Source organism: Aptenodytes patagonicus, chromosome 5 (assembly GCF_965638725.1).
Source record: "Aptenodytes patagonicus chromosome 5, bAptPat1.pri.cur, whole genome shotgun sequence".
Classification (NCBI taxonomy): Eukaryota; Metazoa; Chordata; class Aves; order Sphenisciformes; family Spheniscidae; genus Aptenodytes; species Aptenodytes patagonicus.
In genome coordinates, this window is record NC_134953.1 from 2,276,137 (window position 1) to 2,333,755 (window position 57,619).

Below are 57,619 nucleotides of genomic sequence, written 5' to 3' on the forward strand. Positions count from 1 at the left end.
TAGCGGGAGAGGCGGCTGGGGCGACCTCGGGGCTTCCAGGAACGCCCGGCTCCTTCTCGGAGCACACCGGCACCAGGGCGTTCCCCCGCCTCGCACCTCGGCGGCAGCCCCGGCCCGCCCGAGCGTCGCCCCTAAAATGGCGTCGCGGGCGGCCGGCGCTGAGGGGCCGCGGGGAGGGGGCGTGGCCTCGGGCGGGGGCGCGGCCTCGGGCGGGGGCGCGGCGGCCGCGCCTGTCGGTAAGCCGTGCCGGGGACAGCGCCCCGCGGCCCCGCCCCGCCGTGACCTCAGCGCGCACACCGGGCGCGGCGGCCGTTGCGGCGCGCGCGCCTCACGTGACGCAGGTAACGGTCCCCCGCCCCGCCGCTCCCTCGGCGCGGCCTGCGCCCCGGGCGGTAGCGGAGGCGGCGTTGCCTCTGTCCACGGACGGGTCGGAGCCTCCCCGTCCCCGCAGGTCTGTCAGCGCCGGCGAGGGGCGGCGGGCCTGGCGGCGAGGCCGGACCCGGCTCGGCTCGGGGGCGGCAGGCTGCGGGCGGCGTGGCGGAGCCGAGCCGGGCCCGGCCCGGCCCGTGCGAGCGTGCCGGCCGGTCGGGGTCACCGTTGCCGTGCGGTTGTGAGGGGGCGTGCCGCCGGGCCGGGCCGGGCTCCGCAGGGCGGCCTTCCGGCGGGGCGCCGCGGCTCGGGGTGAGGGGGGGAAGGCGGCCCTCCTGGCCCGGGCTCCAGTGACACCTCAGCCCCGTCGTAGCCGGGAGTGCCTCGACAGCCGCGCCGGCTCCGGCCTCCGGTCGCAGCCAAGGTGAACAGGACGCTGGCGTGGCAAGGTTCTGCCGGGTGGCCGTGGCAGGATGTGTCCTTGCGTTACGGGCAGGGGCAGAAGGATAAAACCGACCCCGTCCAGATATTTCCCCCCTGCTCTTTTACAACGCTTTGGTAGCCTAGGGTCTGTGGTGATGTTATCCCGTTGGTACCCACTCAAGGTGGATTTTTTTGAGGGGAGAGTAATATATCGGGCAGTTTTATTGCATGGAGATGCCTCCGTTGCCCAAAACTTATGGTGTGCGCCTTGTGAGTGCACGGCTTGTAAACTTCCTCCAGGTCAACCCTTTGGATGGAGAATTATGCTTCTTTATACAGCATGGCACGTCTGTGCTGGAAGGAAAAGAAACATTTAGCATGTGGAGGTATATATTCCTGAAGTAGCCTTATTTGATGAGGATATTCCATGTCTCTCTAGTTTCAATTACCCATGACAGGCTTTTAGAGATACTTTATTATCTTCATCCATTTTTTTTCCACTGTCAGCCTTGTTTTATTAGAATTATTCAGTCTTAAGAAGAGCTTTAAGAGTGAGTTGTATGGGGAACATAGGAGAAAATGACCATGATAGTGGATGAAGGAACGTTTTTTGTAAAATATGGACCAGACCTATTAATGACGACTATTGCAGAGCATAAAGAACATTTGTTAGCGTTGGTAGCAGGACTTCATGTGTGTGTTAAGAAACTCAGTAAGGGTACTGGCAATACCATGAGAATATTGAGACATACGATACTAGCCTGTGCAACGTCTTGAAAGTGAGCGTGAAAAAAATCTAGATAAACACTTTGCTATCAGAAGTGTCTTGCTGTCTCTTATTCATATGCTTATATTACCCTCGAGAAACCTGGGTAGAATAATTCACAAGGCTGTCCATGACATGAGGTCACTTCTAGAGCTGAAAGGGCCAAGGTGAAAGCTAGCTCATAGCTTGAGACACCCATGCCGTACCGCAGAACAGCTGCGGAAATTTTCAGCTGCTTAGGGCTTTCACTTACTTCCACCATTTTAAAGGGTGCTTTGGTGCATTAAACATCAGGTTGTTCTTTTGGTTCACTGCTTCTTTCTTATTTTTGACCTCCAGTAGAGATTTAATTAATATCTTCCTTTAGGTTGCTCTTAGCTCAGCTCAATTCCTTGCCAATCACTGTTTCCATTTCAGGGTTGATTTAGGAAACATAGCAGAGTGGAACAATCTTAACTATTTCTGACTGCTGCCTGCTGTCCTGTGTGCTGATCTTTGACTGACAGTCTCAAGGCTGGGTGGGCTGGAATGGTCTCTGATCATGCTGGTGGTCTCCGATTCGTTTAGCTGCTGATGTCTCTGCTGAAGGGCGGTGCGTGCGAAAGGAAGACCTAGGAAGAAGTCAGTTTTGTTGAGTGAAATTAATTGTAGACAGAGTGTTGATGCAGGAGGAAATCAGTGTTGTGATAAGCTTTGAATCTGTGAAATGGGAAATGACAAGTGAATATAGGTAGATAGGAAATAATGCTAGTGTGTAGGGGATTCAGCATACTAGTAGCCTAACCATCGCCAATTTGCTGAAAATGCCAAGTGGGGAGAGAAAAGTGTGTGGTTTTGGGGGTTTTGTAGGTTTAAAGGAGGATTGTATACTAGTTTTGGTGATACTGCCTTGGGAGAATACTTTCCATGTATCTGGGCACCATGGAGAACATGAACAAGTGCTTGTTTGGAAAATTCAGTAAGTGGATGATGGGAGCTGGTGTCACGAGCTAGGCATCAGATCTGCTAGTGGATGAGAGTGAAAAGGCTGCAGAAGTCTTGAAAGAGGAGGCAAGGGAATTTGGTGTGATAAAGGAGGAGAGTTCACTGTTGGGACAATACGGTTAAAGTCAGCAACTAGGAAGGGGATCCAGTCAGCAGCTTTCAAAATAGATGTTGAGTTAAAAATGTCATGTTAAAAATGCGATGCCAGAGAAGAGCATGCAGGAATACCGTTTCATTCAGTAGGAGCCTGTAACCCTGTTCGATTGAAGGTTAATGTCGATATGAACACTTAACTAACACTTTTAATTATTTTGTCATCTCCATTATTCATGGCATAAATTTGAGGTAGCAGGCTTTTTTTTCAGCCACTGCGTTTGCGGTTGATGCTGTTCATTGAACCTAGCCCAGTTTGGCTCGGTCAAAGGCCGCAGCTTTCTACGACTGAGAGACAGCAGTTACGGTTGCCAAGAGCTCCAGAGAAGTCAATGATTAGCAGACTCATTTGTTCCCAAGGAACCGGGGCTCGGGGGGCATGGGTACAAGTGGTATCGTGATTGCTTCAGGAACCAGGATGATGTCATCAGTTACAGAAGCTGTGAGGTGAACTGATTGATGTGGGGATGGCCATCAGCAACACTTCCACTGCTGTAAGTGTAGCTCTACAATCAGTCATGGAGTGGCCTCTCTCCTGAAGAGAACTTCAAGCCTAGGCCTGAGCTGTGTTGAAGAGCACTCTAGTCATAAACCTCAGTTTTCACTGTGAGGCTGAAATGCGTCTGCAATTCATTGGCTCTCTTTCTGATTAGGTTTGTTTTTGTCTTTATTAATAGACTTGGATCTTCTGTCTAATAAACAAAATGAGTCATCTGAAGTTGTTTGCGGCTACGCTGAAGTGGCATGGCATTAAACTTCTGGAAAAGCAAGATATAGCCAGAAGGGTATTTTTACATGGCCAACGGTATGCCTCATCAGGAACCTCAGAACCATTCCTGAGTGGGAGTAATTCAAGTTATGTGGAGGAAATGTATTATGCATGGCTTGAAAACCCTAAAAGCGTACATAAGGTAAGTCCAAAACTTGACTGTAAATGATAATATTAGGCTAAGAATGGAATTGATTTTTTTCCTTTTTTAACTTGTTTTATAAGAAGCCCAGAAAAAGTTCTTGTATGAAATGAAAAATGTGAAACTGATTTCCACATATTGATTCTTGTAGGATGTGATATTGCAGCAGCAAAGTACAGAGGAACCACAGACATGGTGAGCTGAGCAAAAGGAATGAGAAGTCCAGACCAGAGGTAGTAAGCTGCTCAGAAACTTTCAGCATTCCTCCATGGAAATGCTGTTCAAGCAGTCTGTTAAGTAATTAGTTACATCTGGAAGAAGACCCAAGAGATAAAATACTTTTAATTTTTTGGTTTATTGTAATAAGGTTGTATCAGAGGATGTGTTGTATTTAAATAGTATGTGTTGACGTTGGTACTTCTAAGCTGTCTGAAGAAGATGAACATTCAGTTCCTTTTAGGTAGCTGTGGAAGTTGTAACCTTAAAACTGAATCTGAAATTGTCAGAAAAGCCCGCTTAAGTGTCTCAAAGTATTTTGGTCTGTCTCTCTCCCTCTTGCTCCAGGCAACATACATTTATTTGCTTTTTTTTTACTTCAGATCTATTGCCCGAGCCTTTCTTGTGGGCAAAATACATAGACTCATTTTTTAACAAGCTTTCTGCTGACAAGGAAGGCTCTCTTATGGTGATACATGTATAGGAACTTAAGAAGCTGATGAGAAGTCTGATAAATTCTAAGACAGACAAGTCATTTTCTAGAGAAGTAATGTGAATTGTGCCCAAAATGTTTACCAAATTGGTTGCGTGTTCCCTTATTCCTGAGGCACATATATCAAAATGTCACTTAGAAGTTGTTGCTCTAAGTCTGCTAATCTATCTAGAGTGTGAGGAAGTAACATATGTTGGGGGGGGGGGGGGGGAGGAGACCAAAAAAAGCAGTTTTGTAGCTGGTTTTTTTGGATGTCGCACATGAATTCAGTCTTGTTGGAAGGTAACATACGCAGTGACAACTCTGAAGACTGAAAGTTAGTCACATAGCAGATAGATCCTAGGTCTTTTGTGTAATACCTTAACTAGGAACTGAAGAGACCTTCTCCAGGGGTGGCTCCTCTCGTCCCATCAGTCTTTGGTTCTTCGTCACGTAAGTCCCCAGCTAAATTTCCAGCCAGCGTAGAGCAGGGTAGCACGTTATGTGGATGCATTGAGTTAATTTCTGAGAAGCCCTCGCGATGTGGTGGTGCTATAGGTCGGTATTAACCCTTTATTTTGAGGACACTGAAGGAATGAGGTTGTGCAGAAGGCGCGTGTGCGGTGACGTCTTGTTTTCACTTGTTTCCTTTAAGTCACATCGACTCGCGACGACCTTCTTTCCTTTGAGAAGAGTAAGGTTTCACGTTCGGCCCCTTCACGGCGGAGCGGCGAAGCCTAACCGCTGACGGGGCGTGGACCTCGGTGAGCGAAGACGAGTGTTCTGCAGTTAAATCCGCCGTGAGCAGGAGGCGGGGAAGGCGGGAGCGAGGTTCCCTGCGGGCTGCAGGCTTCCCTCCGGCGGGCCCGCTCCCGCCTGCCGGCCGGCCCGCCCGCGGCGGGCCCCCGGAGCTGGCCAGGGTGCTGAACGTCCGGGCCAGGGCTCAGCCCGTCGCTTGCTCGATTAGCAGAAGTGAATTGACAGAGGGATGTAAAGGTGCTGGTGGAGCAGGGTGTGGCCTAGGGAGTGGGTCCCACGTAATTCAAGACGCATTTTAGAAATGTGTGAATTCTTTTCCGGGTTAACTTCGCATCATGTACTCACAACGGTAATGAACTGTAAGTTCGGGAGAGAGAGATTCGGGGAATCTCTGCGAAGTAAATTCAGGGGAGGAGAATGATGCCGATTAATTTTACTTTGTTTCATCGATAAAACTATAATTTTTGGTTTCTTGAAAACCATCTCATGTCATCAGCTGAAAGCTGTAGATACCTACCCAAGATTTTCGTTGACAGCAATTGTTCAATTTGGGCTTTAAGAAAACATGTTAAAAACGTTGAGAGCTGAACTCACCCTCTTTTCTTAAAAATCCAGAAAAATGCATGCTGTAGTTGTATGGCTGTAGGCAAGTTGTGAATTTGTCATTCTGCTACAGAAAGTGGTGGAAGTATTGGAAAATAATGTCAAGAGACACCAACAGCTTATGTGGTGTTGGTTATGGTATTGTTAATAATTTGACTCTGCAGGCCACTCACATTTCATTGTTTTATCCCCTATGTCCAGCATGGTTTAGAGAGCCAATCTGTGCTAGGTGTTTAGACATTACATTCTCTTTCCTCTTTTTCCCCTTTATTTCCTATTTTTCCTCATGTTCCTCCTTCTTGGATATCTCCTTCTTATCAGAGGGGATGTGCCTCTGTCTAGTTGATGAGATGAAAAAGCTTTATTTTTCCCAGGCTTTAAAAATCATGCTCTACTCACTTTTGCTTAGAAACTCCAATTAATCAAGGGTCCTCAAATTACTTCCCTCTCAGAAGATTTGACGGGACATGTCTTCCCATGTATGCTTATTTAAAACTGTTTGAAATATGGCTGTCACGTTCCAATGAGCGTATTCAGTGTTACTAGTGTTTTTTCTAAGAATCTTTCCTTTCTATGTATACCATGGTTATATATCAAGGAATATGCATTTATTTGCGTAGGAACTTTTATTCTTTGTGCAAATCCATTCTCAATGATTTCCTGCTTTTCCTTGTCTTTTGAATTTCCTATCCTTAGAGTAGCCAAAACAACAATCAGAATAAAATGACGTGGGTTCTGAAAAAGGCATCGTTATTTCTCCGTGAAGCATGGTGTCAGGGCCATAGATCACAAGGGAGAAGCTTGACAAGGCTCAGTTATTACTATCACAAGATTAATACAAAACTGCATGGTTGGATATTTAGTACATAATGCCTGCCATGTTATCCTGTGTGCAGCCGCTCTGCCGTGAGTGTGTAATCACTTCCTTGTTTTATGTACTTGGAAAAAGTGTGGGGGTTTTGTTTTGTTTTGACTTAATCTTCTTTTTTTCTTTTTCTTTTTTTTTAAATGATGTAGTGATGCTCAGTGTGTGTCTTCTAAGACTTTACTGTCCTCACTGCAGTTGATAAATATTGTGATGTCACTAGGAAAAAAAGCAAACCATCAAGATAACTAATGTTACTTGTTATTCTAAGTGCAACACTGTTTATTATATGAGAGTAGAATATTGCCACTGAATCACTTGAATTGTATTATATTACTTGACAAAATAATGGTTAACTACAGTATAGATTTGCTGACAGGGAAAAACAAAAAAGGAATGTATCATGTATCACTATAGTAATTTCTTTTTTTTTTTTTTTACAGATGTATTTTTCTATTATAAGTCTCCTCTACCATTTTCTTAAAGAACTTTACTAATTTAATTGAGAACCTGCAGGTTTGCTGTGAGACCAAGCTGGTCTTCTGTCTGTTCAGTCACAAGGCAAACGCTGTTGCCAAAGACTGACATTGATACACAGGACTTGAGGACTATAATCTGGTATCAATCTTGAAAGACACTATAGAAATTTGTAAAGGCTTTGATGGATGTGTATCTAGAAAAAAAAAAAATTTCTGTAGCCAAATGATGTATTTTCCCTCCCCTCTGATTAAATGTCAAGCCTGCCCAACAAATCAATAAGTTCAAAAATGCAATAGGAAAAAACGGTGTGGGTTCCTTCTGTCCCAGCTGGCTGCATCTTCAGATGTAAAGATTTTGAAGGTATTTCTTTATATTTGTGAGTTTGCATGAAGAAAGGGTCCTATGCTTATTCTCCTTAAACAGGTAGCTTGTTGGGCAAGTCTGTTTGGATTTTGTTAGCAACTGTCTCAGCAGAGCACTTGTCTAAAAACATATTCAGTTGTTTGTGGGACTGTGCTGTGATAACTTTTACATCTAAATGAAAAGCTTTTGACTCAACAAAGGACTAGTGATACTACTATCATCATTGTATGTGTATCATGGTGTTGGAAAAAGTGAGGGTGGAACCTTAACGTAAGCGAAGCATATTTTTTATTAAAACTTTGAATGAGTACCAAATGTCAGATTTGTCATGGATCCAAATCTGTGTTTGGAATTTCCTAATTTAATGAAAGTTAATTACTGTCTATGGCCAAAATAATTCCTCCAGTCTAAGTAGCCTTAGTTGTAACACGAAGGGATTGTATCTGGTTTTCTCTGTCTGGGTTCTGCAAACTCTCAGACTGGGTGCTGTGTAGGCATGGAGTCAATACTGTTCTTAATACAGAGTAAGAAGGTGTATGGAGAAAATACCAGAGGAAATGCAGTTACACTAATACACTCTAGCAGACCTGTCCAGGATGTTGTGTAAATTCAGATTTCTGATCTCAGTGCGGCTAGCAAGGTGTCAAGGTAAGAAGAATATAGGAAATGGGCGTAAATGAGGGAAGGGAGGAGGAATGAATTCTTCATCAGTGTGTCTGGAACTGACCACCGAGCATGATCTGTCTGCCTTCATTTGTCATGGCATATAAAAGTTAGGCTATGTTTAGATCAAGTCTGTGTAAGAGCAGGGTGATAAGTTAAGGAAGTTTATCATATTTGTATCAGTGCAGCTTTGTATTAATAAAGAAGTAAGAGAGGTGCGTTAAAGCAGCGTTTCTCGGGCAGTGGCTTCATGCTAACGATGAGGTTCCTGCCCACAGGTTCAGTGAGTCCCCCCACCTCCATAACTTGAACTTGGAAGGTTGGGTGATGTTTAGCTCTTGTATGCTGCCCCTCTCATAGTGTTTCTGAACACCTTAAAGCTTGTAGAAATTTCAATATGAAGAATTTTTGTTAATGAAAACAGAACTTTGTAAATATTTTTCTGTCATGCAGTGTTGGTATTACGTTATTTTGATTCTTTTGTGTATTCTGTAATGAATGTATTAAGTAATGTTCTTTTTAAAATCACATCTTTGGGCTACTTTTTGTCTTTTCTGGCACTGGTTCCTTGAAATGTGTTGGTTCCAAGCTCACAGCCAGGGTAAATAACATGCACTGTACAAAATGAAATTTAGATTTTACAGTTCTTCTGTTCCAGTCACAAAGATTTTAAAGTTTTGAAATAGCTTCCTTTCTTTTCTAAGTTAGCCAAACTGAGGAAAGTGTTTTATGACCTTTCATTACCTTTTATGGAAACTGTAAGCTAAGCACAAGTATTGATTAGTCCCCTGCTAGTGCAGGCTTTCTTCTTTGTTGGGTATAAGCATCGCAGATGTTTTATCCCATTCTGCTGCCGTCTGTTGGCATCCGTATATCTAATACCATTCTAACCTGGGACAGCGACCGTCTCATCAGAATGGAAACAGTTCAGGAAAACCAGATTTGGGCATATGTGGAGGAAGTGACTTGTGTAAAAGTGCAGATGGAAATAAAAGGATCTTTTGGTTGTTGTGATTCAGTTTCTGAAATACGTACACTTCTGAAGTTATGACTTGCACCTGAAACCAGCTCCATAATTTCTTTCATAGTAAGGTAACCCAAGCTAGTGAGGAAAGGATCTTAGACCAGAAGCCTCACTCGGAAAAGCTGTAATTGCTTTTAAACAGCTTCTTCAAGAAAGGCCCTTAAGGACTGATTCTGATTTAGCGTATTCAGTGAGTGTCTTGTAGTATCATAAATTCCTTAAGTATCATTAAAGGAATGGATTAATTTAATTTATTAAGGTTTTCAGTTTTACAGGCTTGATACCTCTTTACCAGCAGCATAATATCATACCCATTACTGGTTGCCTGAATAAACATCACAGTTAAAAAGAGCTGTGTGAGTGAAGAATGTACAAAGATGCTTTGCACTCATATGTGCTGGAGAGTTTTCCACTGAACAAGCTCAGTGTAAGAAATGAGATGAAAAGGGCTCTGTGTAAATGAAACACACAGTTGCTACTGAGATGTGGACATATCAGTGCTCTCTTTTTGCTGGCTGTTAGTGGTACTTAACACTGTAATGTAGCGAGGTACCATTTGCAGCTTGAAGGAGCTGCTTTTGATTGAGACTTTTGTTTGAGGTAATAAATTTTCCTTCTTCTTTCCTTCCCTGTACACGTCCAGTCCTGGGATTTGTTTTTCCGAAATGCTAATGCTGGCCAAGCGTATGATCCCCATCTACCAGATCAGTTGGAAAGAAAGGCATCATTTCTTCAGAGCCATGGCCTGGCCCAGACACCAGGTAAAGCTGAAAAGCTTGTTGAAGATCACCTTGCTGTGCAGTCTTTGATAAGAGCATACCAAGTAAGTGTACTTTGGGGTAGGTGTGGGAGGGCCTCTCCTTTGCAAACAACCTTTTTCTTCCTTTTTATGTTCTTGTTTGTCTTCTGGTCTTAACTCTTGCCTGTTGTCTTGCTTCTGATGCAAAATGTCTTGCACTAGACAGTCTTTTCTTCCCCACACAGTGTCTGAACACTGAGGTCCTGGATTCAGACTGGGATGCTCCTCTGGGTTAGCAAACTCAGGATTCAGATTACCCACAGCCCTGATGCTGGTCATCTGACTTAACCTGGAAGCTGTTTACGGAGATAGTCACCTGTGAAAGGGAACATGATTCTATTGGGTTTTGCCTGTTTACCAGGAGCAGGAGCCAAACATGCCAAAGCTTAGCCTCTACTATTCTTTTGGCGCTCTCGACTGTATTAAGATTTTGCGTGTGTGTGTGTGATTCAGTAAGTTACTTGACCAAATTGGAAAACTAAGTTATCTGAAATAGTTTTGCTTCATATGAAGGGAGTTGTCCTGGATATGCTGGTACTAATGAATCTCCTGATGTGTGCAGTGAAATAAGAACTTTTCCCTCTCTTCAAAAGCAAACTTTTCCATCATCCAAGTCTGTCTTCACCTCTGGGAAAGTTTGTTGTATGGTTCTAAATGTCGCTACCTTTCTTTAAGAAAGGAGGAAATGTGCTTGCCTTCTCATATGTCTAGTGTGAATTTTGAGATTCTTGATTTGAGCAGGATTATGGGTAAAAAGAGAGAGGAGAAATAATGAATTAACCAGAAGTTGAATTTTGGGAGGCTGACGCTACTGAGTTTGGGTCAGCTTTGATGAATTTCTTTTAGAGAGCTGTTTATCAAAGTTGACTTTGTTTCACAGTCAGATTTTTTTAAACTCTTTTATTAAATTAAGAAATTAAGTCTAATTTCCTTTTTTCCTCTAAAAGAAGGAGGATTTTGGAAATAGCACAGTGGTTTTGGTTAGAAGTTTTCTAAACGTAAAACAAATTTAAATGTTTTTATTTAGACTTGTATTTAATATCTTAATTTCAATAAAAGGCTTAGAAACAGTGTGAAACAAAAAAAAAACCCGCTAAACATGTAGCTCAGTGTTGAGCAAAATATTCCAGTCTGATTTTTAAATTGGGGGGTTTTTGCCTTTTTTTTTAAATAAGTATGTAACTTCCCAAAAAGTCTGCTACAGTTTGACTTGAGCAGATCTGTTCTGCCCTGCGCTAAGAATTTTTTTAACTCCTGTTTGCTATCATCAGAGGAATAGAAGAGGCACTTTTTTTTAAAAAACTTTTTTTTCCGTGCACATCACATTGTCACCATTGATTCAGATAGGAACCACGTTAATCCAGCTGTTGGAGAGGTGTTGTAAAAGAGTAGAAAGGCTTGTGAATATAAAGAATATATGAAATTTGCTTAGAAATAGCTATGTAGAAAACAACCACTTCAGCCCATTCAGTTTTGCTTGCAGTAAAAATTTGTTGAAGAATTACAGAAAATTGGAGAATGTTAGGCTGCTTTGACACCCATTTACTTGAAAATAGTTCAGGGATTGCCATTTTCTTTCCTGTACTTGAAAGAGCGTGCCGTCCGACTCAAGTGATGGAACAGAAATGTCTGTATAAATGGCAGGCACCCATGTGTCTGTGACAAACAATGAAAGAGGATTACCTAAGGCAACTGTCTGTTTTTAAAAGGTATTTAATACCCTCTAAATTCAGTGTTGAAGGGATACGATCAATTTGTGACCTTCCTTTGCCTGATAATGAAATGAAATGGAGAAGGATACAGAATTTTCATTTCTCAAACCTGTCAGTATTTTATGGTTTTTGTGGTAAACTGCTTTGTGGTCTGTTGAGCTGGTCTTCTGAAAAGGCAGTTAATCTATTGCTTTTTCTAATGCAGAGCACTGGACACACTGAAAGAAGGATTTCCATTGAAATGTGTGTGCTTAACAAAAATGAGTCTAGATAAATTAATTTCTTGAGTCTTCTTTTATAATGCAGATTTTTTTTTTTTGCATCTGTGTCCAGAAAATATGATTTAAAAGTCTAGTTTCAGGTAGTCTGTACTTGCATTTAGTCAAATTTATGGCAATTGATGAAAATATTCCGTGCATGTATTTTCACAAGGTTGATCTCTGATTTTTGCAGTTGTTACTATTTTCTGTATCCAGTGAAAGAAGTGGAAGTTATTAAAAAATAACTTGATACTGAGGAAAATACTGTCTTTAACTAAAAGACCAAACGGCTCCTGGATTGTGATACGGCACAGCGCTTTGCTGATTTGCTCCTCTGGGTTTTGGCATTCTTGCTAATCCTCTTCCTACTAATACTGCAGAGCAGATGTAGCTTAGGGACGTGAATTCTTTCCTGTTGATGACGCTTGAGTCAGAATTGTTTGCTTAGTTCCAGTCAGATAGACTTTGTGCCGCTGTAAACAATGAGGTGGCACAGATGTTGCCGTGGGCATCATTTGGCCTGTCAGAGTTATTACTGGTGATTCATGAGATGCAAAGAATCTCAGAGGCCAGGCTGAATTTACAGGGCTGGTGGTTCTAGCAGAGATGCCGTATTTCTGTTTGCTTATGAGTGGAAAGCATTTTGTTATGAACTCTCCTGCAAATATAGAACATTTAAATAGTGTTTTTACAAGTCAATTCTTGATGAACCACACTTTAATCACACTCTATTACTATGTGACGCAATTCATTATTAATATTGCAGTTTATTAATTTATTTTTTTTCAGAGACAATTAGGATACTAGTAGTGTGAATAGAATTCTACCCAAGTGATCCAAATTTCTCCTTAAAAAGAAAAATATTAAGGAGAAAATATTCATATATTAATCTATAAAAAGCTTTTAATGAGTTAATTTGGTACATGAGAATCATGCACAAGAGACATTATATTAAAAAATTGTTTTTATTTGTGGCTCTGTTGAATCAATGAGTTATTTCTTCTGTAGCAATGTTATATGTTAACATAAGGCACTAGTTTATAGCAACCTGTGGCATGCATTAACACCAGTCCTATTGATAACTGAAAACTGGCTGAATTCCCCATTGAATCTGTGTTCTTTGGTGTCTTGAGTGTCAATTTTATCATAAATGAAATTCCCGAAATTTCATGAATGAAAATAAATGCTATCTGATGTGGAGCAGAGCTCATGAATAGTGATCCCTTCACTTCCAATATAAACTTCTTCAGCACCAATCTATGTTTTAGGTCAGCAATGCTGTATTTTAGTATTCTGCAGGCGCAGAAAGGAGGATTCAGGCAAAAATACAAAATGACTGAATTAGCAAATGATAGGATCTATAGACTAGTCATAGTTTCTTAATTTTACCCAGAGATTCAGAGTACTATCTTTAGTAGTTTTCTTTACTTAGACTTCAGTGTAATTCTAGTTTAAATTGTATGTCAGACAAAATAAAGGTTATGTTCTAATATGTATTCAGCAATTTTTAATAGAGGTAGTATACATATCAGAGATATAATGCTTATTTCCTGTTCATATGGGAAAACTTGGGAAATATGGCCCTCTCGCGACATTAGTGGTGTTTGCTTATTTGACTTCCTGGCCAATATACGTACTATGGAGAGAGATCAGTGACTGTTTCCCTTTGTCTGACTTTTGTTAGCGTGATTGCATTTTTCTCTTGCTTTCCTCCTTTTTCAGATCCGCGGCCATCATGTGGCTCAGCTGGATCCCCTTGGAATTCTGGATGCAGACTTGGATTCATTTGTTCCATCTGACTTAATCACTACAATCGATAAACTTGGTGCGTACACTGTATGCCTTGTTATTCGCAATGGTTTTTTGTCTCTTTTGTCTCATTGGGCTGAGGTGATTTAATAAGGCATTTCAGGGAAGCTTCTACCTTTTCTGCTTGCTGGTATCATGAAATAATTTCTCTGAGCATCTGTAAGGAGGCTCAAATTTCAGGATGATGGAATTTCTACTCTGAGATCACAGGTGAGGTTCCTGTGAATTCACCTCCTGATGAACGATGATTATAAACACTTCATAAAAACCCCAAATCTTATGGTTTTGAACCACACCGGAAATTCAATACATTAGGCCAAGATTCTGGTAATCTAAATTACTTTTATACCGTTATGCTTGATACTTGTTTTGACTGGGGACATCTGGAGGCTAGTCAATAGCAATAAACAAAGCAATGAACAAAACACTGGATGGAGGAACTTAGAGTAAATTTCATACCAAGTTTGGATTCTAGCCTCTGATACGTCCTCCTTCTGTATAACTTGAAGAAGTCTGTTTGAAGTTAGAAGAAAACACGGAAAGTGTAGAATTCTTGACTCTTGTATATAATCCAAAGGTGATCATTTTAGTTTACTGCTGGAAGAGTGTAATACTCTAGGGTTTGCTTTTGCAAAGGTTGTTCTGGTTGCTAAGAGGGCATGTCTTTGAGAAATTGCACTGATCAATTTCTTTGCTCCTCTCTGCTTGAATAAAAAACCATCTGATTGATTTTTTTTCTCTACTCTTCAATCTACCTGGTATGTTTAGAAGGTGGTTTTCTACTTGATACAGACACTGAATCAATTTGTCTTTGATATGTAGGGAAGCTTTTTGGACCAGACATAAAACATAGTGCAAGTAGTAGATAAAACACATTGTGCTTAATTTTACTGTAAGTATACCTACTACCTCTTTGCTGCGGTGTTTTCTATTTCTGGTGGTAGGGAGAGAAGCAGTTCTGATCCTTGATCATATAAAGGCAGTGGAGTGCTTAAGACTGTAAATAGAGAGGTGCTTACACAAATCAGGGCTTCTCTTTGAAGTTTGTCAGCTTTAATTAAAGGAAAGTACCTACTAGAAAATACATTGGGCATTTACTGAGTAACTATAATTTGTTTGGAGCATGGGTGATTGCTAGCACGTCAGTACAAATTTCGTTAAACTCTACAGATAGTTTAGTACAGGGTGTTGTGACTGGTCAGAAGGCAACATACTGAAGCCCTCGTGAGCATAGGAAAAATATGCTAGACCTCTGAATGAGATGGGGGGATGCGTCTGAGAGCATAACTGAGGTAATATTTCAGTTTGTGAGGGGAAACAAAATTTCTAACCTAGTCTTGGCGCAGTAAAAAAGGGAAGGATCTCAAATGTTGCCTATGCTTGAATGTTCCAGGCAGGAGACTTATGAAGGGTCTCTGGTAGTACAGAAAGCATTTTAGTGTTCGATTTTTCTGTGCATTTTCTTTGTCCTGTCTTCTGGTTTCTTTTTTGAGAAACCTTCTGGTAGGAAGTTTCTTCTGGGATTTGCTTCTAAAAATGCAGCTAGTTACAGGTGTACTTACTGCACGACTCAAGTTATAGAATCGCTTTCAGGAACTCTTGGATTTCAGTAAGGTTATATCTCTTTAAACATGAGGTGATGCTTCAGTAAATATGCAGTGCTGCAGTACAAAGCACAGATGTTCTGCCTGTGCCCAAATCGCTCCTGTATGTGTTCTGGTTTTTGCATGACAGAGCATGAAGAGCCTGTGAAGTCTGAGAGAAAGTCAGCAAAGGGGGGAAAAAAAAAAAAAAAAAAGGATGTTAGCACTGCTTTGTTTCCAATGACACGAAAGCCCCTGTCATCCCCTGTGTCCCTCCCCCCTCTTCCTTTTTTTCTCTTTAAAAAAAAAAAAAAAAATAAATTTTTTTGGCATTATAGAAAACCAGAGTTAATTTGGTGCTGGAAAAACCTATTGCAGTACCAAAAAGGAGAAATAGTGGTACACAAACACTTTTTTTGGTCACTCCAGATTCGACATTTTAATATATTATTAAAATTATTATTAAAACCAAAATATTTTTAAATGTTATTTAAAAATATATCATTTTAAAAACACAAAATGTGTTATTACTGACAGTGCTGTATAATAAAAGTGATGGCAATGCAGTCCTATGGCCTGACTTCAACTCTAAATGTTAAGTTCCGTTGTTATTTCATCTTTAAATTGCTTCTTTGCTTTCATCTTCAGAAAACATTTAACAGGGAATACGGAGCACTATTCTATATTGATTTAAGACTTACGTGCAGGCTGTCATATCGGTGTTAAAGAGGATGCCTGCAGCTTATCTGGAACTAAGATAATGAGTTCAAAATTAAAAATAAAGAAGCTATTTTTAGTTTTTAAAATATTTTTACATGTGCACACACATATATAATTTTTATATATATGTTTCTATAACTCTATGTAACGTGTGCTATAAGTTTTATACATTTGTTTCTTACAATTGTAAGAAGCTATTTTTCCTTTCTTCATTTAACAGGTCTAGACTAAACTTTATCATGTAAAGCCTTTAACTTGCATTGATACCACTCTTTCACTCTTGTCTGTTGTGTATTTTGGCTTTTGAAACTGCATAAATAGTTAAGTGAAATATTTTCTTAAACCATATTCTCAGCCAGAACAAGTTTAGGTATGTCTAAATCAAGATGGGACAATACGCTTAAACAAGCCCTTGTTTTAGTTGGGGATGGGTGGGTGTGGAAATCTGTCTGGTTTATAAGGGTTCGCCGACTGGGAAATAGAGCTGTACGGGCCATTACATGGCTATTTCAAACTAACTTCCCTATAGAGAGAAAGAGGGTGAAGAGAGAGACCCTGGAGGTTCTACCAGTGTTTGCACAGCGTTACATTAAACGTGTTCTGTATTTTCTCTTAGTCTATCTGTTAATGTTGTATAAATTAACTTAGTATGCTTCCAACCAGCTGGTTCTGTCTGTGAAAAGTGGTTCTTGTGTTTGTTGCTCATGATAGAGCAAGGAAGAAATCCCAGTCATTACAGTTAGTTATTTTACTAAACAGTGAAGTGCAAGTAATAATATGGAGAATTGATGGCGTATGTGCTAATATGCTAAAACATAAAAAGGTTTGGGTGATTTTAATTTCAGTTGTTCTACCTGAGCATTTAAGAAAGAATGGTTTGGTACTTCTAATCAAACAATAACTATTTCATTAAAACATTTCTTTTTAAAATCCAGACTAAAGTGCATTGTACTAATGGATGCCTCCAAAATATTCACACTTTCAATTTTTCATCTGGTACTTTCTTTCTTAATATTGCTTTATTAAACTTAATTCGTCGTGGTTTGAAAAACAATGCTGGCTTCCTTTTTGTATCCTGCCCTGCTTCACAAATTGATAATGTACCTGTTGTAGGGTTTTATGGTTTGCATGAATCGGATTTGGACAAAGTCTTTCAGCTGCCTACAACCACCTTCATAGGAGGAAATGAGAACAGTCTGTCTTTACGAGAGATCATCAAACGGCTGGAGGTCAGTGGGACGTTTTTTGATTTGTGACTTTTTTCGTCCAAACAGAAGTAAATTTTTTCCAGTTGTCAGTCACAAAAACTTATCACTTGTCAATTATTAATAGAGCACGTAAAGAATTCAAATGACATTAAAAATAACCCTTGTACTGTTTCTAGAGATGGCAGCACCATTAGTTTCATTGCCTGGATATCTGAAATACATAGATTAAGGATGAGTATAAAAGAGTTGAATATGGTAGAATACTAATTCAGGCCCTAGTTCTGTAAAGAGCTGATGTTGTTTAAAAGGAGTAGAGGCTTTAGAACTTGTCTTTTAAGTGTCCTACCACAGATAAAACACCTTTGCATACAGTACTCAGGACGTGCAGGGGTTGCTCTCGGAGCCCTAGCTTTAGTGAGACTTTTGCCTGAGTAGAAATGTGAGGGTTGGGTACCAAATTCACAAAAGCCCAGATGGAGCTTGTAGATAGTGATGGTCCTTGTTTTCCATCCCCAATGCTTTTTCTAGAGTTTCATTATCTGACAGGGGATATGGTTATGCCATGTGAAGTCATCAAAGCTAAAATAATTTAAAGCAAAAATAATTTAAAGGAATAAATATAATTAGAGGGGAACTCCAAAGAGCAAAACAGCTCTTGGTGATGAATTTGTAAACTATGGAGTGAGTAAGTATTGGATATTCCCGATTGTGATTTTTCCAGGATTTTGGAGTACTGAAGTTGTAGAGATTTCTGTTGCATGGTAATGAAATCCACTGGGAGCAAAAAGGGCTAGGGGTGAGGAAATCTTTTAAGTGATAAAATATGGAGCTGAGTTACAAGAATGTAAAAATAAAATAATTACTGAGCATACAGGAGTTCATGGCTTTGACCTGTTGCAAGTGTGAGAGAATGGGTTGACTTGCACGTTTCACTATTACATCGGCTTAGCTGAAGCATGGTAAGTTGTTAAGCCACAACATTTCTGCTGTGCATTTGAGCTTTATATTTGCTTTTTGGTTTTTGCACTTCTCGCATGTCTGTGCAGCAATTTTCAAGAGATAATCCTTAAAATTGTAATGTGCAAATAAATGGACAAAATCAATAGCAAAATCTAAAAGCCTCAAGGAACTGACTTGCGTCAAAGAGAAGTAACCCTCTGGTTTCCCTCTTCTCTCCAGAGCTTTGGATTTTTTTTTTTATTGAAGTTAACATTGAATTCCTTTTTAGAGGCAGTAGAGAGCACATACTATGTGTTCAGAGTGGTTTTGTCTCAAATTGAACTCACAATAGGTCTGTCTTCTGTTGACTTGTATTTTGGGCACATTTTTATGGTGAAATATTCTTTTTAAGATAAGAAAAAGAAAATTTAAAAAAATGCAACAAGGAGATAAAATTTCTGAAGTCTCTTTGCATTTTTCCCTGGCCTTTCTCTGCTCTCAGCTGCTTGGATTCTTTTTCAGATTTCCAGCCTTTTGAGACTTGACAGTTATCAGATAATCTGCATGAGGCTTCATAGCTGTCTTCTCATTGTCTTTATTGCTTGATTTCAGGTGACATTTAAAAAAAGACAGGGTAAATTTTGATAAATGACTTGAAATCTTTGCTTGTGCATCTAAAGAAAAGACTCTATTATGCCTGTAAGAACAGTAGCGAGTTAGATGAAATATGCCAGTCAGTTTAAGGCAGGTTTATTGGCCTACTTTGAATGTATTACCAAATGAGAATCTTCCAGATTCAAAATTTTGAAATGTTACTTTGTAGAGAAAGCTTTCTGGCACAAAACTAGATTCAGTAAAATAATTTATTCGCTTATAGGATTACTGTGGGGAAGATACAGTGGAAGAGGAAGAAAAGCTAGCTTTCAGAAGAGTAATATATACAGAAAATTTAATTTAAAAATATATTTGTTTCTTCATGGCCCATTAACTCCTAAAGCTTCTGCGTCGGTGCTTTCACATCCTAGAATACCTACTGCCAACACATTGGCTTGGAGTTTATGTTCATCAATGATGTAGAGCAGTGCCAGTGGATCCGGCAGAAGTTTGAGACGCCGGGAGTTATGAAGTTTACTAATGAGGAAAAAAGGACTTTGTTGGCAAGGCTGGTGCGCTCAATGAGGTACGCTGGGGTGGTGCTGGGAAACTGCTCTGTGACTGCTGGGTGTAAGCTGGTGTGGTCTGTAAACTGCTGAGGTGGAGGTGAAGAGTCTAAGTGAAATCTGGAGTACAGGTGGGTGTAGTTAACCTGGCTGCGATATCAAAGGAAAGTGTGTGCTGTGAGGTATGTCAGGGTCTGTGTAGAGACTTGTAGTATTCTATTTTCTGAAAAGGCAGGTTGTGTTCTGTAACACTTGTGCAGCCTTTGGTGGCATATCTGGCAATGTTTTCATTGGCTTGCAGAGATAAACTGCGAAAAAATTGTTTCAACAGACTAGAAATATGCATCTGTGTTAAAGTTTCATAACCTGTTTCAGAAAATAGGTGTCAGAACAATGTCAGACACTGATCTTCTGCTATATTCTATCTACTGTGCATCTTTCTAGTAGCACATGATCAAAGGAAGCCATCCTAACAGTCAGCTCGAGGAGAGTTTTTAGATGGGTGAAATGTTGACATGAGTGTTGTTTGACTTGTTGGGATGCTAAGAGTCTCTGGAACGCTGTGCCAAGATGGGACTAGATTTGAGAGGCACAGTGTGATTTCAAGTCCTGGTTTTGCCCTTTTCCTTTTGAGGTATGCCAAGATGTGCTGTACTGTTGCATGACCTGACAGCAGGAGTTTTGGTCTCTGCAATATATGAAAGCATGTTTGGAAACAGCTTATTGATTGCTCCCATTGTGACTATCTGTATGGAAATACTGTGATCCCAGAGACTGAATTACCCTCTCACCCCTAGAACAAGACTGTCTGCTCAGGCACCAGATTTATTACATTTCTTACAATCTGAAACAATTTGCATATCCTTTGATAAACACAAGAGTTAGAGATTTATAAATGACACATTTTTTGATTAAGCTTCTGTGTTCAAAGACTTAAAAATGAAGTGCTCATTGGAGGTGTTGGAAGATATTTTTGCCAGGTTTTGTTTGCCAATGTTATAGCAAGATTGTCTGGTTAAAAGTTTCATTTAAACAGAAATAAAAAATTCACTTAACGGTCAAATGAATATTGCGCTTGAGTAAGTTTGTTTAACAAGCCCTCAGTATAAACCATCTCCATTTATCATGAGACAAGAATTTGTGCTTTTATTCCTGCCTACCTAAGCTGTGGAAAGATCTGGGGTTTCTAGTAGCATGAAGGAGCCGAACGTTCATCTTCTGCCAAATTAATTGTCTGCTGAAAATGGAAGAAAAAAGTTTTACATAAATTTCTATTCAGCTATCTCTAGTGTGTTTTTTTTGTCTGAAAATGATCAAGGAAAAAAATCTGGTTTTGTGGAAAACTGGTTGTGCTCTTGAGATTTGTGGCTTTGTAAAGCAGATAGTCATCACTTTGCTCAAGAATACCGTTTTCAAAAATGTTCATTCCAAGTACTACATACTTCAGGTACTTGAAACTGAATTTTAAAGTAGGATTTCTCATCCTTTGTGGTGTTCGCTGTTAGGTTATTGAACAAAGGGTCATTTTTAAGTTTTCCTCCTGTAAAATACTCATTGTATATCTTTGAGCTACTTTGTGTATGCATTAGTAAACATGTTAGACCCTGATTGTGTAGTCTGCTCTGGGCATCATCATCTTAAGCCTGTGCAGGGTCAAGCATTTCTAGATTATCCCTTCTGAGAGCAACCGTCTTTTGTAAGACTTGCTCCTCGTTGGGTACTGAACACATGCACTGACAGTGGATGAGCTGCCAGCCCTTGTGAACTCACAGTGGCATGTGGGGGACTCGCAAGATGCGACTGTGAAATGTTGTAGTTCTGCACACTTAGTGGCAGTTTGCCTCAAATAATGAACTTTCTGCTTGTCCAATACTGGCTTAACTTGCAGCTGCAAAGAGGAGGAAAACAGCATGTACAACCACCACTGTAGCACTTGCTGTTCAATGGGACCCACTTTCAGTTTATATAAACTGGCACAGCCCCGCAGACTGCCCTGAGGAATTCTGGCAGCGTAGCTCAGCTGAGGGTCTGGCTTGTCACTTAGATGCCTGAATTGTAAGGGTATTGATGGGTGAGCTAAGGAGAGTCTTTTGGCAACTCTTCATTTCGCTACTTTCAGGACTTCAATCTAAAGAGGTAAATGTCAGCATTCTAAGTGAGGAATAAGCTGAGTATTAATGGCTTATGGCAGTGTTATGAGCCGAGGCATTGCACAGATGATGTAACCAATACAATTATTTTCATGAAGATGTATTTTCTTTGCCTTTTGTATCTCCAAGCTTTACAAGATACAATCCTTTCAGCGTTTGTTAAAAGGTACTTTTCAACCACTCACACTGCCTCTGGCCCAAATGCATTAAAGAATGAAAGAACATAGAGCTGTCAAGGATTGACATCTTTTTGCTGCTGCAGCTGAGGCAGAGATAGCAGTGTCCTAGTTCTTGGCACGTTACCAACCGTTACATCACACAGTCTGAGGAGCCCTGCCATTGAATAGGACCTATGAAATAGGCGTGCTTTCAACTGTATTTCTAAAAGTTTTTAATCGTTACTTCCAGAAAATACAGGTTCTCTGTTATGTCGTCTTCAATCCATAGAAGAGACTTCTTTGCTGTTACTCTGCCTTCCCAGTGGTCGGTATACGTTTTTTTGTATACATGGGAAGGAGCAGAGTTTAACTTGGGAAGTGATTTTTGTCTGAGGTAGAGACTCTTCTTCCTGCCTGAACTGTTTCAAAGCCCTGGTAAATACTTCTCAGATGGAGGAGAAAGAAGACTTAATTCTCTCCTATGTCTCCCTCCCTACATGTGACTTACTTCCAGAGGCCTGAAAACATGTATTCACAGATGTTTTAAAACAGTGTAATGTAATTTTATTTGCTAAAAGATGTTTGACAATAAGTATTTTCTACGTTAACACAAACACTCTTCCCTTGTGTTTTTTTTTTTTTTTTTATTTCTTTTTGGCAAAGATTTGAAGACTTCCTTGCTCGCAAGTGGTCTTCCGAAAAGAGATTTGGTTTGGAAGGATGTGAAGTAATGATTCCTGCACTTAAGACCATCATTGATAAATCCAGTGAAATGGGAATTGAATATGTTATAATGGGGATGCCTCATAGGTAATGTCAATGGAAACCCCCCCAAGAAATGGGCTTATTGTCTTAAGACAAGTTTCAGGTTCTAGAATTTTATTAACAAAATTAATATTAGAGAAGCTAGGGTAGCAAGAGCCAGTCATAGCAAGTAATGGGAACACAGAACTGGACCAAATACCTGTCAGTGAGAGGCTACAGGCTTCACAGGTAAATGCTAGCGAAGCCGTGGTATCGATCCCATTGCATAGAGTCTAGAACTGAGAAAGCTTGGCAAGATAGTATCAAACTTACTTTTGCAGTCTGACTTAATTATTAATATCATGTTAAAACTGCTAGATAGCTACAAAATTCATTGCTCATACTTGGATGACTAGGTGTTATAAAACATCTGTGGGAATGCATTGGAGGAACTTTGCAATGGGAGGAGAAGGGTAGAATGAAGGGTTTCAGGTTCAAAAGTTTGAAGTGAACTTCTTACTTGCAAATTTCTGACAGAGATGGCTTGCTGATTTTACAAGTTTTATGCTGTTAACTCTGTTATTACTATTTTTGAGACATAACTATGTTTGGAATTTTCTTAGAGGTAGGCTGAATGTATTGGCTAACGTAATCCGAAAAGAGCTGGAGCAGATCTTCTGTCAGTTTGATCCCAAACTTGAAGCAGCTGATGAGGTAAGATGCTTCCTCAATAGATCTATAGAGAGAGGTCAACATTCAAGGTAGTTTTTAGTCATTTTGGTCATGGTTAATATGAAAATAGCATTATCAGCTGCTGAAATGCATTGTCGTCTTTTCTAGTTTGAGGAATATGATTTGGTGAAATTTCATAACAAATTTAAAGACTATACTGTACCTCTAACTTGCAGAAGGTGTCTTAGGAATGACTGTAGATGAGTAAGTTCCAGGTCACTTGACTGAGTTTGTAATCTCTAAGCATCTTTCTTTGTTTCATATAAATGAAATGAGTATCAATATTCTGTAAATATTTATCCAATATTGGATAGTGACAGTAAGATAATTAAATATGTGTTCCAATTTGAAATTACGGTGTCAAACCCATAGTGCATGCTGATGTACAACTAGCTAGATGCATTTTTCAGACTGAAGCACAAATTTTAGGTGTAGTCAATCGGATGATTTGAATTGTTCCTGAATTGTGACTACATCTTGCATGTTAGGGATCTGGGGATGTAAAATATCATCTGGGAATGTACCATGAGAGGATCAACCGAGCAACAAACAAGAAAATCACTCTGTCCCTGATGGCTAACCCTTCTCACTTGGAAGCAGTTGATCCTGTCGTGCAAGGGAAGACAAAAGCTGAACAGTTTTATCGAGGGGATACGGCAGGGAAAAAGGTAAAGATTTTTTTTAATATAGTAACTCTTACTGGCAGTTTTTCATGTTATTTTTAATAAAAATAGCTTACCAGTAGTTTTGTATCACAGAGTCTTCCTCTCTTCCTCCTTCCCAAAAGGGATATATCACCTGTTGAACTAGGTAGGGGTTTTGACATGGTACTTCAAGGGTAACTTCAGGAAGTAGGCTTAAAACTTCCTTTCATTTGCAAACTGAGCAAAGGCAGCAGATTGCTGACAAGTCTATGGTTTATTGTAAAAACACAGTTCTGTTTTATAAGCACTACAGAAACATGGAGCAAAGAAATCCTGCTGAGAAGCTAAAATTGCAGTTTTGCTTTCTAATATGTATGTGGATATGTGTGTATAATCCTCCCTCTTAGGTTATGTCCATATTATTACATGGGGACGCTGCCTTTGCAGGACAAGGAGTGGTTTACGAGACGTTTCATCTTAGTGACCTCCCATCCTACACCACAAATGGCACTATTCACGTTGTGGTCAACAACCAGGTAACGAGTAGAGCACTTTCCAATCAATTTGTCTGCTGAATAGTTGCTAGTGTATTTCTTTTTATTCTTGTTTGTTATTAGCTGGGTGCATTGTCCCCTCTGTTTATTAGAATGGTTAGGATGTTCCTGAAAATGATCATAGTATCTAGCAACTCTGAGTGGATAATATTTTATCGCCTACATTTATTTCATTCCATTTATAACACTTAATTGGATTAGGTTTGCTTTGTTTTGTTTTTAAGGGAGCAAAAAGAAGCTAGCTAGCCAAAATGGAAAGCTGATACTACTGCTGTGTAAATGACTATTAAATGAAAACCTCAAGTGTTCAAAACAAAGCAGAGGGAGATGCCCACATTTTAATGGAAGTTTCTGGAATTTTTAGATTGGCTTCACCACAGACCCCCGTATGGCCCGTTCATCTCCATATCCTACTGATGTTGCTCGTGTGGTCAATGCTCCCATTTTTCATGTGAATGCCGATGACCCTGAAGCAGTGATGTATGTGTGCAGTGTAGCTGCAGAATGGCGAAACACATTCAATAAAGATGTAGTGGTTGACTTGGTAAGTCTTGGTTTTCTTAACTTTTCATTCTCTGTATTATGTACTATGTTATTTTTCTGTGGCTTAGAAGACCCCATCAAGAAACATATTTTGATTTTAATGGCCTTCAGTTTCTTCATTTAAAAAAACCCACACAACTAACAGCCCCACAAGAATCCATAAATGTTTTTATACCGTAAAACTCCTAAAATCTCTGTAGAACTATGAAATTGAAAGATTTCATTTTACGTTTTTCCTTACCAACAGAAACGATCTTTCCCTTTGTAGGTTTGTTACCGTAGGAGAGGGCACAATGAAATGGATGAACCGATGTTCACCCAGCCTCTAATGTACAAGCAGATTCATAAGCAGGTGCCAGTGCTGAAGAAGTACGCTGACAAACTGATTGCAGATGGGACTGTAACACTGCAGGAGTTTGAGGTACGCGTCAACAGCAAGGGAACTTAAGAAGCTGACAATATGAAGACACAACTGTCACTGTATACTGTCTGCTTAAAAACCTTCCTTTCATTACTGCGATAAGTCTTCACCCTTTGATACTTTCTGATTCAATTTGGTTTGGATTTTCATTTAAGATAGATAGTATTGTTGTAACAAAAGGACTGAAAGTGCTGTGAAGTAATTAATACATATTGCACAGAAAAATTTGCTTCAGTTCTGAGATTTGTAAAAGGTGATCAGATGTGAATGTTGGAGATGGAGGTATTTGTCAGCTGTTCTTCACCTCTAGAATCATGATTCAGCAGTGAGACAGTATTTGAATGCTCATAGGTGTAACTGTAGCTTCATATTGATAACCTTGGCAGGCTTGTATCCAGCAATAATGCAATAAAATCAATTTAGCCTTTTTATTTTCTTGCAATAATTCAACTAAGTTCAGAGATGATTTGAAATATTCCAGAAGGATGAAGTGTAGAGCCTGGTGCCTGTATTAAGCTGGTTAGGTCTTTACCTTAACCTTTTTGAAAGTGAATGTGTGGAGTGCAGCTGCAGCAAAGGACCTTCTGAGAAGGTGTGGTTAGCTATATAGTGACACAGTATTGCAGATCAACAAAAAAGCAGTTTGTGTAGGTGCATTCTGTTATCTGCAAGAATGATCACAGCTCATGCAGAACTAGCTATCCTGAATTGTTGTAAGAGTATGCCAGTAGTGGCGTGGGCTTTGGTGATTGGATCCAGGATCCTGGATGGATGTTTTGCTGTACAGACTGAGCTCAGCATTGCTGTTAATTACTTTAAAGGTTAGCTAGCTCAGTACCTTGAGTGTGGTTTTGGATTGAAACATAGATATTGTAGAGGCATTCTGCCTCTACAGAACATGGCTTTGTATCTGTTGCCATTGATAGGTGTGGCCAGCAGATGCTTAGCTAAACTCTCCTAGCCAGACTAGTTTTCTAGGAGGTTCTTTTCTAGTCTTTAGTGGCTTCTGTATCCTGGAGTATGAGAGCTGGATAATGCTGTTCTTAGAAGTATGACTGTAAATTGTATTTGGTACTTCAGTTCTGTCTCATTCTAGAGTACTGCTTGCAACTTTAGCTCTTGGTACTCCTCTCAGTAACACCTCTCCAGTAAACTAAATAATTTAGAGTTACGTGGGTAAGCATTTTTCTAGAAGGCAATTTGATCCTAGATAAAATGAAATTGTTTGTTTGCGTAATTGTGACTAAATTTTCTCCTGGAGTTAAATAATTGTTTTTATCATACTGAATGATAGGTGTCATCTGTAAGATAGAAAGGTGTTATGTTTACCTGTTTTAAAAAGAAAGTTTTTGTTCTACAGGAAGAAATTGCAAAGTATGATAGAATATGTGAAGAAGCATATACTAGATCTAAGGATAACAAGATCCTACATATCAAGCACTGGCTTGATTCACCTTGGCCTGGTAAGAAATGTCTTTTCACTTATCCTAGTGTTAATATTATTGTGCTTTTATTTTGAGTCCATATTCTAGGACTCTTAAATGTTTTTTATCAGACAGTGTTCCTTTAAAATAAAATATGTGACCTTTTGTTTGCCCCTGCTAATAGTAAATAAAACATTCTGCCAGATCAACTTGAAAGAGGTGCTTTTCTTAAAAAGCATGCAAAGGTGTGACTTTGAAGAAGATGTCTCTTCAGTTTAGCAGAGAAGTGTTTTTCCTGTAACGTTAACTGACTGTGCCTTCAGGAGGAAGGACTATGTCTCGTTGTCTCATGCTCCTTTTTTTTTTTTTTTTTTTTAGGGCTTGAGGTGCCATGTGCTGTATTGGCTGCCTCTGCCCACATAGTTGGACTTCACAGGGAGGGAAAGCAGAAACAACACAGATCACTGTGTGCCTGTAAGATCAAGTTCTGTTGTCATGCAGACAATCAAAATGATTGTGTCTCCCAGTGAAAGGTGAAGAACTAGGTTTAGGCTGCTGCTTAGGATGTCTCTTAAGAGTTGTGAGTTTTTAAATAAATTGTAGATAGTGTAGATGTCTCTTAATCAGTCCTTGAACATCTTACCAAATCTTTTACTTCCAGGATTCTTTAACATGGATGGAGAACCCAAGAGCATGTCTTGTCCTCCAACTGGCATTTCAGAAGACCTGCTGACTCACATCGGCAATGTAGCTAGTTCAGTGCCAGTCAAAGACTTCAAAATACATGCAGGTCAGCTGGACTCTTTGTTTCTCCTAGTGGCTACGTTTCTTGCTCAGATTTTATATTTCTGCACGCGAGGTTGCTGTTGGGCCATTTCTCAAAGAGGAAAATGCCTGTGACTTATATTAACTCTTCCACCCTATGGGCAAGGAGAATGTGACAGTTAAGGTCCTGCTGCTTTTTCTCAGCATAATGTTCTTTCAGTATCACACTGCTTCTGTTCCCTACCTCATTAAAATAGATTTTCCTCTGAGGGAGGTAAAAGTCTCTTTGTAACATTAAGTTAATACCTCCTTTCATTCTTCAAGTCCTTGTGGAACTTGCTGCCTCTATGCAGCATGTTTGCAGGACTTACTGGGAAGTAAGGCACCCATCTCAGGAAGCACTATTAATGTTTTTAACACTAAAACCAGTCGTAATTTGAGGTCCACTTAAGACACTTTTCTTGTAGTTAGATAACTTTCTACTCAGGAATATAGCTTGGTCTTTTCAGATCTGGCAACATTGCTGATACACTATGAGCCTAATTTTGGTACAGCTGAATGGACTCTGTGTGGGCAAAATCAGACACAGTTTTTCTTTCAACTTACCATTTAGTGTTGTTGGTAGCACAAATGTAGCGTGTTCTCAAAAAGTCTTAGCTTTTGGTCTGAAGAGATTCAATTCTGAATTTGGCATCTATTACAGTAAGAAATTAAATGTGCCTGTCTCACTGGGGAGCGCCTGGCACTGTGTCAGAGTTCTGAGTTAATTCTTTTACTCCCTGGTCACGTTGAAGTCTAGCAGCTCTACAGGGAGCAATAACGTGTTCACTCCATGGGGAAACATGGAGATGCTTTGTTTAGGGATCTTTTTTCTTTGGTTGGCTGGTAGGGAATGTACTAAGGATCAGGAGAAAGGGCTGCTTCTTCTGGCTAATATCTCTAGCTAATCTTTCTTCTCCAGAGTCATCCGTCAAGGAATAAAGTGTGTCTGCTGTACGTGTTCTGTGTGTGGTGTTCCTTTGGGACAATTAAACACTGTTACAACTAATGATGATAGGGCGTTCCCAGTTATCAATTGCAAGCTTGTTGAGCGGATACAATTAATAGATGAACTTTAAAACTCTTCTACACATTTGTGCACTTTGTTGTGACACTGATAAATTTGAAATTATAGTCAGCCAATAAAATTTAATATTAGACATTCTAATTAAAAAGGTAAGACAGTCTCTCTTTAATAACTTGATTAACCATTGACATTAAGTAACACTTGCCAGCGTATAAGATAGATTTATGGTTCAAAGCAAACTTTGATCTGCTAGATTCTTTTATGCAGTTTAAAAGGCCAGAAAAAATTTTGGAAGAATTGGAAGGAGAAGAGCAGCTTTGAAGTACTTTGTCCTTCCACTAGAATGAAACAGCTTAATGTCTTGCGGTCTTTCAACAAACAATTGGAAGATTATTTTGTTTTATCAAATGCTTAGTATATTCTAAAGAGAAAATTTTCAGGATCTTTTTTTTTTTTTTTTTTTACTTAAAGTGCAATAATTTTGATGAGAGAATAGTTTTATGTGGAAAGAAAGCAGGGCGATTTTTGTAAAAATGGGGAAGTTAACAAAGGGAAGTATGGGAAAATAACAAAGAGAACAGATTGTCAAAAGCATCAGTGCAGATGTGAAAATAAGATGGTGTCACTTGACACCGTCTTACACTAGGCTCATAGTCTCAAAGCTGGAAGCAGCCGTGTGCAGCTTTCAAATTTTATTCCCTTTGAAAGTCACACTGTTGCAACTTGTGCTTTGGCTTCCCAAGTTATAAAATCTTCACTGTTTAAAAAAAAAAAAAAAAAAAAGAAACAAAACCAGCTTTTGGTTACCAACTGAAAAATCCGTTGGCAGCTGCTACAATTTTGTATTTATATGATATTCATAGTATTGATTAATCTGGCCTGTTTCTCTTTGTAACATCTCCAGAAGTCCGGTAAGACAAATGCCAAGAAAAAATGAGAGAGAGAAACAGAGAAGAAAAAAATCACAAACCCAATAGCTGTTATTGTCAGTCTCTTATAAAACAGTGCTTGGTGTTAGAGATGTGAAAGTAAATCTTTAATAAGAAGTATTTCACCATGAATCTTTTTAATTGTCCTCAGTAGTTTCTGACACAGCCAATCTTATTTTCTTCTTCTAAAACAAGGTATGAACATTATGCAACCCTTTGCCTGGGAAGTAAGTTCTTTTACTTTGCTAGCAGTTCAGTTCTAGAAGAACAATTTGTAGACCCTATTAGGATCTGTGTTTAACTTAGCCAGTGGGGAAGGAGAATGGTGAATGTAATGTGAATATGAAATGTCTCTGAAGTAGGTCCATTGATTTCTGATCTTTATTCCCATGTAGGACTCTCTCGGATTTTGAGAGCCCGCTTGGAAATGACCAAGAACAGAGTTGTTGACTGGGCCTTAGCAGAATACATGGCTTTTGGCTCTTTTCTGAAAGAAGGGATCCATGTCCGACTGAGTGGACAGGATGTGGAGAGAGGTACTTTTAGGTGAGTACTGAGATAACTGTTAAATGCTGTCCCATATTTAAAGAAACACCTTGACATTTTTTTAAATAATATGGTTTTCTGTGGGGAAGGGGAAGTTGAGGCTATTCAGCATCAATCTGGATGTTATAGATTCTGGCAGTCAGGAATTATCAAATCTCCTGTGTCTCTGTAAACGGCATTTTAAAGAATTGTTTTTAAGGCAGAACAAATGTTCTTACATACTTTCTTACTTCTCTTGCTGAAAAGCAGAAATGATCTTTTTTTCTGCTTTTTAACTAAAAATTCAGCTGCAGTCCGTCTAATTGCTGAGAAGTAAAAGAAGGATATTTGCTGCTGCAGATTCTGAAGTCTTTTAAATACTATTCCAGTGGTGGCTGCTTGGAACTCGGGTATCCTGTGAACAAACGCATTGCCAGTTGGCAAGGCTTTTTTAAGTGAAACAAGATCCTTCGTACCGAGACTTTTAATGACTATGGAGCATGAATGAACGCAGAATCTGATCACTTGGTAAAAATATATATGGTTCTGCTGCCTTACCTGATTCTCCGTGGAGTGAAATGTTAATGATGTATTTAATTGAAGCCTTTGATGCGAAGCCCATTGCTGGGGGTGAATGAACTAGCAGCTGCACTGCACTTCATTGCGAATGCTTGCAGAAAAGAGATAAATCTTGGTGCCTGTCTTCTCTGGTACAGTGCTCTGTTTCTGTGCTGAGCTTCATTTGGTATCCAGTCTTTTGGGCTTTTTTCTTTTTGCTCCCATTCTAATGTCAGTTTAACAAAATCCTTCAGACAAGACCTGAAAACAAAACTGAAAATGGGGAGATTCCCCGCCCCCCCTCCCCTTCCCCCAGCCCCGGATTTCTCATCCTCCTTGATTTCAGTACCATGTTCTTCTAAAGCGGTGAGCGTCTCCTGGGAGAGGAACACACGTGTTCATTGTTTAGCAACCTACCCACCTATTTCAGGTGAGTGCTTAGTCGTGTCTGGCACATGCCTATAGACTTGTCTTGAGAATACTGATTCTCTGTATTCCCAGTTCTCTCACTGGTGGAAGAGGATTTTCCAGAGCTATCATCTAGATTTTCTTTATGTTTGTTTAAGATAAAAATAATTGTTGTGCTCACAGCAATGTAGGGAGAAAAGAAAAAACATGTTCAAATAAAAAGCTATTCAGACTGGTGAAGACTAGCTAAGGATTCCTGTGCCATCTGGATTTTATTATTCCGTCTTTTAGAAAAGGAGTAAAAAGGTATTCAAATAAATTCTTGTGAAGTTCAGGACTGAAGCTGGTACTGCAGATGTTTGATTTATAGTAACCTGGTTCTGCTTTACCACTGGGTTTTGAGTTTGCCTGATGGGCAGTGGGATCTACAAAATACTAGCCTATGGTGTGATTATGAATTTTTGTTATGAATTGATAGGGCAGTTGAGCATTAAAGGGTGAAATTAAAAAAAATGCCTTGGACCTGAGGAAGTCAGTGAATATTCAACTACTCTGTTAAACAGAAGAGCACACTGTAGAAATGTGTAAGTCTTAGCCTGCTATACTGTATTCAGGCTCATTTCATCAGAGGAATAAGTAGAAAAGTTAACCTGTGGTACAAGCGCATCTAAGAGATACTGCAGTTCTCAGTAAAGCTGCTCTTTTTTAGCTGTGGTTTGGTTTCTTCGTCATTTATTACAAAGGTGAGCAACTTTCCTAACAACTGAAGCCACTTGCAAATTCTGGTGCATTTTTATTGGAAAAAACACATTGCAAACACATAGAATATGTCATTTTATCTTCTCTCTGTACTGAGAAGACCCTTCTTCACCCCCAAAAATCCTTGAAGTCTATAACGTCTCAAATCTCTGGGACTAATTGAAGAGGGAGTATCAGCTAGAATTTGGGAAGAACTGAAGATGCTGCATTGCCATAATGAAATCAACATGACGGGAGTGCCTTCATTATTTTGGAGCTTCTGAAGTGCTGTCTAGAAAATAGTACTTTCTGTCAGTATTCAGTGTGACAGCTTGCTTTCTTCCTATTTCAGTACTCAACATTAGCAATAGACAAGCTAGATAAAGCTGCAGATAGAAGGACTGGGCTCCTTCTCATCTTGGAGACACACTCTGGAGAAGGGAAGGAACAGGGGAGAGAGAGACTTGATTCTGTACTGGTCTGATGTCAGTAAACCTGACAATCGCACAACAGCAAAATCTGACTTGCATGCTTGTGTATTTCTGGCTGTCTGTCTACGCTCATTGTAATCACCTTTCTGCTGGGGAAACACAAAACTTGATGCTCAAGAAGCTTATCACCTAGCTAGGCCTTCTATCTTTGGCTGAATGACAAAAATAAAACGACAGTGGCAAAAATTATTTCTGCCTAACAGCTGTCTGGTGTGTGTATTTTCCCCTATCTACCTCCCTCCCTGTGCTGTTCTTCACAGATTCTGTCTTTTCCTGGCCTTCTATTGTTGACTTCCAAATACATTTCAGAGCTCTTTTGCTAGCATTCATTATAGCAGAGGGAAGTACAAAAAGATTCAGTCTTCAGTTCGGCATTGGCAGCTATAAAACACATGGTAGTTGTTACCAGTATAATAACTGTCCTTATGTTAGCAGTTGTAAAGCTGGACATATTGGTGTGATTCACTCAGTCTGCTCAGAGAGTTAATGGATTACAGTAATTACTTCAGTCATCTCTGTTCTGGTAGCGTTCCTTGGTGCCCCATTCTAATGCTGATTAATGGTGTTCTAGAGAACTGTAAATGGTGCATGGGAGTGGAAATAGCAGGAAAGAGGATCACAAGTGCTTCAAGTCTTGGTGCTGAGATTAGATTAGATTAAACTTTTGCATAAAAGACAAAGAACAGTTGTTTTAAGGAAAAGATTAATAGAATTTGCCAGGGAGGCAGTGTGAAATGTTTTCACTAACAATTTCTTTCTTCTGTTTGTTTTTGGTTTTTTACTTTAATCAGTCTATTTTATAACAACAACCTCCCCACCCCTTCCCCTCTCCCCCCCAGTTCTACTAGTGATGAGGTATTTCCATGAGTGCTTGAGAACAGGCCTGGATAGTCAGTGGAAGTCCTTATAGTGCAGCAATTGTATTTAGACATGTGATGGTATTGCTAGGTTTCAACCACACCAGGGTGTTGTGTAAAGCAAAGATAACTGTTGCTTGCATGCTTTCTAGAACAGAGCTTTGATGGTTTATCTTTGAAAATAGCTCTGTTAAAGCCCAAAGTTATTCTTAGCTAATAAATTTCTTTCAACACACCTATTTGCAGCCATCGTCATCACGTGCTTCATGATCAAGAAGTTGACAAGAGAACGTGTGTTCCCATGAATCACCTCTGGGAGCAGCAGGCCCCCTATACTGTGTGCAACAGCTCCCTTTCCGAATACGGTGTCTTAGGTATGTCTCGGGGTAACTATCTGGCAGATCTGCTTATGTTTTAATAGGTCTCAGACAAGATGTAGGAACTGATGACTGCTAATTAAGAGGATTTTTTTTTTCTGATTCTGCTTTAATGTGGTTAAGCCTCCTGGCTACAGAGTTCTACTTCGTTACTTGAGTTTGCCAAGCCTCAAAACAAACAAACAAAAGTCTCCTGCTAGCGGCATTTAAAAATAAACAAACTCTGCCTTTGTTGTATTTTGACATTATCACATTCATAGCAGTTTTGTACCAGGTGGGAGCCAGGAATTGCAGAATAGGGGCCTAAAATTCAATCAAAATGCCCAAACTGATTTCTCCCCCACCTGACCCCCTGAAAAAAGTAGTTCTACCAAGAGATTCAATAAATTTACCCTGTTCATTGTAAGGTTTGTCCATTGTTGTCGTCTTATCTTGAAGGGTTTTTAAAACTCATTGGAGTATAAACTTTAAGCCAAACTCTTGGTTTTTTTTCCTACAGTGTGCTATGATGGGTTTCGTTTTTAATTTATATTTTAGTTTTAACATTTTAGCATAAATTAAAAATTAGAGGGGAAAACTTCAACCCGGTGTTTGTTTGTGGTTTTGTTTCTTTTTTTTTTCTTTAATGTTTGAATGTGTTGCCTGTGGTATCAGGCATATGAATTTGCAGGTTTCAGTGTGCTTGCAGTGCAAAAAGCTTTCTGCACTCTTCAAATGGTATACCTATTTGTTTAGGCTGCTTAGAACATGCTCGTACTTCAAAACTGTAAACTGGGAGACTTAAGCAGCTTTTGATGGAAAAGTCACAGAATATGCTAGCATTGGTCTCAGTAGTATTCAACAGGAAATTACATAGTAATGACAGAAGATGAATTTCAGAGAATAACGTAGCTGTATGAGAAACAGAGCTCAGCAAGAAAGAGAATGTGGAAAAAAGCTGTAAAATAGTTACATTTGAAACAGGTGTCAAAGCTCTCCCTCAGGTTCTGGCATCTCTTAAACAAGCATCCCCACACTTTACAATTACGGGATTCAGTTGAAAGTATCCATCTGTTGTGGTTGATCTTGGCAATGCTGGAACATGCATCTAATTCTTTCTCAAAAGGGGACGAACTGTCAACAAAATGAGGGACACTTTGTAATACAGATATAAAAATCCATCCTAGCCTTATCTGAACTGCTGTTCTGAATGGTGCTAGTTCAAGAAAACAAACTCTTGTTAGTGATAGTATTAATCACAGTGAATTATATTTTTGGTACTGGACAGGCGTTTTACCTTCAGAGAATGGATAACCTCACTCTGACATGATGAGGGTGGCAAGAGGAATGTGGAGCACAAAACAAATACATCTAATAATTTATCAAAAATGTTATTGATTCTATGGATAAATAATGAAGTATTGCTTCATATTTCACAGCTAGTGTGAAGGAAAAAGATGAAACATTGTAGTAGATAAAGATGGTAATTGATAGCTGCTTGCTTCAAAGTTCCAGAAATATTTGATCACGTAGTCATTTTTACATATGTCGTAGTTTAACCCCAGCTGGCAACTAAGCCCCACCCAGCCGCTCGCTCACTCCCCCCTGGTGAGATGGGGGAGAGAATTGGAAGGGTAAAAGTGAGAAAACTCGTGGGCTGAGATCAAGACAGTTTAATAGGGAAAGCAAAAGCCGCGCACGCAAGCAAAGCAAAACAAGGCATTCATTCACTGCTTCCCATGGGCAGGCAGGTGTTCAGCCATCCCCAGGAAAGCAGGGCTCCATCACGCCTAACGGTGACTCGGGGAGACAAATGCCATCGCTCCAAACGTCCCCCCTTCCTCCTCCTTCCCCCAGCTTTCTGTGCTGAGCGTGACGCCATATGATGTGGGATATCCCTTGGGTCAGTTGGGGTCAGCTGTCCCGGCCGTGTCCCCTCCCAGCTTCTTGTGCCCCCCCAGCCTGCTCGCTGGTGGGGTGGGGTGAGGAGCAGAAAAGGCCTTGACTGTGTGTCAGCACTGCTCAGCAGTAACGAAAACATCCCTGTGTTATCAACACTGTTCCCAGCCCAAATCCAAAACACAGCCCCGTACCAGCTACTGGGAAGAAAATTAACTCTACCACAGCCAAAGCCAGCACAACATATGCTACATATTACCTATTGCTAATAGTATTAAAATTAAAATGGTATAAAACTGTATAGTTGGAGCATGGGCTGAAGAGCTGAGATTTTTTAGATATTTTTATTAGCTCTGTGGCAGAATTGGTTTGAACAGAAGTTTGTATCTCTATAAGGTAATATAGTAACGTGTAAATGTAAACTCTAAATAGGAGAGTGCAAAAGAGGATGTGTGTAAACATAAGAAAAATAATTGGCATAGGTAAAAAGCAAGAATTTAATTTCAGAGAATAATTGTTTGTTTGTTTGTTTCCAATTTCCTATTGTTTCTCACAGTTTGGTCTGGGGTTTCTTAACTTGAGCCTGTTTACAGTGTTGCTGCAAATTTTATGGGTAAGTGGGTCATAGGTTTCTGGTTTGGGTTTTTTTTACGTTCAAATAATGTATCCAAATGTGAAAGTGAGAAATGTCTGGATATGGTTGAAATCTGGTTTTGTTCCAAAGATTACACCTCAATAGGTCTAGGAAGCCTAGTGTTGATATGGTGTGAAGGGCAATTCTTATTGCCACAATTCTGCTCTTTTAAAAAAATCAGGCAGGTGGGCTCTCTTTCTTTCTTTTTCTTGATCTCATCCTGCTCACTAATGCTCTTCCCCCTTCCCCAGCAGCAGAAATGTGAAAGTTGATTTAACAACTTTCATTGAATACAAGAAATAGGGCAAAATAACAGGTTTGTTCGTACACTGAAAACAATAGTACCATTTCTGTGCAATTCTGCTTCAGCAGATGTGATGACAGTTCTTCAAAACTAACAATACTGATATTTTTGATTATTAAGAACTTTAAATCCGTCATGTCTGAGATGTTTTCTAACAGTAAAGGAGATTAAATTGATAGAAATAGTTGATGAGTGATGATTATTTTTTTTTGGAACTAAAAATGCCATGTTTCTATGTTGAAGTGATTTTATAATTAAGTTTCCTCTCCCTTGCTGGCTTTTACTTATCGCTTCTCCAACACGTTTACTCTTGTGTTTTGTATCCATAGAGAGACAGTGTTGGGGTAAGCAGCAGTGTGTGAACATCTCTTCTAGTTAAGCATCTCGGTCAAAGAGGAGCTATTACAATTGTTACCTGTTTGGCTGGTAACATCACTGGGTCTCCTTTTTAGTATGTGGAAGAATAAGTGAACGTTTGCAGTTCAAGGAGTTGATTCTTCAGGAGCAGCAAAAACTCCCAACACTTTATTTTCTCTAACTGCTATTTCTACTATATAAGCCTGTTACAAGGAACAGTTTGGGATTAGTGCCCTCAAGTATTTGGTGGGGGGGTGGGATGGTTGTGAGAGGATATACGAGGGGGGTGGGTGGGGAAAGGTGTTAAGAATTTAATTTATGACTGTGTTAACATGCAGCACCTCAGAAGCATTTTGGGAATTCCCTTAGTTTCTGTGAATTAGACCTAAGTAAAAATGGATTGAACAGCCCAGCATGATAAAACTACAGATTATTTCCTTGGCAGGTACATAAGCCAAGAGCTGGCATCTGTTCAGAACTGTGAGCTTTGCACCAAGTTGTTGTTGAGCTGGTTAGGAACACCTGGAGTGTAACTGCTCCATTAAAATGATACTCTGACAAGATTGATTTCACTTAGAAATAAAACAAAGGCAGTCTTGTTAACTTGTAGTTCAAACAATTGCTTATGTTTCATATACAGGAAGCTGTGGAGTGTGTGTACTGAGGCATTAAATCAGAGTATTTAACGACCTCTGCTAATTTTGTTTGACATCCTATGTCTACTATTTTTAGCTGTATCCAGATTATTACAATTTAGTTGTGTATCCACTCATCTAGCTATAAATTTTCCCTTTTACTGAAACTGAATGTCTGGGAGTATAAGTGATGGCTGTGTGAAGTTGTTTAAGTAAAGAAGTTTGAGTTTATTTGCTGATCGAGATAGAGGAGAAAAGCAAAAGTACCTTACAGGCACTCCATGCCACCTCTTCAGCATTTTTGAAATACTTGAAAAGATCTCCTGTCTTTCTTTACTGCCCACAGAATGACTTGTGTAGTGTTGAGTCTCCATCCAGGAGGTGTGATTCTCTCTGGGTTCAGTACTGGCTTTGAGAGGTCTTGGGCTGTAGCATCACGTACTGGGAACTTCCAGGGAACGTCCAGGCAAGATAGACTTGGAACTAGTGCGTAGTTCAGCCAACTCCTGAATCATGAGACCTGGAGTACAGCTTTTTCAAGGGGGAAGTTCATGTTTAAAGCAAAAGATGAAGGGAAGAGGACAGGTATTGATTTAAACATTTTTTTTTTTTTTGCAATACACTCCTAAGATTAAATATGTAGTATTACTACTCATTCAGAACAACATAGTTTTAAGGTTAGGAGTAGCAAATACAATTACCCGTCAGAAATTGTGTTAGGAAATAGGACAGACTGTAGTAACCAAGGACCAAGTTCTCAATGCATCTGCATGGAGCTCTAAGAAGGCATCGGTCTTTCTGTTTAAGAGAGTCAGCCGCCAGATGGGTATTAACCTCACTTTCTCCTGGGCTGTGTTTGGGTTTGTGAAAGGATGCGCGTCCCTCCATTAGTCCCTGTGCTTAGATTTTCTGTTAAACATAGCACAAATCTGTCTCTGTAACTTTCCTCGTTCTGACATTAAATCCCTGCACTGATAAGCCCTCTATAACCATTAGCTAACATTTATGCCTTAAGTCACTTGGAAATTGTATTGAATTAAGCTATAGCCTTCCTTACGTTAATTGAAAAACTGCAGTTCTTATGACAGTCATGAAAAGTGCTATGGGGAAAAACACAGCGTAATATGCTGTGTAAGCTGCCACTTCGCTTGACAACACCTCTTTCTCTGCCAGAGTGACGAAAGAACAGTAAGGGAGCACAGCAGGAACTGGACTAATAGAAACAAGCATTTCTGCTATGCCTGTCATCTAGGGACTTTAATGAACTTCAGCAATTAAAACATTAGTTTTGCAACCTTAGTCAAGTGCTGTGTATTTATCTTTCCTCTCTCCCCTCAGTTTGGAAGTTTACCAAACTGCTGTGCTGGGTCCTGGTCCCCTGTGCCCTGGTGTGCTCCGAGCCCTGAGCGGCCGCCTGGTGTTCGGGAGCTGGCTGGCGGCTCTCCGCCACCCTTTGGGTGTGCGGATTCTTTACCTACCGTTCTTTGAAAGCTGCATCTTGCAGCGTGGTTGTCTTGGCACTGGATTTCCTCACAGCTTAAACCTGTTCTCTGTGTTTCTAGCTGTGTAAGAGTTAATCCTTTAAACTCGCAAAGCTTGCACATCATTGTGAAGTGTTCAGTTCTTGTCCCTGCAGACACAAACAATAAAAGTTTGCAAGGTCTCTGCTGCAGTTTTTTTGACTCTCTACTCTGGGCTGAGGTTGAGCCCTCATGGGGGCCTGGGAAGGAACCTGCTCCCCTGCAGTTCATGTCCCATCTCCAGAACTGTGGAGTCTTTCCAGCTCGGGTCACCTTCCCGGATCTTGACTCATCTGGTGTACCCCAACAAATCCCTTTCAGGAGAAGCACCTCACCCTCTGCTGGGTTGTTCACCTTGCATCTGTCTAGACATCTTTCCACCAATAACTTTTTTTTTAATTTAGCAGTTCGGATCTTGCCCTTTAAACGATTTTCTCCACATGCAGGTAGGAGTCGTAATTCTTGACAGACTCCTTAGCAATTGCTATAATCACTGGTAGAATAGCTTTAATGTTAGGAACTCTCATTGTCATTTGCCTGGTGGAAAATGAGTTCTGGTATACCAAAGATGGGTATACCACAGACACATGTTCCATGAAACAGTAGTCTTGGCAGAATTCATTTCAAAATATTGATCCGAATGTATAGGTTACATTTGGATATATTTTCCCAGATATTTTTATGGCTGTCGGAAAGCTTGCAAAAGGTATCTGTGTTAGGATCACACCCTTCAACGCAGCTGCACCTGGGACGTGGTCACCTTGTGGAGATTATTAGCACAAAGTGGGCAACAAGATCGGAAATGAGAAATTACACTCTTTCTTCCATGTGAATTTTAGGAGTGATTTTGGTATATGAAACAGAATTATGTGTGTGCTCTGAGCGAGTTTTAAATATGCATGGAGCTCCATACTCTTTGAAAAGCACTGTGTGATTATTGATAACTCCAAGCGGTCAAGACCTCAGTTCATTCTTCTCTAAAAGCTAGATTACCCCATCCTTACAGAGAGCAGCATATGCGCAAATAAGTCTCGAACATATTGCATCTTTTCTCAACCATGTCACCCAATCAGTAGAAATGGTCTCTTAATGCTCGTGTAAAATTAGAATGGGATTCAAGCCTATCTAGGGAAATCTATTTTTCAGATACCTTTGGGAACACGCATTGAAGGAGTTGTATAAATTTTTCCACCGTTTGCATTGTGTTAAAAACAATAGAATCACACAAATAAGGAAGACGGTGATTTAAAATATGTTCTGAAAGAAAGGCCGTTCAGGCAGTCAGGCCAAAGGAATGGTCAGCAAAAGCCATCCTCTCTGGTAATGCGCTGTCATGGTGACTCACAGATGAAAGGCCGTCTGTCTGACTTATCAGTCACCTTTTGGCCTCTGACTTACTAGTTGCCTTTTGGTGTGAACGTGAGCATCTGCTGGAGTCATGGATGGACTGCTCAGAGTTCAGCAGTCCAGAAGCCAAGTGACTCAAAGATTTCTTGCCATGGAGATGGTAAACAAAAAGCTGGGTTGGAATTACCAAGGAGTAGACTATGGAGACACACTAAGTACAATATGTGAAACCGTTTTCTCTGTGAGTAAACAATTTCACTTGAAGCTCTTGTTGCTTTTTCTCTCATGCAGTTGATTTGTCCTGCAGTTGTCCCTCTGCTAACCTTCCTGGAAAGTTTGTATACTGACATTGGCTGAAGAGCCTGTTCCTGGAGCAGAAGAAAGAAATCCTGTAGTTCCAATTTAGCTGTAGTCATTGAGTTAAGCTAAAGCAATTTCAGTTTCATGCATAGATAACCTATGTCAAAACTTCATGTCAAGTGTTGGAAGGATGTTTTTGTAGTTCGTGTTACAGAGGGACTTTGATACATGACTAATCTCTCTAGTTTTGTTGAGGGTTTTCCTTGTGGAACTGGACAAGTTAGTTCAAAATTTCTGTAACCGCATGTTCATTAGTTCTCAATTTTATAAGGTGGAAATGCTTGTCCTTCACTTTTTTGTTTCTTCCCCCCACCCCAGTTTGACAGTAAAACTTTCAGGGAAGGAACTATTTGTGTATGTTTGTGGCATCCAGCACACAAAGACCTCAATCTTAGCTTAGAGCTCTGAGTATCTCTCCGATAGTGAACATAAAGTAAAAGTTGAACAAAAACAAGAAAGGACAAAGGCTTGAACAGGTTTGACTTGATCCTGAAATGTTCCTCCATAGCTAAGTCAATTACCTTGCAATGATAACATTAAAGTAGCTCATATGCTGTATGTGCCACATGTTGTTCTCTTCTATCTCATAATATATTAAATTTTTTTAATGCCTGGAATGCCAGGCTATCTTAAAGGTATTTCAGGTATTTTTCTATTATTGCTTGTATAGTTTTTTGGTATTATAGTTCTCTCTGAAGTAATTCTCTTATCCACTGAATTCCACAAAGAGAGGCTCTCCTAGAGGGACTGCAGCCTCCACTCACCAGGGTATAAATCACAAATGATAAGTATATGAGATGTCAGCTGTCACTTGCTGGTGACCCTGTAGCAGTAGCCGTCTGTGTGTGGAGAATGTCAAGATGCTAAGCTCGTCTATTCCAGGAAGCCTGGGTTTTTTGAAGTTCCTGAAACTTTTCTGATTAGAAGAGTTGTAGAGTGGGTTTGATCAGAGTTAGAAACTATAGTTCCAATGACTTCGGGTTTTATCATGGCTTCACAACAGTTCACTGTAGTTTACTGGCGGTCACAAAGCAGTATTGGATTTTACTGATACACAACATTTAGGAGGTGTATTAGGTTCCTGACTTATGACTGTATTTGGGCTCATAGCCACCTTTGGGTCTAGGAAATATTATCCACAACGTGAGGTTGTACAGATGGATATTTTTGCCCTGTACTCCTGAGAATATCTGCAAGTTAAAAAAGGAGGAGAAACCCAAATTAATGCATAGTATCTAGATAGGTGTACCGTCCTCTCAGATATGAAGGGATTTCTCTCTGCATCCCAAATGCCAGTCTTGGGCGCATTTCTGTGTTAATTAAATGTATGCTACCCTTGTGACTGTTTGGGGGTGGGGAGAGACTGGGGGCCAGTGGGACGAATTAAGCAGTACAGATATTTTGTTACCAGAAACTGTGTTCATTTGTGCCTAAGCTGGTTTTGCTGTCAAGCCTATATTGTAGAACAGCATTTGAGTGGCTACCATGTCACTGTAAGGAAATGAAGCAAAAATGGAAATTACAGTGACTTGTACATAGCAAAAACATGAAGCTGAGTTCAGTACAGATCAATGGTAGTGGGATGGGACTCTCTCTGCAACTTAGGTTACCTGTGCAGATCTTAAAATAAAGAAGCTGTAAAGATATAAGAAATCCGTATCAGTCTGTTAGCTCACTCCGAGGTTTTTTTACAGTCTTGCAATTACTCAGGAAAGAGTTACAACTCATTATCGTAGCTTTTTAAATACAATTTTACAGCAGCAAAGCTACTTCAATGAGAAGTAGAGTCTTCCCATGTTGCAGTTCTGTATTTGAAAACAGATCTTTATATTCAGCGCAGAACTTAAAAACTTCAACTTAAAACATATTTATCCATCAAATATTTATTCTCTATGTGTATTGAATTAGTTTTCCCTCAGTCAGAACCTCTGCATCCAGAGTAGTGCTACGTAGTACTGTTTTTAACTGAGAGCTTTAACTTTTTTGGTTTTAGTCATTCTAAACTATAAGTGTAGAATATGAGCACGGGTATTAGCTCAGCACTCCAGGCTCAGCTATAGCGAAGTGTCAAAGGAAAATATGAGCAGAGATCAAATATGTATTTTTATATTATTAGATACATTTAAGTGTTCACTATGGAATGTGGTATAGAAAAATACCTTAAATTTAAATGTGGTCATTAAACTGAGACAGGTACATTGCACATAGCTACGTGACACAAAATTCTGTGGTTTTTTTAAATTCTGTAGCTTTTTTTAAAGCTACACAGCAGAGGCTGCGTAGCACATGCAAACACCCTTGTAGTTTTCTATCTTTTGCCTTTTCAGAGCTACTAGGAATCAGTTACCTAGCTTACGTTGCAGTAGCAGTTAGATTTGGTTTTCTTTTCTCTCTTTGCCAGTCACCTCCCCAGGTCCCATTGTAGAGCTGGGGCTTTATCATACTGCAGCAGGTCTCTCAGTGAGAGCGAGAATTCATTTCTGCCTTTTAAGAGATATCCATGGAGCCTGTCAAAAGCCTTCAGTTATGTTTGGGCCTTGACAAGTTTTAAGAGCAGACAACAAGCTGCCTGGCTTGCTCTGTGCAGAACACGTGAGCTGCTGTCAACCGGGCTGCTGCTGCACGTTTGTCCTGCTGCACTAACCTGACATGGCTGAGTAAGTGGGAACGGGTGGCCTTTCTGCTCTGTATGGAGTTGATGAATTTACAGTTCAAACAGCACAAGTTTAGGGAAATTTCTGCACTTACCTGCTACTGTAAACCACCTGAAAATGGGTTGAGATCTTTGACAGAGAGTGGAGAGGGAGAAGGCTATGTCTTTGAAGTAGTGATGTCACAGAATCATAGAATTGTTTAGGTTGGAAAAGATGCTTAAGATCATCGAGTCCAACCATTAATGCGGCACTGCCAAGTCCACCACTAAACCATGTCCCTAAGCGCCACATCTACATGTCTTTTAAATACGTCCAGGGATGGTGACTCCACCACTTCCCTGGGCAGCCTGTTCCAATGCTCGATAACCCTTTTGGTGAAGAAATTTTTCCCAATATCCAATGTAAACCTCCCCTGGCACAACTTGAGGCCGTTTCCTCTCGTCCTATCGCTTGTTACTTGGGAGAAGAGACCGACCCCCACCTCGCTACAACCTCCTTTCAGGGAGTTGTAGAGAGCGATGAGGTCTCCCCTCAGCCTCCTTTTCTCCAGGCTAAACAACCCCAGTTCCCTCAGCTGCTCCTCATCAGACTTGTTCTCCAGACCCCTCACCAGCCTCATGGCCCTTCTTTGGACACGCTCCAGCACCTCAATGCCTTTCTTGTAGGGAGTGTCCTCCCCATGAAGAGCACTTCTGGTTTCCTCTCTGCCACTGAGGCAGAGGCCTAAAGGGTCCTTAACCCTGCCAAAGAAAGGATTGTTCACCCAAGTCCCAGATGTGTCTCCCGTGGACCTATTATGCTCAAGATTTTTGAAGAGCCGAAGACTACGATCCTGCCTATAGACTGAAGATTGATGTCACCAGTAATTTTTTTCAGCGCCTGCATATGAGAGGGGAAAGGGGAAAAAGAAAGAAAAAGACAGTGTTGTGCAGGGCTGTGCAAGTAATAAAATTAACAAGTAGCTTCTTGAACTAGTACTGGGCTGTAAGTGGATTTTTACAGGAAAAGACGGTACCTCCCTCAGTGAGCTCTCAGGAGAGCATCACATGAAAGTCTGAGCTAAGGGAGGGGTTTTAGTTCATTTAAAAACTCCTATGATATTTAAATGTTTAGGGAAAAGTTTGAAGGATTGGAGTCAGTGTTGGAAAAACATTATTTGCTAATCTTTCTGATGGAAATGGTACTGCTGAAAACTGCATGACTTATTACAGGGCTACAAAAATCCAGTTCATGCTCTCGCTTTGGTTTTGTTTTGATTTAATTTTTTTTTTAATGAGAAATGAACAGAATTCTCAGCAAGTCTGTTTGTTTTCTAATTCTCCTACTTGTTTGGTCCTCAGGTTTTGAACTTGGCTTCGCTATGGCGAGTCCCAATGCCCTGGTGTGCTGGGAGGCCCAGTTTGGCGACTTCCACAACACGGCGCAGTGCATAATAGACCAGTTCATCAGCTCCGGCCAGGCCAAGTGGGTTCGTCACAACGGGATCGTCCTGCTCTTGCCACACGGAATGGAAGGAATGGTGAGGGCCGCCGGCTGGCGCGTGCGGGAGGGAAATGATGGCTACCGCGCCTTCCTCTGCGGCTGTAAAAGCCAACGGTGTCTTGGGGATCCGATGGTGATAGGAAGCCGGAGGGAGGAAGGCACTGTTTAGCATGTTGGACTGCTTCAGTGCTGCGGAAAAGAATGTAGATAGATTGATCAGTGAGAACCAAAGAAAACAGAAATATTTCTGAGCTCTTAGCTTTGTGTCCTTCTTAGTGGCATGTACCACACTTTCCCCATTTTTTTTCTTTTTTTCTCTCTCTTTTTTATATCTTGCCGTAAGACACTGCCTTCTTTCCTTAGAAAGCCAGATTCTTAGCGTACAATACGAAAGAAATCATTAGTGTCTAGCAGTACTTGCTTGGTTTTATTTTGCATGAAGTATGCCTGTGTAAACTCTGCACTAAATTCACTTGCAACGAAATGATATGAAACAACTTTAAAACTTCTTCAAAAATCATTGACATTGGGTAACTTTGATGTAATAAGAAATTTCCCTCTTTCTGAAAAGGAAGATGTTTCCACTAGCTGTTGTCTCTCTTTTCTTTGGTGGCTAGTAGGAGGAACTAGACAGCGTCTTAGAGGGAAAGGGCATGGGCAAGCTCTGTATACAATGTTATATGAAGCTCATATCAGCAGTAGCGTTGTTCTTCACATCTTTTAAATTCTTTTTAAAGGTTACATGAACATCATGTCAGGCTAGGTTAATTTTCTCCTTTTCAAATGCATTAACATTCATGCCTTGATGCATGTATGTTTCTAGTTTTCTATTAAGAAAAGCATAGTATGTGCCACAGTGGCAATCTCCATCTGTATAAATGCTCTAGACCCTTTCACTACAAACTGTGTCATTTCCATTCTCACAAACAATTTAGTTTATTTCCATTCAATTATAATCCTGTCCTGATATACTGGGGTGCATTCATATCTTATGAATGGCTTTCCATACCCATTTGTGTGTAAAGAATAAAGGGTCTGATGCTGTTCACAAGAGTTTTGATAAATTTTTTTTTTTTTTTTAAATGAATCCTGAGGGACAGCCTGAATGTGCCCTCAGCAGGAGGTGTGGTCCTCTGCAGGGAAGCACTCAGCTGAAGGGAGCTGGTTCTCTGCTACTTAAAATACAGTTAATCTTTCTTTTCTCTTAGCCACTTGGCAGCTAAGATTTGCCCAGATCTTCTGAAACACGCTTGTTTTGCTACTAGCGTCAGGTGTTTTCGGAATATTTAAGAATCCCACCAGGCTGTTGAAATCCGTTATCTTCCCAGAGGAGCTTTCCATTACAGGAGTGTTATTCTCTCTATAACTACAGTGTTGGGGACAGAATGATTTGGGGAAGGATTCGTAATGGGATATGGATCCCTTCACCTCTAGGTCATGCATTCACAGGCAAGTTGGCTGTGATTGAAAGACTCTGCTGCCTAACGGCTCCTTGGGGACTCATCTGAAAGTAGCTAATGGATTCAGTAGAGGTCTCACTGGTTAGGTGGTCACAGTAGAAATAAACCCTGCCCCATCCCACGCAGCAGTTGCTGGCAATCTGGCTGGCGGTGTCAGCAGACAAATCAAAGATGGATGTGAACATTGAGGCTCTGGATTGAGGTTGTTGCTGGGGCAGCGTATGTGTGTATGTTAGGGAAGCCTCGCGTGTCTCTCCTGTAATTGTTTGCTGGTAACATCTCTGTTTCCAGCGTACTGAATTCAGTGTGCTCGTGAAGCACTATGTTTGTACATGTATAGGTTGTACTTAGTGTAGGATTTGATTTACAGCAAACAGATGTATACAGCAGTATTGCAATATTGCACTGTTACTGTGCACCATAGTTTTGCGTGGCTTTGCTTCTTGTTCTGAAGCCCTTAGCTATTTATGACCAGATTATTTGGCACCGCAAAAGTGGAGACAGACTTCAAAAGAGTAATTATGCAAGACACAGTTCCTGGCTGTTTGTGTTACTCCTTTGTTGCCAGTGGAGTGTTTTTTCCTTTGAATTCCCTTAGTCCATGGAGTAGAGTGAATCCTGCACTTGGAAGCAGGGAGGATGATGTGTTGAATGAAGGTGGACTACTAGCTGTCAAAATAATGAGTGATTCTGGAGATCATACGTTAAGGTTTCAACGGAGGAAGTTATGATGAGAGATGGCCATATAAAGAAAAAAGCTCTTTACGAACATCATCAGCTTAGGGGCCATGGAGAGATTTGAGAGGTGTAATAGTTTATGTCTTCGGGTTAAAATACCTTGCAACTGTCTCCAAAATGAAAGTATTTCCTAACAGTAACTGTCACTTGAACAAGCAAAGGCTGCCAGCATTAGCAATAAATAAAAAAGCACACTGCATTCTTGTACTCCTCACAGCTTTCTCTCATCCTTTATAAACAAGAACATGAGAGGGAAGATAATAGATTCTGTTACACTCCTGATTCCTGATACTGTCTGTGACGAGCATGCATGTTTTGCTAGTGTAAAAATGGTTCTAACGATGTCTGTGCACGAAAAGAAATTACCTTGGGTACTGCTAGTGAGACAGCAGATGTGAGTGTTCAGTACTTTGACAATGTAAAATACCTCCTGAGGAAGCAGAAATTAATCATAGGTTAGTTCGGCAGATAATGTGTACATGTATTTTGATCCATTTTAGCTGAAGCATTCATCTAGACTATTTTGTCCTGTACTGAACAGTGAACAATGGTAAGAGAGAGATCCTGAGTCTGCTTGTTGTGTTGCTAATACAGCAAAGATAGTCAACAGTTACCTTTGTGTTTGCTCCTGTTCAGCATGCAAGTGTGGTTTGGCCCAAAGAAGTGTGAGTCACTGCAGTACACCGAGGCACGCGGTGTTTCTCCTCCTGACATCCCTCCTGCTCCTTTTTGCCCTGCATTAGTAAGGTCGTTCTTGTGCCCACATGTACCTACTGCCCTTTCGCTGGTCTTCATTGTGCAGCTATGCTGAGGCTAGAAATTACTTGCAGCTGGTAAAAGCATTGGAAATCCTTGTAAAATCTAATCTTCTCCTATGAGAACAGTTTACGGAAGACAAAGAATTCCAGTCCTGCGGTGTGTCCTCTCCTCTCTCACTGCTGCTGGCATTGATGCCTTTGGCTGGGGGGGCAGGTGCGCAGCCTGGTGCAGAGCTGCCAGGGTGACGGGAGGTACTTCTGAGTGAGTGACCTAGACTGATGTCAAGCTGCTGGTTTGGCTTTTTAATGTTGTTTTAAATGATACCTTTACCAGGGTCCGGAGCATTCATCAGCCAGGCCTGAGAGGTTTCTGCAGATGAGCAATGACGATTCTGATGCTTATCCAGTAAGTAGATTTGTCAAAGGCCATGTCCTTTGTTTGCTCTTCACGTCTGAGAGATATTTTTTTGTAAGAAGCATCCTTTTAGCGAGGTAGAGTGGGTTAAGGTTTAGTTTCAAGAGTTGGTGTAACATTAACTTGATCCCAGTAAAAGTAATGGAAGTATGCAGTATGTGCTGCTTCATTTCAAAGCTGAGGTCATATACAATTAATCTCTGGCAGCATGAGCTTTTTATGGCTGTTCCTCAGGGCCAGTGATTCTGCTTGTTTATATTGCTGGGTGTACTGCAAAGAGGTGTCTAGCTAATTTCTAAAGGAGACCAAGTAAGACTACTCCTGGCTCTTTGCAGTGGAGCTAAATTGTACTGCTGGGAGCATGAAAATAAGCAACTTCTAAATTTGATTCAGCGAAGACCTTCATATGTTGGTCATTCATTTTTACAGATAAAGTACGTAGCTCTACAGGATACTGGGCATCCACTTCCCCACTGCAGATTTCCTAAGAAACACTGCTATACATTAATTGAAAAGCCCACCAATTTAAAAAAAGGCAAAATAAAATGGATGTGTCGATTTTGGCCCTGAGTTTGTTACCCTTGGGGCAACGATAGTTCCAAAGCCATGTCCCTCCTCATCTAAAAGTGATTTTTGCCAGTGTACTGTCAGAATAAAGACCTGTTTGATTGACTACATCTAAGCACTGCCAATTGCATGTAATAAGCAAGTTATAAATTTTATCATAGAAGGTACGAGGTCAAACCATGGACCAGGAAATCGTGTTAGATGCTGTACCAATCTGTAATGAGATTATTGTACCTATACCTATATATATGCTTACCTAATATATATGTATGTAGATCTGGATTAAAAAAACCCTATATTTGTAAAATACATAAATATAAACCATATGAAATTTATGTATTAAAATAGTATAAGAGGACAGGACACCTACCAAAAAATGGGAGAGAGAGAGTTAACTATACACTCAAAAAATGAATTATAGTTTTAAGATTCTTTCAAAGGGGTTCTATTTTGTGTCTTCCACCTACTGAAGTCCTAGTCCTCCTCACCCTTCCTTCCTGGACTTCCCAGCTTGCTGAAATTAATGGAAGCTTTTTGCCTTTATTTGCATACATTTTTAGGAAGAAGTAGAAACTGAAGAGAATGATTTGTAGGGATGCTTCCCTAGCTAATAATAAAATCTCAGCAGAGATCTGCTAATTAAGTTTTTTGAGGAAGGGAGTTGCTGAGAGAAATAGAAGGATGGCTTTCAAGCCTTTTTTTCTGATCTTTCAGGCATTTTTCTGATGCCTTTAATGTCTCTCTCAGGAGTTCAGTGAGCAGTTTGAAGTTTCCCAGCTGTATGAATGCAACTGGATTGTGGTGAATTGTTCAACTCCAGCCAATTACTTTCACGTCCTCAGAAGACAGATCTTGCTGCCATTCAGAAAACCGGTAAAGTTACTGTAATGGACTTGATTATTCTAAGTATATTAACCCTCACATAAAGAGGGGTCTTTGTTTGCATATGACATACTGCTGAAAAGAACAAGAATCGCTGGTGAAAAACCTTAATTGAACGCAGGTTGAAGTGGCTGATTTGATGGAATGAAACTCAGCACTGACTTACTACGATTCTAAAACTTGATTTTCAGCTTTACTTCCTTCTGGCTGTGCAGACCTTCAGATGAGCTTGCCAAGACAGTATGTAGCTACCAGGTTGCATAACTATAATCTGCATGTCTAATTGCTGGAACTTCAAAAACCTAAGATACAACTGTTGGATGTTTTACTGGTTCATAGCCTGTGATTTGATTTTGTTCTCAGAGAGAAGCACAAGCAATGGTTTTTGAGAACCTTTAAAGGGAGTGGATTACCCAAATCTCTTGAATAATTTTGAAACTTCCTAGGCTTTCAAAACAGGAAGAAATGATTTACTGTGTTTGCTATTCACATTAATTTGATCTATAGCATATTCAGTTTGTGGGTTTTGTATGAACAGTGTTACAAATGTTGCATGTAATTATGTAGGTAAAGCAGCTCCTGAGTGTTGGAAAAATTTCTGTCTTACAGCTGATCATTTTGACACCCAAATCACTGCTGAGGCATCCAGAAGCTAAATCCAGTTTTGATGAAATGGTGTCTGGTAGGTCACCTTAAAGTATTATGGACAAGTAATTAGCTATACCAGATCGCATGTCGGATTGTGAAGAAGAGAATCTGCTCTGGAGACTTTGCCTTTTCCTTTGGCGTAATTTCTGTGGAGCTGTTGTAGCGAGACCTAGCATGGACTTTTGCTGAAAAGTCTGCTTTCAAGTATGGATTCTTAATTTTAACAGGCTTATCTTGTAACCAGCCATTAATCTTAAAGGCAGTGGAAAGCGCATTCCCCTCTCTGCAGTGATGTTCCCCTCAATAGGCTATTAGGTCCCTCCGCTCTTTTTCTTTTCATCTAAAAACAGAATTGTTCTTTGTACTGCCTCCCCCCCCCAGATGTGAGGGATAGGTTGTAATCACACTGTGCTCATTTGGAAGAATGAGGGGCCCATTTCTTCTTCCAGTGCTCAGTTCTGGGGCTGCCACGTCACACCAGTGATCTAAAGTGAGATCAGTGAGTTCAGAGATGTAGGCTACCACCCTAGCTGCTGTTGGCACGCCATCAGCACCGAGAGGTATGTAGCGACTGCAGAGGTAATACCAAAAACTGGAGTGATTTGTCTTGCCATGCACTGGTTAGAATGTGTTAGAGTGGCATGAGGAGACGCAGTGAAATGTGGCGAGTTAGTGATTAAAGCGATTGTTCAGAGTGAGAGAGTGTGCCTAAGTGCGGTGGTCTGTCTCCAGTTCTAGCGGGTGTCTTGACCGCTGTCAGTAAAGAGTAACTGCTCAGTTTTTTAAAAGCAAGTTACAGTGTATAAACACGCTTAAATATTGCATTATCTCCTTTTTGTAGGTGAGTAAAGTTTGCTTCTCAAGCAAAAACATTTGCTCTTTTTGATTACTGTTTAAAAGCTTTGTAGAATGAGTCAGATTAGAAATTCTGTAGGGATTGTGATTCGTCAGTTTGTCTTGGGAGCCCCCTCTACTTCAGGCTAACCCAAACTTCTAATTAACATTGAATTCTGACATACTTTCATGTTCCTGCTGGAGAGGACAGCGAGTAGTAAAGTATTGCTGATTGTCAGCTAACTCTTTTTGCTCTGATTGTTAACGGAAAGCTGAGAAGGAGAGGAACACTGACTCCAGCTAACTCGAGGAAGCGCAGATTCAGTCTTTTTTAATGATGAATTCTGCTGTTCAGTGAGACAGGATAATTCTGACATAAATCAGTTCCTTTTTCATGTTTGTGCTGCTGCTTTTCTTCCCTCAAGATAAATGTTTCGAACAGGAGCTTATTCTCCTGGTAAGTGGGTGTGCTGTTTCAGACTGGGAGGTCATGCCACTGTCTGCTACCTTGCAGTTGGTTAATGTGGGAATGGTTCTAATCAATCATGTAAGAGAGCAAAGAAAAGGATCTTTTAGACCATCAAGTCCCTATTCCAGTTTCATGTATCCCAAGTAAATTGTTCTCCTGGGAGATGATATCACAGGGGAAAAGATACCTAGCAGTGAGGATATGCATCTGAAATTGTATCTTATCACTTACACACATGGCTCAGTACTATGCTAATTCTTCCTTTGGCTAATGCCGTCTTAGCTCTCAAACAGAGGTTTAAATCACATAAATATATGGCAGTAATGTGTGTGCTTGTGTAAATATTTCTGCAGTTGCCAGACTTAGTTGCATTATGAATATGTGGTATGCTTTTATATAAAAATGTTCTAAAATTTTCTAAACCTATATTAATGTTACATGGTTGAGATAATCTTGGAAAGAAGAAACAATATTTCAGGTAATTCTCTGAAAAAAATCTGTAAGCAGAGGTGACTATCCAATCAATTTAAAATTCAAGGTGTAGTGCACAACAGAAAAAAAGAATCCACTGTTAATATGTTTCTGTCTATTAAGTGTGAAAGAGTGAATTATTGACAATCTTTTAACTTCTTGAAACTGAACTGCTGAAAGTCACTTTAGCAGAATTACCAGTCTGAAAAGTAGGAACAGAGAGGCAGCAGAACCCCGTGACCATTGCAACCGGCTGCTTGCCCAGTAAAGGACTGTTTCTTGGGCTGCTTTATTGCAATGTCAGTGCACTTTTCTAATTTGTGCTCTAACTAGGTACCACGTTCCAGCGCGTGATTCCCGAGAGTGGGCTGGCAGCCCATGCACCTCATGAGGTCAAGCGGGTGATTTTCTGCACAGGAAAAGTGTACTATGATCTTGTGAAAGAGAGAAAGAATCAAGACCTGGAGAAACAAGTAGCTATAACCAGACTTGAACAGGTGAGCTCCCTGATCCTCAGAAGACAGGGTCCTTGGGGAGACTTTCAGCAAGGGGTTCCTATGCTTATCACTTGCCAGGAAGGACGGCGATAGCACTTTGCATCTTACAATACATTATCTAATCCTTCATGGCCTTGTGGAGAAGGAACACGTCAATAATATGGACAATGAGATCCAGAAGGCTTGATGACTTTTCCAGAACAACGTAACAAAGTGAAGGTTACAGTATGATGGCACCTTAAATTTGTATATCCATTCTGCTAGGTTTAAATGTTGTGAATAGTACACTTCACAGCTATATTGGCATTCACTGATTAAGGACTTGTATTATCACAGCTACTTCACTAGAAAAACTGTAGGAATGCAGGAGGTCTGGACTATGACCTACTTCTGTTCATACTGGTGCAACTATAAAATATGTGTGTATTTATTTCTGACAGCATGAAATCAATTAAAGAAATATGACTTACTTTAAAAAACATATAACAATTATATTAGGTACTAAATGGTTAATTACAATGGTTGGTTGTATACCCAATAGGTCAAAGGCTTTCCTAGCATGGGCTAACACCATGTAAGAGAAAGCTTTGCCAGTTATACCCTCTCTTTCCAGATCTCACCATTCCCCTTTGACCTGCTGAAAGAAGAACTTGAGAAGTATCCAGGTGCTGATCTAGTTTGGTGTCAGGAGGAACACAAAAACAGTGGATATTATGATTATGTCAAACCTCGTTTCCGCACTATTGTGAACCACACTCGACCTATATGGTATGAGACTTTAAACAATTGTTCTATCGCCTGGGGTGATTTGTTTGCTTTTAAATTTGTTTTTGATTTGAGGATGTTATTCTTGGGGAAGTCAGGTTCTTCACAAATCAAAACCTTGGAGTTTGGGTTCTTGGGTGAAGGAGGGAAAAGTCTAGATGACTATTTCTCAAATACATCATGCATATCTTGCTCCTCCGTGCAGTTCTAACAGAAAACATGTAGCAACTAGCTCTATATTTATTGCCACTTAGCACAGCACTTAGCTCTCCTGGATTTTTCTCTCTTGTTGTCTAAGATTCTGTCTTTTTTAAGAATTTCACTCTGAATATTAGGTTTCTGGAGGAAACAGTTGTTGTAAGAGCTCAGTCCGGGTACTTTTGCATTTATTTTAGATGATTGACTCTCGAATCTGCCCACGCAGCTGTTGGAGGAATGAGTCTTCATCGCCAAGAGCAAGTTATCTAATTATGAGACAGTGTAGCTGGCTGCCCTGGGAGGGATGGAGGAGAAGACACAGCTTAATATTGATGGGAGGGGGGAAAGAGGGGGAAGCTGACCAGAAGGCATAACTGATGGTGCAACTTAGATTGATTTTTATTTAAGAAGGATTGATGATTAGATGTCCAAATCTGCCAAGATGACTTGAATGCATTTAGGAGCATGTTCTCATGCTTGCTAGTGTCAAAGTAGTCTTTCTTCTCACCTCATTTGTCTGCCCAATTCTTTTTGTCACAAAGGTATGTTGGCCGAGAGCCTGCTGCTGCAGCTGCCACAGGCAACAAGAACATGCATCTGGTGTCACTCAGAAGGTTCTTGGATACAGCTTTCAACCTGGAGGCCTTTGAGGGAAAGACATTCTAACTGCAGGGCACTGACCCATCTCTGACTAGTAGTCTCTCAAACCACTGCATCCGAAAGAGGAAATAAAAGTGGGAAAAATACTGGAAATGATGTATTTTTGCTTTACCAGATAAAATGATTCAGCAGCTGACTTCATTAATCTGCACCTTGCTCCCCAGTTTGTAAGGAAAAAAAAAAAAATTCCAACTTACCTTCCATTGTTTTTTGTCACTTGTCTATTTATATTGGGACCTCTGGCACAAGGAGAGTCTCCTGTGCAAGGATGCAGTGTCTAGCGCAGTGAGGCTCCAATCTCAGTCTGTGGGCACTGCCTAATTACTGTAAGTGAGCAGAGCAGGCATGGACAGCATGATAGTTATGCACATCCCTGAAAAAGAAGAGGGTACGTTTGGGAGCCACTAAGGAAACAAGATGCATTGTTACAAGGAAAATGGCTGGCAGTTATTTCTAGATATATTGGAGAGGAGTAATGGAACGGAAAAGCAAAGAGTTGATAGATGACTTTGGTAGAGAAATGTACTGGCTGTGGTTGTTGGAAGGAGATGGTAAGGTAGCCTGGTGATGTGAGGAGGAGGCTGGAAATAGGGAGTCAGATTACAAAGTTGCTGAACTATATTGCTAACAGTATGTTTTGTTATAACAAAAGTGGTGCGGACCAGGTGGGTATAAGGAGGAGGAGGGTGATGAAGGCAGAAATAAAAGGGACCAAGAAAAGGTTTGTTGGGGGCAGCTGAGGAGGGAAGAAGTCTACAGAAGACCACAGCTGACAGAGCAGTGGGTGGTCAGCAGGAGAATTCAGCATCAAATGACTTCAAAAGTAAGAGGTGACAGCACCAATTGCTCCCGCTCCCTGGGCTGCCTGCTTTGATGCTCTGTGGTATTAGGGAACTGTGGGGTCCTGTGAACATCCTCGTTTTGGATGAACGCTCTTTCCCTCACCAAACTACTAGGATCTGCTTTTCTTTGACCTGGTAGCACCTGTAAAAAGATTGTGTTTGGATGAGAAAGCTGTGGTTGTGCAACAAGTAGTGGGTTCTCTGCTTTGTCCAGTGCTAATCCCTGCCTCACATCTCCTTGCTGATATTAATTCAACTCTGAAGTGGCGATTCCTGATTTAGTCACCCTTTTTTATGTTACGAGGAAGGTGGGCAAGCAACAGTTGCTGATTGACCAAAGGCACATGCTGTGGTTTTGTACAAGTAGTAATTGATTTTTTTTTTTTTTTGTCCCTTGTGTTTACTCGTCAATTGGGATATCAATTGCCACGTACTTTCAGTATGGACATAAAAGTGAACCGCCTCTAAGAGCTGGTTCTGCGTAAGGCGGCTGATGTACAGCGGGTGCTGGAGGGGAGGGAACAGCAAGGTTGTTTCTCTTCTCGGGAGAGGGTGCTTGGCTTCCTGGGAGGCACTGCACAGCAGGGTGCTCTCGGAGTGCCGCTGCTTGTGCTTCCTCCGCAGTGCTAGAAGGCAGGTGGGCACAGCTTTCCTCTCCCCTCTTAATGTAAGAACTGCTGTTGTCAGCAGTCCTGTTCCCTCTGCCCCAGGAGAACTTGGGTCTGGGTGAACCTTGTGACTGCAGGTTTCTGCAACATTAGACTATGCAGTGGCAGGAGACTTCTTCCCTTCTTTCTGCTGGCTGGCAGAGGGAACTGCTCAATTAACAGTAAGGGGTGCAGCAGGACGGAGAGGAATGGCCATGCCTGTGTGAAGCAGGAGGCAGTAACTAGCTGCACAAGGGCCCTGTGCCCCTGCAGTGCCTGGAGGGTTATGCTAGATCTGCTGAGCGGCCACTTCGATGCATCGTAAGAAGTGACTAGAAAACACATAGATGAGACTTCACCCCTGTCTCCAATTTACTGTCCTGAGCGTGCTCCTGGGACATAGTTGTGTTCTTGGCAGTAAGTTTTACCCTGCCGCTGCTGTATTGTCTGTGACATACTAAGGCTTGACAGTTTATGCCTGATTCAGAAAGTCAGGTGATGCTGGAAAGCTTCTTGTCCTGTCAAAAGAGAGAGCTGTATTAAAAACTTTTAGCTATGATCGGGTACTACTTGTCCAAGCAGGTTACCAAAAAAATATGTGTGCCTTATGCTGTCCCTTTATTTGGCCTGGAGGCAACACGATGGTGAAAAAAATAACCCTTCTGTCAGAGCATAAAATCGATGTGGTAAGGTACTTCCATGGGATCCAGAACCAAACTTAGTCTGATGTTCGTGAAACTCAGTAGCATCCTTTTAAATCAGGCCGGTCGCCTTGGGCTTTTTCTCTCATTGAAACAGTGAAGCTAATTCAGTCTTTTGAAACCTAATGAACTTGGAATGTACTGCAGTTGACAGCAGCAGAGATTGTCTCCTGTCCGTTTCTATAGCTCAAAACATTAAGCTGATAGGCAGTGACCATCACCCAAAGTATTTTAATGCTTTTATGAATGCTTGTTTCTGTGGCAAGAATTGAGTGCGGCTAAATATTGCTGGCACCATTTATTGTATTCCCAGTTTGCGTAAGGCAGGTCAGTGCTGCATGAAATATGATAAATGTGCTTATGCCACAGTATCTGCAGAGGTAGAAAACAAAATTAACATAGAAATGTAAGCGGTAAATGACAGGTTTCCATTTTCATTGTGTATCATAGATTGTGACATAATAGTTGCATAAAAATTCCATCAAAGAATGTAAAAAAACCCAATAAAATAAAAATATGTAAGAACGAAATTCTCTGTTATGGCTGTTCTTTTTGACAGTTTCTCCTTTAAGTGCTGGCATTAGCATCCCATTCGTAAGAGTGCTAGGGCAGCTCATTTTTCCGTTTTCTGTTTGTTTTCCCAATAGTGGCTTATTTATATATAAGAGCAGTGAGAGACAGCGTTTGGACTAGAAAAAGATAATTATTCAAAACCATTGGGTTAAAAGTAGTAATAGCATTGAAGTTATATTAGAATAGTTTGCTTCGTTCTATTCTAATTTTTTAAAGTAATAAGTGAACACATTTCTATTTCAAGCAGGATTTTTAAAATACTGGAACTAGACTGGAATTAACTTCTCTAGTTTCTAAACACTGGAATTCATTTCTCTAAACAAGTTGGCTTAACATATGTTTCTATTTAATTACTTTTCCTGTTGGCTGCACTTTCAGATAGTGAATGTTCAAAAGCTACTAAAGCATTGTAAGTTGCTAAATGCATAGATTATGCTTATTTGCAGAATTCTGCGGCTTTTCTTCAACGAGGCCCCTTGAATAAAAAACTCTTACAGAGAGTTCTTAAATCGATGCACGTTAAATAGGTGCATTACCAACAATGAATGCAAGTTTCTGTAATGGCAGCTTTAAACCAGGTTGAGAATATCTGTCTGATCTCACAGAAAACAAATACTTTGTTAGAACTAGCTGACGAGTTAAAGACTTTTTACATACTAAATAGCAATCAATTAATCTTTGTAGGGTGTTTGGAAAGGACTGAAGTATTATACAAGCCTCTTCTGCAAGCAGCCTGCACTGAAATTCAAATCACAGCTTTGTAACTCAGAAGGAAGAAACAGCAAATGTTAGAATCAATTGACTTCATCGTTCGTGCGGGTGAGATACCACATGGTGCACGCCCACAATGGCGAAAGACTCGCTAAGAGAAACAGCTTCTGTCACAGAATTATTTTTGTTTCCTAGTAGCTACCTGATGAACTGCGCTAACAGCAAGGGCGCGCTCGGTGGAAACCTTTGCTCTACCCGTGGTACAGTTGGAGTCAGTCTGCTAGAGC

At 40.4% G+C, this 57,619-nt stretch overlaps 1 protein-coding gene across 2 annotated transcripts; it reads left to right on the top strand.

Annotated features, from left to right (window-relative positions):
• The first annotated feature begins 314 nt into the window (after window positions 1-314).
• On the top strand, window positions 315-56,578 carry OGDHL (oxoglutarate dehydrogenase L). 2 transcript variants are annotated; one of them, XM_076338342.1, is made up of 23 exons: window positions 315-341; window positions 3,373-3,606; window positions 9,695-9,874; window positions 13,545-13,647; window positions 17,048-17,163; window positions 19,107-19,261; window positions 22,213-22,359; window positions 22,917-23,007; window positions 23,514-23,693; window positions 24,077-24,205; window positions 24,588-24,767; window positions 25,035-25,187; window positions 26,548-26,650; window positions 27,273-27,401; window positions 29,767-29,917; window positions 33,195-33,322; window positions 44,355-44,533; window positions 47,787-47,858; window positions 49,182-49,307; window positions 49,926-49,998; window positions 52,072-52,235; window positions 52,849-53,003; window positions 53,741-56,578. In XM_076338342.1, the coding sequence occupies exons 2-23, from the start codon at window positions 3,400-3,402 to the stop codon at window positions 53,862-53,864; spliced, it is 3,045 nt and encodes a 1,014-aa protein (XP_076194457.1). In that variant the 5' UTR covers window positions 315-341; window positions 3,373-3,399; the 3' UTR covers window positions 53,865-56,578. The 2 variants fall into 2 exon arrangements, with proteins under 2 accessions (XP_076194457.1, XP_076194456.1); XM_076338341.1 differs by lacking the exon at window positions 315-341 and adding an exon at window positions 370-451.
• The last annotated feature ends 1,041 nt before the right edge of the window (window positions 56,579-57,619 follow it).

What these genes read in the sequence shown, in the direction of transcription:
- OGDHL (XM_076338342.1), top strand. Translation starts at nt 3,400, where the DNA reads ATGAGTCATCTGAAGTTGTTTGCGGCTACGCTGAAGTGGCATGGCATT. An exon ending in CTTTGATAAGAGCATACCAA is followed by an intron (nt 9,875 to 13,544) that starts GTAAGTGTACTT and finishes CTCCTTTTTCAG; the next exon opens with ATCCGCGGCCATCATGTGGC. An exon ending in ATAATGGGGATGCCTCATAG is followed by an intron (nt 22,360 to 22,916) that starts GTAATGTCAATG and finishes GAATTTTCTTAG; the next exon opens with AGGTAGGCTGAATGTATTGG.